Source organism: Typha angustifolia, chromosome 13, assembly GCF_048772165.1.
Source record: "Typha angustifolia cultivar Huaian chromosome 13, ASM4877216v1, whole genome shotgun sequence".
NCBI lineage: Eukaryota > Viridiplantae > Streptophyta > Magnoliopsida > Poales > Typhaceae > Typha > Typha angustifolia.
The window spans coordinates 7014801-7086889 of record NC_133251.1 but is presented as its reverse complement, the minus strand read 5'-3'; the positions used below and the strand labels follow the sequence as shown (position 1 = coordinate 7086889).

General features: G+C 37.2%; 4 protein-coding genes across 5 annotated transcripts; 3 read left to right on the top strand and 1 right to left on the bottom strand.

Annotated features, from left to right (window-relative positions):
* The first annotated feature begins 5046 nt into the window (after positions 1-5046).
* Positions 5047-7696, top strand: LOC140773735 (tyrosine-sulfated glycopeptide receptor 1-like). The gene has a single exon (XM_073116445.1). It carries the CDS (start codon positions 5412-5414, stop codon positions 7590-7592), a length of 2181 nt encoding a protein of 726 aa, XP_072972546.1. The 5' UTR covers positions 5047-5411; the 3' UTR covers positions 7593-7696.
* Positions 7697-32164: 24468 nt separating this feature from the next.
* Positions 32165-34619, top strand: LOC140774295 (tyrosine-sulfated glycopeptide receptor 1-like). The gene has a single exon (XM_073117226.1). It carries the CDS (start codon positions 32397-32399, stop codon positions 34560-34562), a length of 2166 nt encoding a protein of 721 aa, XP_072973327.1. The 5' UTR covers positions 32165-32396; the 3' UTR covers positions 34563-34619.
* A 2276-nt stretch (positions 34620-36895) lies between these two features.
* Positions 36896-38187, top strand: LOC140774533 (uncharacterized). Its single transcript, XM_073117563.1, has 3 exons — positions 36896-36998; positions 37093-37739; positions 37870-38187. Exons 2-3 carry the CDS (start codon positions 37124-37126, stop codon positions 37947-37949), a joined length of 696 nt encoding a protein of 231 aa, XP_072973664.1. The 5' UTR covers positions 36896-36998; positions 37093-37123; the 3' UTR covers positions 37950-38187.
* A 2623-nt stretch (positions 38188-40810) lies between these two features.
* On the bottom strand, positions 40811-55448 carry LOC140774043 (uncharacterized). Of its 2 annotated transcripts, none has more exons than XM_073116874.1 (10): positions 54819-55448; positions 54004-54120; positions 53712-53900; positions 53481-53615; positions 52881-53365; positions 49408-49507; positions 42249-42308; positions 42083-42175; positions 41889-42008; positions 40811-41600 (listed from the first exon to the last, which is right to left on the bottom strand). In XM_073116874.1, exons 1-10 carry the CDS (start codon positions 54897-54899, stop codon positions 41271-41273), a joined length of 1710 nt encoding a protein of 569 aa, XP_072972975.1. In that variant the 5' UTR covers positions 54900-55448; the 3' UTR covers positions 40811-41270. The 2 variants fall into 2 exon arrangements, with proteins under 2 accessions (XP_072972975.1, XP_072972974.1); XM_073116873.1 differs by having other exon boundaries at positions 40812-41600; positions 53478-53615; positions 54819-55446.
* Positions 55449-72089: the final 16641 nt, after the last annotated feature.

Sequence of the window (72089 nt, the reverse complement as noted above, 5' to 3'; positions counted from 1 at the left end):
ATAGATTCGAAAAGTAAGAAATTTTATTTGTTTCTTCAATGTTACAATCCCGGTTCAGATTACTTTTCAAAATATCCTATCTATGGTCAATGATTATTCAACACCTCTCTCTCCAATTAATCAACCCAGAGGCACTGAGCCTCAGTCAAGCATTTGGACTACTCCACATATGGGTTGGGTCAAACTTAACTCTCATGGAGCTTTTGGCTCGGATTGGGTTTGGGCGATTCGAGTTTTCTTATTCGTGGTAATGATGGATCAATTTTGGCTGTAGGTGCATAGCCGAACTCTTTCTTCTTCTGAAGTAGAAGCAAACGGATTACTAACTCTTTCTTCTGAATGTGAAACCAAAGTTCTTTCTTCCATCTTCATTATCCTTTGAAAGGAACGAAATTAAGAATTTTTTAACAAATCTGCTACACCTCCATAGCTTCTAGTCAATTCCATTTAGCGCAATATTTTCTCTTGTCTCCTTGTGTGGAACTAACACTTCCGATGGCTCTTGAAGCTGACTAGCTCGATATGGTGGATGTAAGTTGGCGACAAAGGGTGGATGCAGGTCTTGGTGTTTACCTTCAATTTAGAGCCTTGGGTTGCCTTCGCTTTAACTACTTATCTCTTGGTTCATGCATCGACCTTGGAAGGGAGGCTTAGGCCCTCCTAGGTAGTATTCGCCTTATCGATGATCATGTGCAAAATGAGCGTGTACTCCATTGGATGATATACCATGGATCATTCGGCCTTTGTATTAGAGAGTGCCATAATCTTCATATGGCATTTCCTTTTGTTACTGTCTTGTATACTAGTCAAGCTGACAAGTTCTTAGCTCATAATCTAGCATGTGTAGCTCTTTCTTCGCAACTATCTATGGTTAAGTTAAATCCACCAGTGTTGGATGTACTAATGATTAAATGAATAAAGTTTATGACTACGATCTTTCTCTCTAAAAAAACGAAAGTAATAGCAAAGGCTCTCAATCAGGTGACATAGCCCTCAATTTAGTTGATGTGGCTTGCGTGATGGTGTGGGCTTTACACTCATGCCCTCCGGTGAATTCAATGTCGACCAACGAAGATAGATGTTATTTTTGTATTTGAAAAGTTAACATGTGTGTGCAAGGGGATCTTCGTAAAGATGTGTGCAAGCTAATAAGCAATGGGAACATATTTGATCACCATGTATATTTGTGCAAGTCTTTCATGAACAAAGTGAGAGTCAACTTCTATTGTGTGCAAGAAAAATTGGATTGGCAGCTAGATATATTGCACCAATATTGTCGCACTACATGGAGAGCTTCTAATATGAGATATACCCATGACTTGACCAATACTGATGTAGATATGGTCGGCTCCCATATAGGAATGGGTGGAGTTAGGGTGGTTAAAAAAGATCGCCAGCTCGCGAGGCTTGTGAGCTCGGTCGAGCTCTAAATGAGCTAAGTCGAGCTAGATTTTTGAGCTTGAAAGGTTAATCGAGTCAAGCTGAGCTCAACTTGAATATGTTCGAAATATAACATGTGAGATGATATTATATATATATATACCAAAATAAAACTATAAATGACATATAATATAGTTGGTTAAATAAACTCTTATTAACCCATCCCATATTGGAAATTATAGATATGTCTTTATAGGTATCATTCCCTCTGAATGTAATAAAATTGACTGTTGGATTAGCTTAATATAATACTTAAATTTTGGATTGAGCTGGCAGCTGTCAAGCCGAGCTAGGGCTGAGCCGAATTGAGATGAGCTTTTTCAGCTCTAATCGAGCTCGAGTTTAAGCCAAGCTAAATTTTTCTACCTCTTAAGCCTAGCCGAGCTACCCCAGCTTGCTTAAGCTTGGGCTCGTTTACACCCCTAGGTGGAGTCCACATTGTTTCCATTATGGATGAGATGATATGTCACATCGAAGTCTGCATACTTGAGTTGATCAAATCCTTCGATCCGTTGAGAAGAGATATTAGCCTTAGAAAGCAAAGTTTTTGATCAAAATAAACTCATTTTAAAATTTTTTTACCGAAATAGACTACTCTCAAACTTATTTAATAGGGTCTAATTTACTATAGCCTTAACAAAAACGCTGAACTGATAAGCATTTTTAACGTTTTTATCGTGAGATAATTATTCTCCTAAACTGCTAAAAGACTAAGTTAAATAGATTTATATATATAAAACGTTGAACAAATCAGTATTTTAGGATTAGACATTTGTTAGGACTACAGTAAATTAGACCCCATTTGATAAATAAGTTTGAGAATAGTCCATTCTAACAAAAATGTTTTGGAAGAGGACTAATTTGGTCAAAAACTCTAGAAAGCATGGTAGGAATGCTTTGAGTGATTTGAGGTTGGTGGTTGAGTTATTGAGGTTGGTGTGTATTGCCAATTGGTAGGTTAGAGAATGGGTAACAACCCGTATTTTTAAAATATAAATAAATGAAATAATAGAATAATATTTAAATAAATTTGTTTTATTTTTTATACTTTAGGATTTTGATTAAATCAAATTAAATTTTTATGTATATCTTTAAGATATTAGAACCTCTATTCTAATAACATTTTTATTATATTTTTTTACTATAAAAAACGGTCTAGAAGAAAACCCTAGATAAGAGTTTAAGAGAAAAGATAGGGGCGGCACTATAGCATACAGAGATTAGGAGAAAAAAAATAGAAATTATTTTTGAGAGGGATTAGATAGAAAAGGAAAAAAAAGAAAAAGAAAAAGAAAAGAAAAGAAGATAAAAATGTATCGAGGAAAGAGAGGAGAAGACAATGGTGGAGCATATTGAAATTCGTGCATATTACAATTAAGATGTAAAAATCAGATTATTTTTTGATCGAGCAATCAAAATAAGTTGCCACGCATATTTTCTTAAATATTATTATTCTAGAATAGAGTTGATGAATTAAAAAGTATTTCTTTTTTATTTATTCTTATCATGTCTATGAGATAGAAAATCTTGATAAGATAATGTCAATTATGCTATATGTATAGGAAATTAAGAAATTTGTTGTTTTAAGAATTTTATTGAAGAAATAGAGATGTTAAGATTATTTATATTTTGTAAAAAAAATTATATTTATTATTTTGGGAATAAAAAAGGATTATGATGTTTATATATCAAACAAATTAGAAATATTTTGATTTAAAGGAATTTCAAAATTTTGAAAATATTTAATATTTATTTTATTTTCTGAAAATAAGATATGAATTGAAAATATTTCAATTTAAAGGAATAGGAATTTCAAATTACTTAAAATATTTAATATTTATTTTATTTTCAGAAAATACGATATAAATTGGAAATATTTCAATTGGAAAGAATTTTAGATTTCTGAAAATATTTAATATTTATTTTATTTCAAAAATAAGATATAAATTAGAAGTATTTCATATTAAAGGAATTTCAGATTTCTAAAATTTTTTTAAAATTTTATTTTATTTTTAAAAAATAAAAGAGGAAATCTTTATGCTCATATATTTTATGTTCTATCAATAAAATATAAGAGATGATCATAAATAAAATATTATTTTTGAGATGTGAAATCTTGTGGGAAAAACGTTAGATTATTATTTGTTCATGTTTTTCTCACTTATTAAGAATGATTGATATATATATATATATATATATATATATATATATATATATATATATATATATATATATATATATATATATATATATTACAAAAAATATTAGTATTTAAATTTATTGTTGGTAGGACACTACTATACCTACTATGATCCTAAATTGATCGACTATCTAGGAAAGTTTTGAGCGCCAACTTGATGGTGACTAGCAGTGCGATGTGGCTACGAGTCAGAGTATCCATTGAAAAGACAATATGATATTTTATCAATTTTGGCGGGCTTTCATGATAGTACAGTAGAGATCAATTCTTTTTATATTAATTTATTTAAATTAAAAAATTATAAATAATTTATAATTCAATTTCCATAATAGTACACTTTTATAGAGATTAAGTATTGCTATATTGATTTACTCAATATGAGATAATATGAATGATTTCATTTAGTATATATTGGATTTTGAAATTCAATACAAGAGACAAGAAAATTATTTCTTTTAACAAGACGGTTTATATATATTGTGTCATGACCTATTTTTTGGCTATTATATATATATATATATTGATATTTGTCATTAGATATATTCTGAGTAGAATGTGTTACTTGCTAAGCGTCTAGCTCATAAGATTTTATTATTTTGTAAGAATTTAAGAAACCGATTAGTAAGGATTCTAAAAGCTGAGTACTATTTTTGCTATGTCAATATATTTTTAAGATCTGATTATTATTTGGATGTTCGTGTTTTTTACGAGTTTTATCCTAGAGTTTCGCAGATTTGAAGTGTGACAGAGAAGCTGCATTCTATCTTTATTATCACTAAAATGGTTGGTGTTAAGGTGGGAATGATCGTTGTTGTCCGCATCATCCACCAACACCACCACCATAACCATGGTGGAAGTATTGTTGTTAGCCACGAGGCTGTTGTTTTAACACTAACAGATGACGAACGCTTAAGAAAATGTTATTGAATTAGATTAACACTAATGCAAGTAGGTTGCTTGAGAATTTTTTTGTTTATTTAATGAGAAATATACGAAAATTAAGAAGAAAAAAAATCAGAAGCACAATTTTATGAATATGTCAACGCTTCGATTTCACCACTAATGTTTATTTGGGTTCCAAGTTGATATATTACCCAATTTTAAGTATTGCTGAAATTCAATTCTCCTTATTTATGGCTCTTGTATCTAGCAAAGTAGATTAATTAACTTATGCAACATAGCTATGGTATCTAGCATAGATGTGAATATAAGAATTTCCTTGGGTTTAATGAAAATTTTCCATAAACAAACAAACCCTATAGCATGTATCTACAACTAGGTGATTTTGTTTAACAATTTCAAGAAGCAAATTAGGATTAAGCATAGTATTAATTCTCAAAACTGCATCATGTTTTACTTAACACATATTTTGACGGTGATCAAGCATCAAAATATATGAAAGCAATGAAGTACAGAAATTGTCAATTCAACATCATATCCCAAATTCGACGTAAGCACAAGAAAATTATATTAGGGGTATGTCTTATCCTCAGCGTTCCAACCTGCACCCAAACTTTGTAAACAGAATCTTCCAAGGAAAGGGAAATAGCCACGTTATACACAGGGTTACAGGTCAGCTTCAGTTTAGCCACGTTTTGCACACCATTTCATGCACTATCCATCTTATTTTAAATGCATCCATTTACTAGGTTCATGATTAGTATTACTTTTAGACTTTCCTGACCTCCATTCCTCAGTTCAATATTGCCCAACCAGTCGATCAAACAGAATCTACTTTCTTCTCTTCAAGCGATGCTTTTGTTGATAAGCCATGCAACAACTTCTCCATGCTGGTGGTTACCGCAGCAACCTCTTCTTCGTATCCTGTTTTATTCCCATCTCCATCCTGCTCGTTTTGCCTTCTACCCTGAATGCCTGTTCACAGTTGGATAGGGAGTCCCTCCTCTCCTTCCTCTCTGGTCTTTCACCCACCGCCAATAATAGACTTGTTGTTGGTTCATGGAACAGCTCAGACTGCTGCTTGTGGGAGGGGATTGGATGTAATGCTAATGGAGCAGTCACTCGCATTTCGCTGCCGGCCAAAGGACTCATGGGAGAGATCTCCCCTGCACTCGCTAATCTGACGCAACTCTCGTATGTTGATCTGTCCCACAACCGGCTAACTGGTACTCTGCCTTCGGCGTTACTGTGGTCCAGCAGCATCGTTACATTAGATGTAAGCTTCAACCGCCTTGCCGGAGGACTACCAGAGCTTCCTTTGCCAATCCATGGTGGCCTTCCCATGAAGGTGTTGAACGTCTCGAGCAACTACTTCACTGGACCATTCCCATCCTTCAGCTGGGAGCTTACTCGGAATCTTGTGGCACTCAACGGCAGCGGCAATAGCTTCACCGGTCTGATTCCTGCCTCTCTCTGCAGTGGCTCACCCTTCCTCGTTTATCTGGACCTTTCGCGTAACCAATTCAGCAGCAATATTCCTCATGGATTTGGCAATTGCTCGGAGCTGAGGGTGTTCCAAGCTGGCCACAACAACCTCAACGGAACGCTCCCCGACGACCTCTTTGAAGCAGCCTCGCTGCGACACCTTGCTCTTCCTAACAATCAGCTGTCCGGTGTCCTTGAAGGCAAACGCACAGCCAAGCTCTCAAATATAATCACGCTTGATCTTGCAGGCAACGGACTCAGTGGGCATCTCCCGGAATCTATCGGTCAGCTCGTAAATTTGGAGCATCTGTCCTTAGATAGCAACAGACTTAGTGGTAACCTGCCTTCATCCCTCAGCAACTGTACTAGCCTAAAGGACCTGAATCTCAGGGCAAATAACTTCAGCGGTAAGCTCTCCGCTTTCAACTTCTCCAACCTCTCTAATCTCGAGACGATCGACTTGGGGATCAATAACTTCACCGGCGGCATACCGGAGAGCATCTACGCCTACGGATCCCTGAATGCACTACGGCTCTCTGCTAATAATCTGACGGGTCAGGTTTCACCTGAGATTAGCAATCTGCAAGCTCTGTCTTTCCTATCATTGTCTCATAACAATCTGGCAAACATCAGTGGCACGCTCAACATCCTCCAGAAGTGCAAGAACCTTACAGCTATTTTACTCGGTGGAAATTTCAAAGGTGAAGCCCTTCCTGATATTGATTGGGTCGGCGGGTTTCAGAGTCTCCAAATTCTGAGTTTAGCAAATTGTCAGCTGACTGGCCAAATTCCTTTCTGGTTATCCAAGCTCACAAATCTGGAAGTCCTGGATCTTGCTGGGAATAAACTCACTGGAACAATTCCCAGCTGGTTCAACACCCTGCCTAAGCTCTTTCATCTGGGAATAGCCGTAAACTATTTGTCCGGAGAAATCCCACAAGCAATCACGGAGATGCCGCTGCTGGCATCGGAACGGGCTATTGCCCAGCTAGACCCGGAGGATTTTGCGCTGCCCGTCTTCTTGAGCAGTTATAATTCATCGGATCTCCAGTATAATAAGCTGTCAGCTCTGCCTCCAGCTTTGAACTTTGCGCACAACAACTTTACCGGTGTGATCCCTCCTGAAATTGGTAGATTGAAGCAGCTTCAAGTACTAGATCTAAGCGGCAACAACTTCTCAGGTGGGATTCCTCCGCAGCTCGATAACCTCACCAACTTAGAAATTTTGAATCTGTCCTCAAACCACCTTACAGGCATGATTCCCCCATCCCTCAGCAATCTCAACTTCTTGGCAGTATTCAGTGTTGCTGACAATGATCTAGAGGGGCCAATTCCATCAGGTAATCAGTTTGGCACATTCCCAACCTCAAGCTTCCTAGGGAACCCCGAGCTGTGTGGCTCTCTAATTAATCGCCCCTGCTCCAACAGTACTTCCGTAGGTTTGCCTCCTCCGAATCCTGTCTCTACCAAAAGGACCAACACGAAACTTCTTCTTGCTGCCGCACTCGGCGTAACCTTCGGAGGGTTCTTTGGGTTAGGAATATTACTACATTTATATGTAGTATGATTAAAAAGGTTTCTTCTACTATAGTTATTATTATTATATAGACAATTGTAGTGTAATCACGGCTTAAACATTCTATAATAGGCATTATGTATATACATATACAACTAGCGTCCTTTCTTTTTTTCTTCCAAATATTATTCTAATTACTAAAAAAAATTTAAACACGCGTATGTATCTAAATTTTAGATAATAATTTTAACTCTTTGCTTAAGTAAATATGCGAAATAAATATTAAAATATAAAGCAAAGATGATACTAAGATTTTTTACGTGGAAAAATCTAAATGAAAAATACCGTGAATCCAAACTCGAATCAAAATCGATCACTAAATTTATATTAGTTTACAAGACTAATTTATAAAATAACCCATCGATCTCTATTACTTTGTTTAACTCAATCTTCAACGTGCCAAGCTTTCATCTTAAGAGTCATCTAGACGAATGATCAATATCGAAGGCTACTGAAATTAGAGATCAATCTCAAGGGCTATTGAGATTGAAGATCAATCATGGGAGCGGTGAATTATGGGCTCTAGCAAGCTAGACTAAGTTAAACAAAATTGTGGGGATTGATGGGTTATTTTGTACGTTAGTCTTGTGACTGCTATAAGTTTAGAGAATTTGGATCTGTAGTTTTTTCTCGTTTGGATTTTTTTTTTACACATGAAGGAACCTTGGCTATTAAGTTTTTGAAGCTTTAGAGACTGACAACTAGTTTTCAAACTCTCTATATGGAGGAGAATGAACCTTTGATGAATTTTATACAAAACTAAGTGATATAATCAATTCCAATTTCAGCCTATAAAGTTTCTAAATATTCCTTGGTTACCTTTTTACGCAAAAAGTCTGAATTCTCTAAAGTTTTCAAATCCCTGTGCTTCAAACTGGGGAATGAAAAATCTACTGCTTTAGTAAGAGTTCGTTATGATCACGGTAGAGAATTTGAAAATAAAAGTTATTCTATGTTTTATAATTCTCTTGGTATTAAGCATGAATTTTCAGCAATCAATGGAAAGGGTTATGTTGCATATTAGAAAAGTTCCCCAAAGGTTTTTGGCCAAGTGGTAAATACAGCAGTATATATAATCAATCGTGTCTATCTAATACCAAATACAAAAATGACAGCAAATGAACTGTGCAAAGTTAAGAAACTCAATGTTAAATATTTTCAAGTGTTTGGTAGCAAATATTATATTTTGTGTGATCGAGAATATTTCACTAAATTTGTCACTTGGAGTAGCAAGCATATTCTTAGGGTATTCAAATAATAGTTGAGCATATAAAGTATTTAATCTTGATACTTGTACTGTTATAGAATTTGCAAATGTCATTGTAAATGATAACATTGATGAAAAATCTAAAATTACTCATTTTATTGTTTCCACAAATACACTTGATGAAGATAATGAAAAAGAGTTAACTCTAACAATTTGGTAAAAGAACGAGGACAAAGTATCAGAGGAGAAAGATGACAACAATGTAACAACCCAATCTTAAAAATAAAAAAAAAAAAAAAAAAAAAAAAAAAAATTCTGGGCACGACGCGACCGGCCACACTGTGGCCGGCCTCGTGCCCATGCAAGCTGCGCATGCAGCTTGCGTGGTGGGGGCGCCACGTGCCCGCTGCCGCTGCCACAGCCAATGGGCTGCGACCAGCTGGCCGCGGCGGGCCCCGGCGCCGCCGCAAACCGCCCCCCCTCACCGCCTTCCCTCTCTCTCTTTAAATCTCTCTCTCTCTCCCGTTTGGTCTCTCTCTAAACCTCTCTCTCTCTCTCTCGCTGAGGCCGGACTATCGCCGCCGCCGCCACCTCCACCACCTCCACGAGCGCCGGTGAGCTCTTTCTCCTCCTCTCTCTTCTTCTCTCTTCTTCTTCTCTCTCTCTCTCTCTCTCTTTCTCTTTTTCTTACCTTGGGCTCGGGCCCGTCGCAGCCGAGCCGCCGGCGAGAGGCCGGCAGTTGGCTGGCCACCAGCTGCCGGTGCCCTCCCCGCCGGCCCGGGTCCACACCTCCCTCCTCCTTCTTCCCTTCTTCTCTTTTCTTTTCTTCTCTTCTTCTTCTTCTTCCTTTCTTCCTTCTTCTTTCTTCTTCTTCATCTTCCTCAGCTATTTCCCTTCTGCAATAGTGCTGGGCTCGGCCCAGCACTGTAGCAGACAGTGCCGAGCCCAGCACTGTGGCAAGGGATTGCTCCCTTTTTAATTTGTTTATATTAATTATATGATTTAGTTTTTAAAATTTAGGTGAATCAGTTATCTGGATGATAGATTATTTTAATAATTTATACTCTCTAGCATAAGTATTAGTTAAGTATTATTAGTATAATAATTTATTAATTATAGTTATAAGTACTTGCATATGATTATATATAGTATAACCACTGTTTATTAGATTAATACATGTAATCATATAGATAATAATCTTATATTTTATATAGTTAGTTTTATTAAAAATAATTAAATTTTATAAGTTTCTATTAATGTTTATGTATGCTTATACATGCATATATTTAATACATTTGAGTATACAATGTGTTTCTAGCAACTTATCATTATTATTATATATTATTTTCTATGCAATAAAATGCTGAGCTCAGATAATTATTTTTATATTTATGAATAATGATTAATATATGTATGATTAGTAACTAGTTAGGTAAAAGTATTGATTGCCAAATAATTGAATAAGGTTATCATAATTATATATATGTATAATGTATATCAAGTTATTTAATAAAATCAAATAATTTATTGTATTTTACACCAATGAATTCTAAATGGGATAAACGGCTAACATCATATTATTTAAATATTTTCAGACCCCGAACCCCCTTATGTGAGACCCCGTGGATCCTGATGATTAGTTGATGTTTGACTGACGGACGTGAGAGATGCGTGGTTTGTGTCTTCTGATCGGACAGTGAGTAGTCTTATCCCCTAGATCCCTTTCTCAAATTAGGATTTATTATATATTATGTACATGCATGTTTTGGCCTCCAGCATGATTATATGACTTTATATAGAGATGATTTCAGTCGAGCATATATTTTATCATGCATTTGATTAGACTGATCTGCGATATGAGTACATTGGTGATATATAGAGATGATTGGAGATGATTATGCTATTATGGTTTTATGTCGGGATGATCTCTATCATGAGTATGCATGTGATAGATTAGCATGAGTATGCATGTGTTAGATACATGGTTGGAGTTTGCATTACATCATTTTTCTCTCGGCTTCTTTACCACCTAAATTCCTGAGTTGTATGATCTGTTGTCGTACTGGATATATGCATATGATTTATCATATATAGGAAATCATAAAAGTACATGTGTATGTGATGTGATGGCTGGAACGGTATCTGGTCCGGACTGGTACTGGACATACTCTTAGCGTATGGCAGAGTATGGTGATGGCTGATAGTTGTACTCTTAGCGTATGACAGGGTACAACTATCATTGATATACCCTTAGCGTATGGCAGGGTATGATTACTTTCTTCAGAGATACCCTTAGCGTATGGCAGGGTATGATTTATCTACAGAGATACTCTTAGCGTATGACAGGGTATGCTTTGAGCTTGTAACATGATGTGTATCGAGTTTGGGGCCGGGTACCGTAGTCCAGCATGGTGGATGATATTCAGAGTTGAGACGGATGATTGTGATAGTGAGAGATATGTGAATTATATCTGGCTCTGACATATATGATTATCTAGTAGTTGGCATGCATCATGCATCATCATTGTTGTGACTAGTATCATTGGATCATAATTGTTATACATGATATGATGTTATATTCGGTGATGTTATATGGTAATTTCATCATGTTATATAATTTCGGTTGAGGATATAATATGGTCATTCATGAGAACTGATTTCATTCATATATATGTCATTGAGGATACATATATATATATGTTCATACATGACATCATACTGCTTTCTGATTCATATTATCAAGTACATGATTTACTCTCTGTTTGGCTTCACTGATTCGGGGTAAGGTCTATTCACTGAGCCTTTTGCTCATGACTCTCTTTATTTCTTTTCTAACCCCCTCAGATATGTGGTACATGATAGCGACTTGAGAAGATATTTTAGAGCGATGATGAGATGAGCTATAGATGCGAGATGGTATAGATGATAGTTTATATAGAAATTGAGTTGTACCAATATTTGATATTTGTACTCTTTTGTATTAGACAATGATTTGTATAATACAGGTCAAATCATAGTGTACCCTTGTATTAGTTATTTTAGTTGTATCTTGATGGTTTGTTGTGGCCTGTGTGGGTCCTGCCAGATTATGTGGCGGTCTAGTGTATATTATTATGGACTTTGATATTCATATGCTAATAGGTTTATTTGGTGATGGATTATCTGATCATGGATATGTTAGCAGGTGTTATTTGATGATGTCATGATTGTATGTGCACAGGAGTGTATCTGTGCGTGACGGGCCCCGCCCGACCTGTCGTGTGCGCCGCGCGTGCCGTGTGGGCGCGTGTGCGTGCACGTGCCCGTGCTGGGCGGGGGCGTTACAAACAATGTGTTCGAACCATCAACTAGAGTTAAATTAAATCATTCATTGGCACAAGTGATTAGAGATGTGAATAAACTAATGAAGACAAGAAAGCAAATTCAAAGTGAGGTATCATTTACTTGTTACGCGTCTACTTTTTAACCAAAAAATATAAATGAAACTCTTTTGGATGATTCTTGGGTCAATGCGATGCATGAGGAACTAGAGCAATTTACTAGAAATAATGTTTGGTATTTAGTTCATAGACCTAAGAACGTGAATATAATTGGAATAAAACGGATATACAAGAACAAGAGTAATGAATATGACAATATAGTTAGAAATAAAGCTAGACTAGTAGCATAGGAATAAACTTTAGGTTGACAGTATAGACTTTGACAAGATATTTGTACTTGTTGCTAGACTAGAGTCACTTCATATAATTCTTGCCATTGCTTGTCATTTAAAATTTAAATTATTCAATATGGATGTTAAAAGTGCTTTCTTGAATTATGTTTTAAATAAATACGTATATGTTGAACAACCTAAGGGTTTTGAAGATCTTAAATTTCTTTCTCATATGTATAAACTGAAAAAAAATATCTCTATGGGCTAAAACAAGCTCCAAAAGCTTGGTATGAGAAATTGACTACTTTTTTAGTTGATGCGGGCGGGGCTCACTCAAGAGGAAGTGGATAAGACTTTGTTCATTAGACATGAAAACAAAATTTTTATTATAGCACAAATTTATATGGATGACATTATCTTCAAAGCAACGAGTGTAAATTTGGGTAAGGAGTTTGAATCTCATGCATAGTTATTTTGAGATGAGCATGATAAATGAGTTGAAGTTCTTTTTGGGACTTTAAATTACTCAATTAAAGAGAGATATTTTTATCACTCAAACCAAGTATGCTAAAAATTTAGTGACAAAATTTAGTTTAGAAAATGCAAAACATACTAGAACTCATATGAGTACAACTACCAAACTTAGAAAGCGCAGTTTAAGAAAAAATGTTGATCAAACATTATATAAGAGCATGATTGGTATTCTTTTATACTTAACTGCGAGTAGATCAGACATTGTATTTAGTGTTGGTGTGTGTGCTAGATTTTAGTCTGAACCTAAGGAGAAATATTTGTTTGCAGTGAAATGTATTATAAAATATATCAATGGTATAGTTGATTTGGGTATCTGTATTATGCACAACTCGAGTGTTATTATATAGGGATAAACATATTTTGATTGGGTAGGTTCATGTGATGATAGAAATAGTACCTCTAATGGTTATTTTTATGTTGGTAATAATCTTATTGTATGACACATTAAGAAGTAGAATTATATATCTTAATCTACTGCAGGTACAGAGTATATGACAGCAGGTAGTTGTTGTTAATGATCAAGGACTATGACAATGAAGAGGACATAGTGGTTGTATATTGTGATAATATGAGTCTTATTAATATATTAAAAAAATTCATGTTCAACACTCACGTAATAAATATATTAAAGGATCAGATATTAAACAGATGTGTGTCGAATTTTAAGTGAATTATGACCTTACGTTTAGAGATAATTAATACAAAAATATTAAGACTTTAAGAAAAATAAATTTCTTTCATGTCAAATACATATAAAATTAGTAAAATCAATCTCTACAAATAGTATAGAATAAATTATTAGTAATAATATCAATATTCACCATTTAAATAAGTAAACTAAAAACTATAAATCATTCAAAAAATGTATGGGCAAACGGATATCCAATATCCATATCCACATCGAAAAAATTATATTAGATCCATATCCAAATTCGTATCGGACTATTTTTTTTCAAAAATCCTACCTGCATCCAAACCCATATGCATAACAGTTAGGAATTTTTTTATTCAAATCAAGTCGGATAGCAGGTTGGGTCAGAGTTAATCCAACTCATTTTCACCCCTACACACACTTCACAAATGATTTTACTTATTGCTATCACCAATAATGCAAATAATGGCGTATTTCCTTTTCCATTTGTTATTATGTAAAGTGAGAATAATGATAGTTAGGGTTGGTTCCTTGTATGCATGCATTCTAGGGTTGTACTTTAGAGGGAATACATATGTTATGTTTGAGATCGTCACGTCAAAATTATAGCAACAATCAATGATGAAATAAATGGATGGACAGAGTCATTAGCCTATCACCATTTTCGTTTGCAACATATGTTTAGCAACTTCAATAAAAAATTCTGAGATAAAAGCTTAAAGACATATTCCTACAATTGCTATGCAAAAACATATTTGAAGGTTTAACTTTCATATAGGTCGGATAGCTTAGTATAAAAATGATGCAATCTAGGTCAAATCAGATCACATCATAGGGACATTAGGCTCGATGGATTAAGTCTAGTTACTTTATTTATTTTGTTTATATAGTTTAGTTAGAGTCTAAGTAAGTTAGAATTTATTTAGTTAGCTAAGTTTAGTTTAATTAACTTCGGCGCAGTTTTAGGAAAATATTCTGCAGATATTCATCAGTCAACCAAATATTATGAAACTACTTGGAGAATATTGAAGACATCCTGATCTACAATTTTTGTATTCAAGATTTCTCCAGATTAAAACTATATCTATCGCAGAACGAAGAAAAATTCTAAGAAAGATAAGAAAAGCTGATTTAGCTAAGTCTTATTTATCTCTAGGTCATGTTTATCTGTAACGTCCCCGCTCGACATGGACACATGCACGCTCACAAGCCCATATGGCAAGCGTGGTGCACGTGACAGAACGGTCGGGGCCCGTCACACATAGATGCACCTGTATGCAACATAATTCATCTCAGAGATCAATCATACTATCAACCAAATAAACCTGTTAATATATGAATATCTAAGCATATTAGACAACTACATAATCTGGCAGAGCCTACACAAGCTACGACAAACCATCAAGATACAACTAAAATCACTAATACATGAGTACATTATAATCCGACCTATATTATACAAATCATCGTCTATACAATAGAGTACAAATATCATCATAACTCTATCAATATGACACATATAATGCATGCCGATCATGACCATGTTATGATATCAAATGCAATCACATATGATGTATAATGACAACTCGATAATTAGATATATCAGATGATAATAAAATCATATGTATTTCTCAACATTTCAATTATCAGTGTCATCCCTAAATGTCATTATCATACTAGACCAATGTGCATAGTCAACACCTAATATCCAGTCTCATCAATATGTCCGAAGACTCAGAGCATACTCTATCATCCATAATGATTATCTCAAACATAATCATACCTTATCATCCACTAAGGGTATTAACATTCATCTAGATCAAGCACCCTTCTAGCTGATAATAACACATGAAGATAACTCGTCATATATGCCCTAGTGAACGGCATGTGTCCAAAAGTCTACTGCGCACATAAACTAACGACCTCGGATGTAAGGCTACAGGATCGTGACTACGTCGAGCGATCAATCATCCACCAAGCGCGTCCTAACCCTTGCGCTTACTCATGTATCCTTATATTTTCTATCAATTATCGTATTAATTAGATTTTATTCTTTCTTTCTAAATGACAGATTATATACATTTTATCCTATACTATAACAAGTCATATATATGAGGAATTTAGGTGGAAGAGGAGTCAAAAGAGATATAATGCGATGTGATCTCGAACATACATGTATCACATGGATACTCATGCTAGTCTATTACATGTATACTTATACTAAAGATCATCTCAACATAAAGACATAACAGTATAATCATCTCCAATGATCTCTATATATATCACCAATATACTTATATCTCAGATCAGTCTAATCAAATATATAATAAAATATGCTCAACTGAAATCATCTCTAGATAAAGTCATATAATCATACTAGATGTCAAAACATGCATATACATAATTATATAATAGATCCTAATTTAAGAAATGCGTCTAGAGGATAAAACTACTCACCATCTGTTTAGAAAATACAAATCACGTATCCCTCACATCCGCCAACCGAGTGTTAACTCATTGCTAGTAGGGTCCACGGGGTCCCAAATAAGGGGTTTGGGGTTTAAAAATATTTAGGTAATATAAAGTTAATTATTTATTCAATTAGAATCCGTTTGTCTAATATATAATGATTTATTAGGTATAGAATTTCTTCTTTTGTTTTTATTAAATGATTCAATTTATATCATATATTTAATTATAATAACATTAATATGTTATTATTCTAATTGTAGATTTATTTATAATTGCTAATTATCTATTAAGTGTAGAATAGTCAATCCTTTTTAATAAAAAACGTAAAAGAGCTATATGTACAATAATATAAATTAAAATACAAGTACATATATTATATAATTATACATTAATTATTTTGTGACTACTGCTCTTACAAAATCAATTAAGAGTTGTATATAAAAAAAATTTACTTAATCAGATAATATAAATATTAAGTAAGCCTACAATTTTATTGCATGCATAATAGTGTATAATAAGTTGTATATATATACACCTAATTATAAAGACATGTATTAATCTAATAAAAATATATAAAGTTATAAGTATATTTATGTACAAATATCTATAATTATAATCAACTAAAATTACACTAATTACACTTATCTAATAACCGTGTTACTACATTTATATTCTTGAAAAAGTAAATATCTAAAAATCTAATTTAGATAACTAAATAACATAAGTAATTTAGACAGGTGTTTTATTGCTAGAGAAGGTAAAACAAAGAGAGGAAAAAGAAGTAGAGGAAAAGATGAAGAAGAAGAAGAAGAAGAAGAAGAAGAAGAAGAAGAAGAAGAAGAAGAAGAAGAAGGAAGGGAGGAGGCTCACCTAGGCTGTAGCGGCGGCGGCGACAACGACGACAACGACAGGCCAGCGTTGGTAAGAAATGGAGAGAAAGAGAGAGCTCGAGAGAGAGAGGAGGTAAGAGAGAGTGAGACAGAGTACGAGAGTCTTAGAGAGAGAGGCGGTGAGGGAGGTGCGGCGGCGGCTGCGCCCACAATCTGCATGGCATGAGCTCGTGCCATGCAACACTAATTTATTTATTTTCTTAATTACTTTTTCTTTCATTCTTTCTTTCTTTCTTTCTTTCTTTCTTTTTTGTCTCTTTCTTTAAATTTAATTTATATATTATTATTATTTATATTTTATATTTTTTTTACCTTGGTTATTACAATATCTCTTATATAAGCACTTAAGACAAGTCTAGTTAAGTCATGTACGTCACTAAGACAAGTCCAATTAATTCATATAAGTCCTAGTTCAAGTTGTATAAACCTTTAGGATTAATCTAAGGCAAGTTCTAGTTCGAGTCCTATCAGCCTTTAGTGCAGCCTTTAGTGCTAGTCCAAGTAGGATTTGTTGTACCCCACTTCTATATATAGAGGGGCAGGTCTTCTTTGTAATTCATCCAATAATTCAAGTATATCCAAGCATTGAGAATTAATTAAGTTTTTTTATTTTCTTATTATCTCATCTACTATTTTGTCATAGTTGTTAGATTGTCTTTACCTTTCTAAGAGTACATCATAGTCGTAGAACCTCTAAAGTTTTCAAACCTTAGCCACCACCTTCCTCTAGTAGCCACCCTATCTCCTACGGCCATCCACCACCACCCTTGATCGTTTGCCACTTTTCGACAACCGTTGCAACATCAGATATTTACTATTTTGCTCTATTTTATTTTTAACTTTTCATCTTGACCTCCGATTTAGGTGAAACTAGAGCTATTAGAACCCAAATCTGGTATGTAACATAAAAAAGTGGTTTTTAGCTCATGATAGGTTTCATTGGTATAAGTTAGTACTACAAACCTTTTTGAGATATTTAACAAAGTAAAGGAAGGCACGCGTGATCAGTCGATTGATGTGATTGGTGCCAAGCAGTAGTGCAAGCAAAGTTATGGTAGGAGGCCCTCGCTCTCCTAAGGGATTCCGAGAGCTTGCTACTATCATCTACCCCTAATTGTTGGATCTTTTGTGACCATGTTAGGTTTTTATTTGTTGGCAATTGTGTACAAAATATTCTAAGTGTATTTTTTACATGTATATGAGCTTTACACAAGTCTAGAATATCTCTGGTCTGAAGAATTGCAAGGTTATTGGAGAAAAGCTGTTGAGTTCACACCGCGTTCACAAACGCGTTCGAACGCGGTGCGTTCACAAACGAGTTCGAACGCGAAATCTGCGTTCACACAGACAAAGAGCCACGTTCACAAACGCGTTCGAACGCGGGCACTGCGTTCACACAGACAGAGAGCTGCGTTCACAAACGAGTTCGAACGCGAAATCTGCGTTCACACAGACAGAGAGCCGCGTTCACAAACGCGTTCGAACGCAGGCACTGCGTTCACACAGACAGAGAGCCGTGTTCACAAACGCATTCGAACGCAACCGGAAGAATTCAAGTTGTCGCGTTCGAACGCACTCGAGCCCGTTCGAACGCACCAACAAAGTTTAAAAATATTGGACTTTCATGAGTACGGATAAGATTCAGATTTGGCTCTATCTCGAAGATCATGAGTACGGATAAGATTCGGATTTGGCTCTATCTTGAAGAACATGAGTACGGATAAGACTCGGAGTTGGCTCTATCTTGAAGATCATGAGTACGGATAAGACTCGGATTTGGCTCTATCTTGAATATCATATATAAGGATTATGAAACCCTAACTCTAGGGTGGTGGAAGAAACATTATTGAGGGTGACTTCTTGAAGCTACATCGGTTCTTCTACCAACAAGGTTCCACTCATCTACAAGAATTTAATCTTTCGTCTTAAGGGTGATCTAGACGAAAGATTAATCTCGAGGGCTACTGAGATTGGACTTCAATCACAAGAAGCAGTGAATCGTGGGTTCTAGCGATCAAGACTAAGAGAAACAAAGTCGTTTGGATCGACGGGGTGTTTTGTGAGTCAGTCTTGTAACTGCTACTATTATAGTGATTGGTTTTGATCCGAGTTTGGATCCGTGATTTTTTCCCGATTGGGTTTTTCCACGTTAAAATCTTGGCGTTCATCTCTACTTTTGTTTTTAATATTTCTTCCGACTTTTACTTAAGCGAACGAGAAATATCATTGCCTAGAGGTTAGATACATACGTGTGTCTAGGGATTTATTTTTTTTTCAATTGGTATCAGAGCGGGTTCTCTCACTCTTTGAGAGAGATCAAATAGGCATGGATTTTCATAGAGATGGACCCTCATCTATTAGACCTCCTATTCTAGATGGATCAAATTATGGATATTGGAAAGCTAGGATGAGAGCTTATTTGAAGTCTATAGATGAGAGAGTTTGAATGGCTATTATGAACGGTTGGAGTCCACCAATGTACATGGTGAATGAAAAACTTATTGAGAAACCGATTGACTCATGGGATAGGTCAGACTATGACAAAGTCGGCTGGAATAGCAAAGCAATAAATGCTATTTTTAGTTGTGTTTCCTCGGAAGAATTTAGAAGAATTTCTACATGTGAGATAGCAAAAGAAGCCTAGACGATCTTAGAAACTACTCACGAAGGAACCATGGCTGTAAAACTTTCGAAACTTCAGAGGTTGACTACTAGTTTTGAAACCCTACGTATGGAGGAGAATGAGACATTTGATGAGTTCTATGCAAAGCTGAGTGATATAGTCAACTCTAGTTTCAACTTAGGAGAGAAACTTCCTGAAAACAGAATTGTCCGTAAGATCCTTAGGTCCCTTCTAGAAAGGTTTCAGGCAAAAGTTACAGCTATTGAGGAAAGTAAGGATATCGATTCAATGAAAGTTGAACAATTGGTAGAAAATCTACAAACATTTGAGTCCAGTCTTTCAAAACCGAGGAAGTCCAAAGGGATGGCCCTATCTACAATTGAACAAAATTTAGAGGAGTCGGATGATGAAGGTGATTTAGATGTTGAGATGTTGACCATGTTTGTCAAAAAGTTCAATAAATTCTTTCGGAAGCCAAACAAGTTAAATGCTGAAAAACTTGAGAAAAGCAAAGCCTTTGTAAAAAGGAAGAATACTATGAGTTCAAATACAGGTGGTACCAACAACAATGTCAAACAGAAAAATAAGAATTTTGAGAATAAAGTTCAATGTTTTGAATGTTCTGATTTTGGACACATCGCACAAGAATGCCCTAATCGTCTTAAGAGGAAGGGCAAAGTTATGAAAGTTACTTGGGATGACTCAGATGAATATATTGATGATTCTGAAAAGGACGAAGAAAACTTTGTAGCTTTTACCTCTTCTCTACTTTATACTGACTCTATTGTTGATACTGATAGTACAGATGATCAGGATATGTTACCTGCTGAGAAAGATGAATCTGAAATCCAAAAGGCATATAATGACTTATACCTAGAGTCGTTTAAACTCAAGAAAAGCAATCTTAGACTACTTCAATGACTCAAGGAAATTGAACCAGAAAGAATTCAATTTGAGGAGAAGTACAAATTGGAGCTTGAACGTGTCAAAGACCTTTCTGAACAACTTGACAATGCAAAAAATAAAATGAAGGTTGATGAAATTGAACTAGAGCGATTGCATAAGGAAGTTACATTTCTGAAAGGGAAGAACAAACTTGACGAATTTCTAAAAGCTCAGATCTCTGGAAAAGACAGGTATGGTGTTGGATACACTGGTAATTCAAATAATAATAAAACTGTATTTGTTTCTGCAGGTATACAAAAGGAAGAATACCTGAAGCCATCAACCGCATTTACAAAGCAATCATGGATGAACCCTTCTAAACAGAACTTGAATATACAAACTAGTGAATCTTCGACGGTACCAAAGGTAAACTCTAATCACTCTCCTCGACATAAGGTGAGTAGAAAAAGGTTTGTTCCGACATGCTATCATTGCGGCATTCTAGGGCATATTCGACCACATTGCAAATTTTTGCAAAAACCTAGAAGTGCTTTTATTTATGGGATGAAAACAAAGGCCATATGGATCAAGAAATCTGATTTGAAATGTTATGTTGTGCATACTGCCTTGAAAGCCTTAAATTCTGAATTGTGGTATTTAGATAGTGGCTATTCAAGACATATGTCGGGTGACAAGTCTTTATTTTCTAATCTCGAAAAACATGAAGGGGGAGTTGTGACATTCGGAGATGGTAACTCATCCAAGGTAATAGGTAAAGGAAAGGTAAGTACTCCAGGGATTCCTAGTCTCGAAAATGTTCTTTATGTTAATGGCTTGAAAGCAAATTTATTAAGCATCATTCAATTTTGTGATGAAGGCTATGAGGTAGAATTCTCTAAAAATGATTGTACTATTCTAGATCATGATGGTAATGTTATATGTTTTGGATCTAGAACATCTAATAATTGCTATATTGTTAGAACTTCACATAATCTGAAATGTAACAAGACAAAACAATAGCAATAGAACATGTTGAGATGGAGAAACAGTTGGGTGATTTGTTACAAAACCTTTTGATTTACAGAGATTTCAGTATCTTCGCACTTATTTAGGGATTTGTGCTTTGGATTGATTTGTGTTTTAGTTTGCGAGTTTCTTATTATTTTGTTTCATTTTTTTTAGGTTTTATTTTACTCTGAAATTTTTTTTGGTTTCAGTTTTAGATTTGTCGAGAGTTTTTGTTATAAAAAAAAAATTGATGCACTCCTAGATTCAATAATATACTCTTGACATAAAAATATGACTTTTCTCTTGATTATGAGTTATTATAGTCAATCTTGTCATCTTGTAGTATATTGTATCAATTTTGATTTTGTCACTCCCTCGACTTCTATAATAATAAATTTTTAATGCCTCATAACGTATATATATTCTTGTGTGAGCATGATATCATGAATATTTTTTTAAATAGCTCACTATTAACTTTGATTTGCACAGTTTGACCTCATACTTAGTTATCAAATATATTTTTATAAAAGATCAATGAAAAGGGCTACAATGAGTTAGTGTGAAAGCCGTCTTGTTTCGAGTCCAGTTTGACTCAGTACATTATATGCAAATTCAAAAAAAAATGATAGATGTGAATTTCTTCTTGCACTTTATTTGATTTGTACTACAAGAAAAGGGCTACCTACTCATGTGTGAAAGCCATCATTGCACCTATTTTTTTTAAAAAAAAATACAGGAAAAATTCCTGTTATGTTATGGAGAATAAGTCGAAAAGTGCAAAATTTCAATACTAAGTCGGTTTGACTACTGTGTTGCATCATTGTTTATATAGGAAAGTTTGTTTAAGAAGATTGGTTCATGTTATCTATGCTCATCTTGCATATGCGTATCGTTATGATCAATCAAGATTAATTTAATTTTGAGTGATGCATTAGAATTGATTATAATATGCTTTTGATGACTTGATTGATCTGTGTATGATTTATTTCATTTTATTGTCATATTCTATGTCTTGAATGTATTTTGAATTTCTAGAAGTGCATCTCCAAAGTCTATTGATCTTGATTGATTTCGTGTAGTTTCAAGTTTTGATCATGTTAAAGTTAATATCTTGATGTTTTTTGTGCGATTGAACGTGATAACTTGCATTTTTAAGTGGAAGATGGATTTCACTTAGGGTCTTCATGGTTTCTAGAATTTTTGGATTTTTTTTGTATTCTTTGGGCATATGTTGAATCTTGCGACTTTTTTCCTTCTCTAGAATGCCTAAAAAAGCTACAGTTACTAAGAAACCAAGGCCGCCTTCTTCACCTACCTCGACTCTGTGTTGACGATTCTTCATCGTCAGTTTCCTCCGAGTTCCTAGTCTTTGGCATTTGTGTCAAAAAGGGGGAGAGTGTCTTAGTGTCTAAGTTAGTGTCTAGGTGTCTAGGTGTGTAGGGGGAGTATGAGCATAGCGGGAGTTTATGAGAGTCTTAAGTACTTTTGAACTTTGCTTGAAGTAACTGTGAACTGCTTAAGTACTTTTGAATTTATGCTATATTGATAACTTGTGTTTAGATTGTTTATTCATTTCAAGTTATTTTCACTTGATCTTGGATTGGTATATGTTTATTTGCAGGGCTTGATGTGCAAAATATTCTAGACTTGTTGATTGCTCAATTTGAAGTCTTTGTAATATCTTGTAACCTAGGTGTTTTGTCACAAATTGCCAAAGGTGGAGATTGTTAGGTTTTTATTTGTTGGCAATTGTGTACAAAATATTCTAAGTGTATTTTTTACATGTATATGAGCTTTACACAAGTCTAGAATATCTCTGGTCTGAAGAATTGCAAGGTTATTGGAGAAAAGCTGTTGAGTTCACACCGCGTTCACAAACGCGTTCGAACGCGGTGCGTTCACAAACGAGTTCGAACGTGAAATCTGCGTTCACACAGACAGAGAGCCACGTTCACAAACGCGTTCGAACGCGGGCACTGCGTTCACACAGACAGAGAGCTGCGTTCACAAACGAGTTCGAACGCGGTGCGTTCACAAACGAGTTCGAATGCGAAATCTGCGTTCACACAGACAGAGAGCCGCGTTCACAAACGCGTTCGAACGCGGGCACTGCGTTCACACAGACAGAGAGCCGTGTTCACAAACGCATTCGAACGCAACCGGAAGAATTCAAGCTGTCACGTTCGAACGCACTCGAGCCCGTTCGAATGCACCAACAAAGTTTAAAAATATTGGACTTTCATGAGTACGGATAAGATTCAGATTTGGCTCTATCTTGAAGATCATGAGTACGGATAAGATTCAGATTTGGCTCTATCTTGAAGATCATGAGTACGGATAAGATTCGGATTTGGCTCTATCTTGAAGAACATGAGTACGGATAAGACTCGAAGTTGGCTCTATCTTGAAGATCATGAGTACGGATAAGACTCGGATTTGGCTCTATCTTGAATATCATATATAAGGATTATGAAACCCTAACTCTAGGGTGGTGGAAGAAACATTATTGAGGGTGACTTCTTGAAGCTACATCGGTTCTTCTACCAACAAGGTTCCACTCATCTACAAGAATTTAATCTTTCGTCTTAAGGGTGATCTAGACGAAAGATCAATCTCGAGGGCTACTGAGATTGGACTTCAATCACAAGAAGCAGTGAATCGTGGGTTCTAGCGATCAAGACTAAGAGAAACAAAGTCGTTTGGATCGACGGGGTGTTTTGTGAGTCAGTCTTGTAACTGCTACTATTATAGTGATTGGTTTTGATCCGAGTTTGGATCCGTGGTTTTTTCCCGATTGGGTTTTTCCACGTTAAAATCTTGGCGTTCATCTCTACTTTTGTTTTTAATATTTCTTCCGACTTTTACTTAAGCGAACGAGAAATATCATTGCCTAGAGGTTAGATACATACGTGTGTCTAGGGGTTTTTCAAATAAAACAACAGATTGAGACCTCAATCATAGGCTAGTGGTATGATTATACCATATAAAACAAGCATAATAGAACAATCATCATTATCACGTATTATATGCTAACATACATAATCATGCTTAGATTGGGTTGCAGCCCAACCCATAACCCAAAATGTGTTGGGCTACAACCTAATGCACCACCTAAAATGGGCTAGGTCGCAGCCCAACCAACAATCCAAAATAAGCTGGGTCGTAGCCCAACTCAAAACTAAGGTTGTGCCACCCCTAACCCAAGTCCACAACCTTGGGCTACCTAAGCCACACCAGGGTTAGGCTTAATCCAACCAAGGTCCAAGCTGGGCTAGGCTTTACCAAGCCCAGCATCAACCGCCAATAGTCGAGGTCAACACACTAGTCGATGCTCCCCTAGCCGAGGAAGGCACCCGTAGTGCTGACTCAGCTAATGAAGCTAAGAACTCCACACAAAGGAGCAGAAGAAGATCGACAACAAAGAGGGAGCTGCCGATAATTGTAGCTACTAGTGACCCCAGCCGAGTCCACCAAAGCAATCCCTTTGGCTAGTAGAGGCCAACCAAGGGGAGACTCACCGCTAGAGGGGGCAAATGACAAGAGTGCCCCTCATCGAGGCTGGTGGCTAGGGTAAGAGGCCGCCCTACAACTCTAGCCATGAGGGTACTGCTAGACGACATCGAAAGCTTGGCCATAAGAAGGGGAGAGTTTCAAGCTGGATGGGGAGGGAGACACATGTGGAAATGGTCGATAAAACACCGAGAAGTCGGCAATGGGAGACTATGGGGTGTAGCCTCCATTGAGAGCCTAGAGTACCCTAGAAGGCTACCTAACGAGAGAGGATAATAAGGGGAACCTCAATGGACTACTATGGCGAGGCATGAGGCCTCCGATCGGCTGAATTCCCAACAAAACCAAGGGAAGGAAGATGATAGAGGAAAAGCACTAAATACTTAATTAAACTAAGATTAACTTCATAGGGTTGAAGAGGACTCACCGGCAGCGTGGGCCATGGGTTTGGCGAGTTTTGAGAGTCACTTTTCATCGAGATCTCTAATTGACTATTTGAACTATAACTTTTCATCGAGATCTCTAATTGACTATCACCTAAATTTTTCATAATTTTCTTATGTCTGGATCAGTCAAGATCTAGTTCGTAACATCCAAGCTCGAAATGGTAGTGGGCAACATGGGCTAAGCCTTTGCTTGCTCAGCCCGACACAAAAGTCCAACCCACTACTCCTATCTATGGCCAAACCTAGGGCTGTCAATTTAAACTAGTAGCTTGAGCTCGGCTCGACTGAAGCTCAAGTTTGGCTCGAATCTATTAGAGATGAGCGGAGCCCGAGCCGCCTAAAATGGCTCAAAATTATTATCTAGTCAAGCCTAAGCTGGAGCCGACTTGCTCAAGCTCGGTATAAAAGGGGTAAGAAAAATCAAAATTCTCAAATCGCATTTCTACATCCCCACCTCCTCCGCCGCAGTGCGCTAGTGCCACCTCCTCCTTCATTAAGTCGCCGCCTCGTGCCCTCGTCCTCCTTGGCCAAGCAGCTGCCGTGGTACCACCTCCTCCTCCTTTGACAACGGCAAGCCGCCACGGTGCCACCTCCTCCTTTGGCAATGGCAAGCTATCACGGTGCCGCCACCTCCTCCTTCAACAACAGCAAGCCATTGCAGTGTCGCCTCCTCCTCCTTTGGCAATGGCAAGCCGCTGTGGTGCCGCTTTGTCAAGCTGTTGCGATGTTGGCAAATTTCTACTGGATTGAGATGGATCAACATCTTCACCATGCAGCTCTCCGGAAGGTCCCCCAACGTCGTCCTGCGGGCCTCGATCTTTTTCTTCTCTTCTTCTTCTTCTTCTTTTGGCTCAGCTTGCGTTCGATCTGGCTTGGTCCAGCTCGATCTGGCTCAGTTTGAATGAGGCTTAATGATAGACTCATTTTAGGCTCAAGCTCAGATCGATCTCGGTCTAGCCTGGCTCGGGCTCGACTCGTGTTGAGCTGAGCTGACCTTGAGCCCAATTCTAAGGCTTGAAATTAAATTCGAGCCAAGCCTGCCCCAATTCATAATGTATACCTATTTTCATAGTTTTTTAGTCCCACATCGGATATTTAGTAAATTATATATTAATATGTAAGTATATTTACATAAAAGATAACTAAAATGTCATCATATATGCCAATTAAACTCAACCCAATGGGATATAGTATTTTTTTATATTTAACCTATTATGTTAGACCCATTATGTCTAATCCAAGCCCAATATCTAATGAGCTAGTGAACGGTAACAAGCTAAAATATTCTAGCCCGGTCTAAACCTGGCCCAACCTGAATGATTGGCGAGTCGGATCATGAATAAATATTTAAGTCCAATTGGCCCAAAAATATGACTCGCTCGATGACCCGCTCTATGATAACCTTTTAACATCACTCAGCTTTTAATTCGGATTCATGCCCAGCTAAAGTTGGTTCGAGCGTAGAGCGTAGTCAAAGTTTGGTAGTTACTAACGCATGGCCATACAAACTAGATAATTAAAGTCAGTGCCGAATCTTTTATCTTATTTCGGTCTCGTTACTGTAAGGCAAAATTACTCGGTAATTAAGAGGCGGTTTGACCTCATGAATTAAAAAAACAATTAAGTTTTAATTTATAAATACCATGAAATATCCTTTTCAAAGACTAAAATGGGCTCACATGTAAGTATTTAACTAAGCGGATGTCAAAACTTAATCTTTAATGGAAACAAAAAAAGAAAAGTTGCATGATTTTTATTTACATCGATTTCTCAGGTAACTATAGATGCTGAATTCTAAAACACATTAAACTAAATGGCTCCCCATAAAATAATTAATGCACTAATCAAGTTCCAGGAAGATTCCGAAGACAACTTGCTTGGCAAGTAGTCGGTCTATGCAACTATTGACTTGAATCCTCCTCTTTTGATGAATATTAGTTAGCTAAGAAAAAGTCAAGGTGAAAGAACAACACGGTAAAATTCCATCCACCAGGTTTTAACGTTTGACTTCAATTAGAAAATAACATCTTTGGTATTTCATTTTATTTATGGTTTACATCCTATATTTTAGATATTTGTCTGTTGAACCTTATATTTTTCCAAATATTTGTAAGAAACATCATAGTTTAGGTTAACACTAGCTCCGCTTAAGCTGATAAGACTACACATTATATTTTCCATGGTATCAAAATTTCCTTTTATCCTTTTCTTTTATTTCCTTTAGGACATAAAGGAACTTCATTGTTTTTACAAGCTAAGAGAATTAAAATGAGGATTAGCAATGGTAATCATAATCTTTGTTATGCTCCTATATTTATAATAATGATTACAATGTATGGAAATAATAGAGAAGTTGCAAATTAATTCCCCAATATCCTCTATTCATGCTATTCAAGGCATGATATCGTAGGTATTTGTTATGATTGTTTACCATAATGAGGATATTTATATTAATAGCAGAGGCTCTCAATCAGGTGAAATGGATCTCAATTAGGTTAACATGGCTTGCATGATGGTAGCAGGTTTTATGCTCATACCTTCCTGCGAACAATGGCTGACAAATACAGAGGTTGAGTTTAGATTTTAAAAAGTCAAAGCGTGTGCACAAGAGGTTCTTCGCAAAGATGCCTGCGAGCTGATCAACAGTGCAAACATATTTGATCACTAGGCATTTGTGTGCAACTCTTTCACGAACGAAGTGATAATCAACTATTTCGTGGCGAGATATATTGTGTTATTGTTGTGACAATTTTGTTTAGTAGTAGGGCATTGAGTTCGTCATCTATTGCCAATCAGGATGCTCCATCTTTCATTGCTTGAGAGTAGCAAGTTGAAGCCAGATCGATGAGTTGATCTATTAGATATTTTTAGGCAAGCAAACACTTAGGTTTAACATGACTTCTCATGTAGTGAGTGACCATGTAATGAGTGGCAAGGGGGGCTAGTTGTTGTTCAGGTGGAGAGGATGATAAAGAAGTTTGCTATAGTGGTGTCAGACTAGACTACTAGTTAAAAAGGTGATATTGGAGATTGGCTCAGCTCGAGTGGAGAAAGGTTCAGGTGCAGGCGGAGGTAAAGTAGTAATGGAATTGGGTATTGTATAGCTACATGAGGTTGATGGTTAAGTAGATTGTAAGGATGATATGGTAGGAATGAAATAGTTGGCTAGTTTGGTTGTAGGAGGAACATGCATCAAGTTTCCTAATGCAAGAAGCAATTTAAAGTATTGGTGAACTTTGAAATTGAAATCAAATTTTCCTAGATCGATGGAACATGCAAGACATTGCACAAAGAAATATAGTAAGAAAGTGAAGAGCTTCCAATACGAAATATAGCCGAGGCTTGACCATTATCGATGTAGATATGGTTGGTTCGGCCATAGGATTGGGTGGAGTCTAGATTGTTTGCATCATGAGTGATATGATGTATCCCATTAGAGTTTGTATACTAGAGTGGGTCAAATCCTTTAGCTTGATAATTAATCACTAGGCATTTTTGTGCAACTCTTTTAGGAACAAAAATACGGAATTAAACTATATAAAGGATCAAAATCTAAAGACCCAAAAGATCATCGTACCTCTGGGTATTGGTATTCAAGTTCACACCTCAACTTATGATTTTTTTTTTCACATTAGCTTTGGCTCTTTTAAGCTCTAAAACACTCTAAATTAACGGTGTGGCTTCTCCGAATTTAGTGAATAAGCTTAGAGACTAAATTCACTATATATAGCCTAGCTCCCATCAAGCATCATGGCTATAAGTTACCATATTAAAATCAAACGTTCATCTCATGAGAAAATTTTTATCTCAATCAATGAGAAAACTTTTATCTCAATCAATGAAAAAACTTTTATCTCAACCAATAAGAAAACTCCATTTAATCAATGAGCGTACATTCTAACCATCATGAATGTTTGCTATAATAGAGGGAAACGTTTGGACCATAATAAATTGGGTACAGAAGAAGATCACCATTGTTACATACTAATTTTTGAAATGCAAGAACAAGAGTTAAGATAGGTTTATCATCTTCATGTCCAAAATATTAAAGTAGTTTCATAATACACTTAGTTTGTGATAGGTGTAGACCGGGGTCGATTAAGTGTGCTTCAACACCAAAAATGAGATGGAGTTATTCTAAGTCTTTGAGTGCAATATGGCACCTAGATAAAGAAGTTTGTGAATAAATTCCAAGTTGTTGACAGTAATAATTATATCATGGACATGAATTAGCATGTAGATGATAGAGTTGTGACATTGATGGATGAATAGAGATGAGTCATACTTGGAGACAGTGAAGATAGCCTTAAGTAGATCACAAAGGGTTCAAACCAAGCTCTTAGGGCTTGTTTTAGTTCAAAGAGAGTGATGGAATCGACGAAACATTGTTGGGGAATTGAGGATGTTGGAAACTTTGAGGTTGGAGATGTAGAGTTCCTTATTTAGATAGCCATTTAATGGCATATTAAATTGCCCAATTTGCCAGTTTGATTTAATACAAAGTCAAACGGTTGTACATTTACTTATAGGACTGAAGGTGTCATGAAAGTCTTGTCCTAGTTGTTGACGGAATTCTTTGCCGACTAATAATGCTTTCTGTAATTCATGGTTCTATCCAGGTTTTGGTTGATGCAAGATACCCATTTATAGTCAACATCTCTTCGATTGGTAGGCAAAGGGACCAAAGACCAATTTTGTTTAGTAGTAGGGCATTGAGTTCGTCATCCATTGCCAATCGGCATGCTCCATCTTCCATTGCTTGAGAGTAGCAAGTTGAAGCCAAATATCAAATATTTTAAGGCAAGCAAACACTTAGGTTTAAGATAACTTCTCATATAGTGAGTGACCATGTGATGAGTGGTGACGGAGCTAGTTGTCATTTAGGTGGAGAGACTGATAAAGAAGTTTGTGACAATGGTGTTAGGCTAGACTCCTGGCTTAAATAGGTGATATTAAATATTGGCTCAGCTAGAGTGGAGAATGGTTCAAGTGATGAAAGATAGAGTAGTAATGGAATTAGGTACTGTGTAAGGATGATATGGTAGTAATAAAACAGTTGATGAGTCTGGTTGTAAAAGGAACATGCATCAAATATCCTAATGCAAGATGCAGTTTGAAGTATTGGTGAATTTTGAAATTGAAATCAAATTTTTCTAGATCGATAAAACATGCAAGACATTGCACAAGGAAATAGAGTAAGAAAGTGAAGAGCTTCCAATACGAGATATACCCAAGGCTTGACCATTATTGATATAGACATGATTGGTTCCGCCATAGGATTGGGTGGAGTCTAGATTGTTTCCATCATGGGTGATATGCTGTATCCCATCAGAGTTTGGATACCAAAGTGGGTCAGACCCTTCGGCTTGTAGAAAAGAGAGGTTAGCTGAGGGAGAGCCTTGGAAGACATGATCGAAACGCTTTGAGTCATTGATACTAGTGTGATTGATCACCACCATTGCAAAGTTGGTGGATTAGAGGAGCTGCATTCCAACCTTGTTGTTGCTGGAATAGTTGTTATTGAGATGGGAATGGTTATTGTTATTTTTGTCGTCGGTTATGTTGTTGGCAACCACATCCCTAATTTTGATAACCATTACAACGTCCTCTATTCAAATTAGGACAATGCTTGTGGATGTTAGGGTAGCTACTATGAGAGACAATTTGTTCATGGAGAAGATATCAATTTGGAACAGTCATTATTTTATGGCGAGCTAGGTCTCTTATGTTAAGAGAGCGTTGTAGAGGTCATCAATGGTAATACAGTCAGCAAGCTAAGACTTCATTATGAACGGTTCATATTCAGGGCCAAGACCTCCCCGAATATAGAGATCTACCTCTTAGTCTACGATAGAATCGGAGGCAACATAACGGTTGTCCATAAGGTTATGGGGTTTGTCAAAGTAGTCAGTAATAGATAATATACCCGATTATTTGTAGCTGGGATTGTAGGCGGAGTATGGTAGTCTAAGAGATGGATGAGTACATACACTATAGTGAGACCACATATTCTTTTGTAGATTGGGGGCACATGACTTGTTAGAGAACAAACTTGAATAGTGTTGCAAGAATCCAACTCATGACAATCATATTGATGCGTCGCCATGTTGTGTAAGTTGCATTGAGTTGATCACCGGAGTCATTTGGTAGCTGTTTGGTTGGGCATGGCATGGATCTGACATTTGTGTATATATATTCAAGCTTATGAGCACAGCAAGAAATTGTGTTATCCATATTAGAGTTGGCAATTGCTAAGAAAAAAAATGCAAGAGTTACTCATCTAAAGCTCAAATGACTAGTAGCTAAGGTAATCCTAACATTTCTTATGCTTCTATATTAAAGTGATATCTTTTCCTTCATCCTCCTTTTTCCTTAATTTGGGTAAAATATTTTGGTAACGGTATTCTGGATTGGATAGAGATATTTTGATAATGTTTTCAGTATAACTAACTTAAGCTAAGAGTTCAGCTAAGTTCAGTTAAGAGAATTAACAAAAAGGTGTTTTCTACAAACATAAAACATAAGGTGCGAGTTTAAAATATTAAAAATTAAAGTGTAAACTGCAAATAGATTAAAAAAAAAACCATAGTAAATTCTCCAGTACTTTTAATAATAAAAAAAATAATAACAAATGATATAAAATTTATTCCTTTCTAATCCATTACTTCCAGAGAGAGGGGAGTATTTGACTGGTCATCGCCTGGACTGAATCCCTGCTGAGGTGGGTCTTCTTTGCCTGTGCCACACGCAACTTCATTTTCTACTCCAGACAAAACAAACATAAATATGTAGAGTCTTAAGTGAAGGAAGAGGGAAGGAGAGAGTCTTAATTGTTACTCTTAGTTCAATATTCCCCAATTCGTCCAACAGAATTATCTTTCACCTCTTCATGTGATGCTTGTGTGATAATTAAGCCATGCAACAACTACTACATGCTGGTTGTTACCATAGCAACCTCTTCATTTCCTGTTTTGTTCCCATTTCCATCCTACTCCTTTTGGCTTCTCCCCTGAATGCCTGTTCACAGTTGGATAGGGAGTCCCTCCTCTCCTTCCACGATGGCCTTTTGCTCACCACAAATAATAGCCTTGTTGATTCGTGGAACGGCTCAGACTGCTGCTTGTGGGAGGGGATTGGATGCAATACTAATGGAGCAGTCACTCGAATTTCACTGCCGTCCAAAGAACTCAGGGGAGAGATCTCCCCTGCACTTGCCAATTTGACGCAGCTCTCATATATCGATCTTTCCCACAACTGGCTAGCCGGTACTCTGCCTTCGGCGTTGCTGTGGTCCAGCAGCATCGTTACATTCGACGTCAGCTTCAACCGTCTTACCGGAGGACTACCCGAGCTTCCTTCGTCAACCAATGGTGCCCTCCCCATGAAGCTGTTGAACGTCTCGAGCAACTGCTTCACTGGACCATTCCCATCCTTCAGCTGGGGGCTTACTCGGAATCTTGTGGCTCTCGACGGCAGCGGCAATAGCTTCACTGGTCTAGTTCCTGCTTCTCTCTGCGGTGGCTCACGCTACCTTGATTTTCTAGACCTTTCGCGTAACCAATTCAGCGGCAACATTCCTCATGGATTTGGAAATTGCTCAGAGCTAAGGGTGTTCCTAGCTGGTCACAACAATCTCATCGGAATTCTCCCTGACGACCTCTTTGAAGCCGCCTCGCTGCGACACCTTTCTCTTCCTAACAATCATCTCTCCGGTGTCCTTGACGGCAAACGTATAGCCAAGCTCTCGAATATAATCATGCTTGATCTTGGAGGCAATGAACTCAGTGGGCATCTGCCGGAATCTATCGGTCAACTGGTAAATTTGGAGCATCTGGCCCTATATAGCAACAGACTGAGTGGTAACCTGCCTTCATCCCTCAGCAACTGTACTAGCCTCAAGGACCTCAATCTCAGGGCCAACAACTTCAACGGTAACCTCTCCGCTTTCAACTTCTCCAGCCTCTCTAATCTCAACACGATTGACTTGGCGATCAATAACTTCACCGGCGGCATACCGGAGAGCATCTACACCTGCAGAAACCTGATTGCACTGCGGTTGTCCACCAATGCACTGACGGGTCAGGTCTCACATGGGATGACCAATCTGCAGGCTCTGTCCTTCCTATCATTGTCCATTAACTATTTTACAAATATTAGTGGCACGCTCAACATCCTCAAGAAGTGCAAGAATCTTACAGTGATTCTACTCGGAGAAAATTTCAAACATGAAGCCTTTCCTGATGCGGATTGGACAGGCGAGTTCCAGAGACTCCAAATTCTGAGCTTAGGAAAATGCCAGCTGACTGGCCAAATTCCATTCTGGTTATCCAAGCTCACAAATCTGGAAGGCCTGGATCTGTCTGGAAATAAGCTCACTGGAACAATCCCCAGCTGGTTCAACACCCTGCCTAAGCTCTTTTCTCTGAACGTATCTGATAACTATTTGTCAGGAGAAATTCCACAGGCAATCACAGAGATGCCGCTGCTGGCATCGGAACAGGGTGTTGCCCAGTTGGACCCAAGTTATTTTGTGTTGCCCGTATTCAATTTGAAAATTAAGTCATGGTTTCCTCAGTATAATAAACTCTCTGCTTTTTCTCCAAGTTTGAGCCTTAGGAACAACAGCTTTACTGGTGCGATCCCTCCTGAGATTGGTAGATTGAAGGCGCTCCAAGTACTAGATCTCAGCTTCAACAACTTATCAGGTGGGATCCCCCCGCAGCTGGATAACCTCACCAATTTGGAGAAGATGGACCTGTCCTCAAACCACCTTACAGGCATGATTCCCCCGTCCCTCAACAATCTCAACTTCCTAGCAGTATTCAGTGTTGCTGATAATGATCTAGAGGGGCCAATTCCATCAGGTAATCAGCTTGATACATTCCCAATCTCAAGCTTCCAAGGGAACCCCAAGCTGTGTGGCTCTGTAATTAATCGCCCCTGCTCTAACAGTACTTTGGGAGATTTGCCTCCTCTCTCTACCAAGAGGCCCAATAGGGATCTTCTTCTTGCTGTCGCACTCGGCCTCACCTTCGGAGGGTGCTTTCTGTTAGGAATATTCCTACAATTATATATAGGATGATTAACGAGGATTCTTCTACTATAATCGTGTTATTATATAGTGGACAGTCATAGTATAATCACAGCTTACATTCTATAATAGATATCATGTAGTTATATATATATATATATATATATACACACACATATTTCATTTTTTGAACTTACCATTCAACATCTTTCAAATGACTATCCAACAAGCGTGGTTCACACTAATCTACAATAGAAAACGTGTGTTGTATGAACTGGAAAGACAAAATATATCAAATTTAGAGGCTGTTTAGTTCGGTGCTTTTCTAAATGCTGCATTAATAGATATAATATTTAATTTAAAAATTATTGTCTAATTTGGTGTGCAAACTTTGAAAATAATATTTTGAAAAATTAATTAGACTCCAAAAGACTACATCTAGTTATTTAAACTTGACCAATTTTTCTTCCCTTATTTTGATCTCAACCTATCTCCTCATATTGGAGGCTAATCGGTTTAACCAAACCAATTATTTAAACCAAGTCTAGACGACCAATTAGACCATCTAATATGCTAAAGTTGAAATAGATCACATGCTAAATTAAAATAAGCTAATTAAGGTAAGTGACTTGACTATACACATTCAATGTCCCACGAAGTGGTTGGATCTGAACTGGATCACATCAAACAACTATCAATATAATTTAATCGAACTGAAATCTGCATCTAAGCATTTGAATGCCAATGGTCAAGGGTTCGAAATAAATATACCCATTCATAGTTTAAAAATAAATATATCCCAACTATTATTATTTATTTGATAGAATTGAATTACTAACCAGTTCACAATTTCAGATATGATAAATAAATTTTAGTTTTTCTCCGTATTATCAACTACAATAATATTGAAAAATAATTAAAATACAAACTAGTTGGATTTAGCTCATCTCAAGCCAACTCGAGGCGGAGATCCGAAAAAATATAGGCTGTAGCCGTATTCAACTAACTTATTAATATGAACAAACTAATGTTATTGTTTGTTTGGTGGAACTTTGTTGTGATCTCGGAAGGGAGAATAGGGAGAAGTGGATCTTCCCTAAGGGTCTAGGGTGGTTAAGCTGGTTAAGGTAGAGCCAGCATAGCCGTTGTAGGAGGGAACGAGAAAAAAAATGAGAGAAGATTTGGGAAAGAAACTCAATTTATTTAATAATAATTATAAGATTGTCTTCTATATATTTAGAAGCTAACCTAACAATCAAAAGACAACACTAGAAATAACATAGCTTTGCCGATCTCGTTCGAACATGCTAAATATATTTTCTATCTTTGTGAATGTATGCAGATGTTCAAATGTGACTTTTCTGCGTTCGAATGCAATAGTCATATAATAGTCATAATTGTTATTCTTAAAATATAAAAGAGACTCAACTCGAGATAACTAGGTCAAATTAATTAATTTACATTTCCATGGTTTAAGATGTGTGTGATAAACAAATTTAATTTGTTCTCTGTTATTTAATTAATTAAGATTCCCAAGAATCATGTACATCCTAATATTTGAATTTAAGGTCTGCCAAACTTTTTAGCTCCTACAGATTGTCATGGTTGCTACTAAATAGTGTTAATGCATTATGCTTGAAGTTAATATATCTAGTAAAATTTCTACTTGATTGTTTTTTATCTTATTTGTGTTCATGATTTTAATGTCAAATTATACATGTTTTATATGTTTTATATTTCTCTTTTTTTATTAATTGTTGATATATATATATATATATATATATATATATATTTACTTTATCAGATTTTTATGTATTAGTATGTGATTCTTTGCATTATTGTATAATTTTAATATATTTTATATATTAAAATTTAACAATTATTTGATATGACATATATTAAAAGTAAATATAACTCCAACTATTATTATTTATCTGATAGAATTTAATGATTAAAACTTTAGCAATTATTTCATGTGATAGAAATAAAAGTTAAATTATAGCCATAAACAAAAATCCTGGTCTGCCAATACTGTTATCATTCTATAAATTTAAAAAAATTCTCCAAATTATTAATAAGAATAATGATGAAAAAAGTTGAAACTATAAACGAGTTGGCTTGCTGCAAGCGTATCTAATTAACTTCTTGATGAACAACTTACTGTTAATATTTGTTAGGTAGAATTTAATTAACTAACATATCTATGATTCGATGTGATAAACAAATTTAAGTTATTCTCTGTTGCTTTTTGTTTGTTGGTTTATATGTTTGTTTGGTTTTGTTTCTCCGGACAGATAGAATCTTCCATCTTCAGCCAATTAAATACAACCAAGCACTAGCTGGAGAAGAAACTTACATATGGGAGTGTAGAGGATCACCGGAACGTCGTTCTATTTATGTGAAAGATGAAGCAGTACGATACCGGTTTCTACACAAATTTAGAGAAGGCAAAGGAGCGGCAGGCATTGCTCCAACGATTAATAGAAGGTTCCTCATCCTCTCTTCTTCTTCTTCTCCTGCATCAGAATAGGAGTTTCCCCTCCTGCAATACATGTTAATTTTGTTTCTCCTCTTCTCCTAGCGTTGCGGCCGTCGACCAAGCGGCGGCTGCAATGAAAGAATTAAGCATGAAGAACAAGTCGCCAAAAGCGATGCCTTTGTCTTCGTCGTCGGATAGCGAGGTGGAAGAGGAGGAGATGGCGGTGGTGGTCGAGGCGCCGCCCCCCACGTGGAACGCCGACGTGAACGGAAACCGAAAGAAGCTATCGAAGCATCTTTCGATGAAGGAGACGACGAGGGAGGCCAAGTGGGAGAAGCGGCGGAGGCAGATACTGCAGCGACGGCGGCAGCGCGTGGTGAAGAAGGAAGGAGAAGACAACGACGTGGAGGTAGAGGAGAAGGCGAATATTGGCGGGATTCGTAGGGTGAGAAGCTTGACGGACGAGGACCTCGACGAGCTGAGGGGATCCATCGAGTTAGGGTTCGGGTTCATCGAGGAAGATGGCGGCCAGGATCTCCGCGACACTCTCCCCGCCCTCGACCTCTACTTCGCCGTCACCCGGCAGATGTCTGATCCGAAGATTTGGTCCTCCGCCAGCTCCGCCTCCACCCCGACCGCCACCTCTTCTTCCTATACCCTCGGTGGAACCCCGAGCCCGCGTAGCCCTAACGAGCAACCGCCGCAGTCGCAGTCCTCGCCGGGTGATTTGTGGAAGATCATTACCGCTGGTACGTACCACTCTTCTTGTTGAAATATTTGTTTTTCTTTGTTTGATTTATATATATATATATATATATTTATTAAAATATATGCATATATTTTCTTATCTGTCCACAATATATATATCTACACACACAGGAGACAACCCTCAGCATGTGAAAACAAGATTGAGGCATTGGGCTCAGGTTGTGGCTTGTTCAGTGAGGCAATGCTGTTAAGTTTGAGCTGAAAGAGATTAAGGTTGCAGCAATGGGAGAAGGAATTAAGAGGCATGTTCTTTATTGCATGGCATATGCTTATGAATTATGTTAACCATTCATTTGTTGTTTGTCTTTTGTACATATCCTGTGTCTCGTACCTCTTCCTGCTCTTCTGTTCTCCATTTCCCTTCAGTAATTTTGTTGCATGCTCATCAATCTCCTTTCTATATGTTGCTTCTTCTCCTTCTGTTTTGTCTTTTTCCAGAAATCTCCAGCATTTCCTTCTTTTTTCTCTTTTCACTGCTACTGGTAATAGTCGTACTTTATGGACGCATGCAGCCATGACAACCCACCAGACTATCACTTTTGCACCGACACACATAGGGCTGTCAAAATAATCAATAAGCTCGACCTCGGCTCAATAAGACTGGATCAAGTTAGGCTCAAAAATGTGTTAAAGCAGAATTTGATTTTTAAAATAGGCTGGAAAATAATTTCGATCCAAGTTTGATTATAAGTCGGCTCGGCTCGATCAAATAAACTCAATAAGGCTCAAAATAATAATTGTACATTTATATATATATATATATATAATATGAGCAATATTTTTTATATTATACAAAATTCTATTATATGTTAAGATTTACTTAAGTAGATTGTTATATACTCTAATCTTATAGAATTTATATTTTTGAAATAGGTTTTACCTTTAAGCTTGATTAAAGTTTAATTTTTTTTTCAAACTTGATCAAGCTTAAAATTTGGCTTAAATTGACCTAGGCTTAAAATTGCTTATCGTTCTACTTGAGCTTAAAATTAGCTCAAAATTAGTTTGAATTGAAATAATTTTAATTCAAACTTGATCACAGATATAGATTCGAAATTAATTTTAATTGAATTTTGATTAGAACTAGGCTTTATCAAGCTTCAATTTGAAGGGGAACTGTGCTTTCTTCCTTTGATGAACCTTATATACTGAGCTTGACGGAACTAATGTGGCTCTTATGTCCCAATTGATGCCATATATATTGCTTCTAAATAGAATTTTTCTATTTCCACTGGCACCACATCTACTGTGAAATCTTCAATTAGATACAATTGTAACAGTGATAAAATCATGCAATGATGCTTAGGAAAACAACATGACAACTTTGAGTTTCTGAGCAAGTCTGAGCATAAACAATTTGGGTTATATATATGTCTCCTACGTGCATGGCTAAATTAACAATTCGACTTTAACCAAGGCTGATAATGATTCTGCTATGACACGAATAAGATTCTGCTATGATCATCTTAAATCCGAAACATACTCATATATATTATAATTTTCGGGTAGTCTTACTCAAATAAATGATGTATCTGGATCTGCAGCTATATATCTATCCAAACAAACTAAAATATTATGACAGTAGTAAATTAAGAACGTAATGGACTTTGACGTGATCCCTGGTTCATTTATCCTACACATCTCTTGAAATGATATAACTTCAGTCATGAAGCTAAACATAGTCATTTGTGCCTGCCCTATTACTCGCTACTAGACATAATAACCCGGATTTTAAATGGGTTTAGATATAATCTAATAAGGTTCAGGTTATAAATAGATTAACTCATCTAATCTGATTAATAATTGAGTCATGTTCTTATTTATTATTTCAACCTATTTAACCCATCTATGATGTGACCCGCTAACAAGTTAATGACGCAATAATTCAATTATGACTGAATAGCTTGTTTATAATATAAAAATGTTGTTTATAATTCAAATAGCATATGTCACTCGGTATTTGCATTGCCATGACTAAATCAAAACCTGGCTAATCTGATTCAATTGCTGACACTAATTGGCTTAATAAACACAATGAAATGAGTAATGAATGTGGCTTGAGTTAAATGAGGGGCATGCATAAGAGAGATTGTGTGTACCAAAATGAAGAGAAGGTTCTCTATTCTTGCCATGGATAAGAGAAATTGTGTGTACCAAAATGATGAGAAGGTTCTCTGGCCTTTTTTGTTTGGTCGGAGGTGTTGATCAAGAGATTCCAGAACTGGTTTTCTTATGTGAGGACCAAGTAAGAAACCTTTCTTTGATGCCTATTCTAGTAAAATGGTGAGGTCACACTACTTGTATCTCATAATCTTAATATTCAATTTATTTCTTCTCCGTGCTTTAGAATATAGCCCAGTGCTAAGTAAACCAACTACTATTCTTGTATTGATGCACTTACTCGCGTTCTCATCTTTCTCCACATTTATATGTCTTGAGCTTGGGTGTTGTACTATGGTTAGAGCCATTTGCTTCGGTGTTGGAAGTATTTTAGTTCTAGTGGCATAAAAGAGGTTCTCTTCTAATGTTCTCACTCGACCTAATCCTACCAACAATCAGGTGAGGTGAAGGACGAGCTCTCTGCTCTGTTAGCATTAAAAATTTGACATATTACCTCCGTACCTATGCTATGTAGCAATGTGTAAAATACCATCGCACTTGTTACTACTTAGTGCAATTGTAAAAACGAATGCATTTCTATAGATCGTGTCTTACAAAATACGAGAATACAAGAGCGTATATATTTAATAAGATTTTAAATAATATAGATATAAGTGGGGCCTCAGAATCTAAGCTTGAACTAAAATAGCTTAACCCAAAGCGGGTCAGGCTAGCCATGCTCCAATTACCCATCACAACAGAGATTTACGAAAGATAGTAGTGGATCAAAATAAAATTCTTCATCTACCTCTAGCTTTTTCGCAGAGAGTCATAACAAGAAATTTCACATTACAAAGTTTTCTAATTTTCCAACAGTAACAAATGCTAATGCAAGTATGAACACATCTAAAAGAATAGAAAATTCTTATTATATTTGAGAGAAGTGAGAATTTAAAAGGAGTCCCAATTGAACAGTGCAGAATTTAAACTCGAAAACACTTGTACAATATGAACCTCTTTAACCATCTAAGCATTATTCGATCCACAGTGAAAAGATTCTCATTATTGATTGCTGCTTATTTTTTTCACCCAAAGACAAATATCCAGACCATGTCAGAGTTTTGTTGCCCGTGAACAATCGAATCCTTAAGAGTTGAAAAATATGCAAGATCCATTACAATCAAATCCTTAAGAGTTCACAACATATACAAGATCCATTAGCTTCACCATCACGGCAGCTTCTTACCTCAGCTCTTTTCATCCCACATCATTCATATGTGCTGGACAAAAGACCAGTGCTAAATATGTGCTTTGCATTTGGTATTCTCTGTCTTCAATGAGAGCATGTGCTGGCATGTATTGTAATGGAGGCTCCAGGATGCGAATTCTCAACTGCTATGCAATCAGTTTACTTACAAAGATCTCTGCGAGCTCTTGTAATCTGGTAAGAAGAGATAACGGAACCTTGAATCAAATGGGACGCTACTAAAACTTCGTACACCAAGGAACCTCTGCTTCCGGTGTGATTCGGAATCCCTAACAACTGTAACTTGATCAGGCGAAAGGTAACGACAGATCCAGTCAACAAGCAGCGAATCTTCCACCACAGTGTTACCAAAACTGTGCAGCAGATTTGGCACTAATAGCTTTCCTTCATCACTTATACCAATTGATGCTCGGATATAATCCCTCATTGAGTTATGAAGTTCATCGTGAACATTGTCAGCAGAGAAGATTCTTACCTGAATAATAATAGTACGAAGATGTTTAGCTGTAGGAAAGGAATACTAGTAAAGTAGTAATAGTGACTACTTGAAGGATATTTCTAGTTTCTCTCTGTTCCAGCAAACTCTTATGGCGTGAAACTTTCTTCTTACAAAAAGGGAGCTTCAGTTTTAACAGGGAATTTCCATGTAGCTGACCAGAATTTAAATAGGAAAATATAATTCATACTAATTGATTCATGAAACAAGTGCTTTCATTGTTCCACTATTTTCATAACTGAATGGAGAACTAGAACATTAACTCACTGCAGGTGAAGAAAACATTCCACAACTGAGAGCAAAAAGTGCCAGAGGTTCAGGGTTGTCAACTGAATACTTCCTGTGCTCCTCAGAAATCTTTAACTTATGAAGATTCAACATTAAAGCCTGGAAGCAGCATGACTGAGGATTATGACATGAAATCAAGATGAGAACAACTTAACAGACAGAAAACAGCATACAAGTTGTGGTCGATGAGTGGGAGCATTCATCTTTAGGATGACAAATTCGATCTCAGCTGCACTAAATGACCTGCCACCTACTGCATAACATGCCTGCACCATCCAGATCTTTTTCTCAACATACACAATCAAAATTTTAACAAGAACGGAATGGAAGCATTCAAACCTTTTGCATTAGCGAGAAAAGTTCCACGTCGTTTCTCGGAAAACCATATGCTAAATAGGCCTGAGAGATTTCAAGAGGAGTAAACCTTACTAGAAATCTTTCAAAGACATTAAAATCAAATGAAAGGGATTTAGATTTAATAACATTATCCATATTAAATAGATAAAAAAGTAATGTCCAAATAATGTAAATATGATGTTCAAGAAAAATAAATGCAGATCGAAATACATATGAACAGGAAAATATTTTGAATAAAGCAACTACTCAAGCTGAATGAACAGAATGAAATAAAATCAGTCGTGAACTCATACTTTTTCCTTGAAAGATGGAGACAGAATTGCTTATATAATTCTGCCGTACTCCCTAGTGCAATTTCATTTCTGTCATTGACATTAAATGATACTTAGTTCTGCTGTACCAGTTATGGATCTCCAGATACGTGTAGTAGCACAAAGAAAATGAGAAGACAATATCATAAGTAACCCCTTGCACTAAGGAGGTCATGGTTCAAATGATAAGATAGTCTATTCATAAATAAGTATAAGATTGCATACATCTTGCCTCTTGATACCCCGTTTTGGTAGGAGTTGTTAGAATTTTGGCTCATTTCTGATGCTAGGAAAGCAAAGGAATCAAATTTGAATCCAAACATGATCAACTTTTCTTTATTGGATCCTTTTGTTACAAGATCGAATATGCTATTGAATCTTGATGCAAGACCCTCATATGAAACTCAGTACGAGTCCTTCACACCTTTATTTGGTTGCAGCAACTACAGAAAGCTGACTCCTCTTTTCTTTCTTTTTTGCATTAGCATCAAAAGGGGGTTGTTGAGTGCATACTGAGAAATTAGGGTTTTTGAAAAATAATTAGCATTGCATCCTGCACCTCTTTTGCAATAGCAAAGTGTGGTACACCTAATGGAGATTACATTGCATTGGATTAAGGTGTTTGTCAGCGCTTCTGCACATCAAACTGGTATCAGCACTTCGACGGGTTTGATCGCTCATTGAGAAGATATTGCAAGAATCATCTTTAAAGTCAGAAGTGAAGAGGCTCATTTCAAATACGAAATTCAAAGTAGAGAAATTTGATGGCACGAATAACTTCGGCATGTGACAATACAAAGTTATGGATATTTTGTTCCAACAATAGTTGGATATTACACTAGAGGAGAGAAGATAAGCTACCAAGGTTTGCAGCACTATCAAGTTTTGATCAAAAGTACTTTGTTATGAAGGAGACATCAGCAAATAATTAGTTTAAAAAAAAATAGAAGATAGTATATGATGAAAAGCATCGAAAATCAACTTTATTTGAAGAAGAAATTTTTTCGCTTCCATTTAGAAAAGGTACTATTTTGAATGAGCATGTGAATGATTATAATAGAATACTCGCAGATTTGCAAATTTTGGATAAAGCACCTTGTTATTGAATTCGTTGCCTAATACATATAATTATTGAACTACTACCTTATGGAAAAGATTCAGTCAGTTAGGGGGAAAATGTAAATGCATTAATAAAAATGAATACTAAATGATGAATAAGCAAGCTCACATGAACTCTCCTTCTGGAGCTTTGATAGTGAGGGGTAGATCAAAGAGCAGAAAGTTCAACAAGAAGGATCCAATGTCTGACAGGTTAATTTCTCCAATAGACGAATGCTTGTGTTGTTGCAAGTTTGCAATGAAGGGCATTAGAAAAAATATTGTCATAAATTGAGTAGCATTGACTAGAAGAACCAAAAGTTAACTTCACAAAACTTGAGGATGAGAATTTTGATATTGCATTGAATTTTGGATTCAGCTTTACGCATATCAAATGTGTTTCCATCACGATTCATTTTGCCCCTTTGAGAAAAGATGAATAATGATGTTGTTGCTTTGTGTAATGAAAAGGCCCACAAATTAAAGGAATTGGCATAGTTCATTTGCAGTGGCATAATAGATTAGTGAGAGTTGAAAATTGTTCACTTAGAGTTGAAGAAGAATATCATCTTATTTAAGTAATGATTGATGTGCATATCATCTCATTAAGGATTAATGTGCATATCATCCTATTTAAGTAAGGCCATTCGCGTGTAGGGTCGGGGGATTTGGCCCTAGTCTGCTAAGACACGTCTTCAACCGGCGATAAGATCCAATCCAACAAAACAGGTTCAAAGATAGCTCCAAAGATCCACTGCAGTAGTAAAACAAATAAGATCCGATCGAGAAGCCTTATCGATTGATGCAACCGGATAGGCTCAAACACATTTATCACGAGCCTTCCAAGCGGCGTATTCTTTGGTAGCTTGCTCTTTCTCTTCTAGAGAATAAGGAGGCACGAGACTAGATTTGTCAAGATGACTCGTGATATTACGATCATCAAATGCACTCTATCATTGCAAACCAATACAGCTAGTCTGCAACTGTTACAAGCATAAAATCAGCAGATGGAGGAAGATAATCACAAACAAGATCTATGGAAGTGATGACAATCTCCATTGCTTGGACCACTTGAGAAAAGGATTCCACACAAAAGAACACAATAGAAAGAACCCTTCAAGAGCAAGAAAGGGAGGTTTTCCATAATTTCTTGCAAAACGTGGTGGAGAGAGAGATGGAGGAGGAAACTAAGGGAGAAAGGAATGGAGTTTCACATCTCCACTCTAAAAATAGTTTCACACCAAGGTTCTCAAAAGAGCAAAGTCAAATAATTTTTTCATTAACCTCAAAAGAAAATACAACCAGTGTACATATAAACCTACAATGAAATTAAGTAAAAGACACCCTAGATAGAAAATAAACAAAAGACACCCTAAATAAATAAAAATCATAACCAAATCCCTATAGAGAAGATCATCAACTGTCGGCGTCTCGTACACTGGTACACACGCCATCGAGTCCTATTAGTGATGTCTACATCACTCTCTCACATATGAACTTTGCTAGAATTGAAAAAAAAATAAGAGGAGCTTGAGGATTTCGTAGGAAGCTAGTGGTGGGGAACTATGGAGGACTTTGCATGAGTACCACCTGTAGAAGAGATTTGACAGAGAAGATTGCCAGGCACTCCCTACCACAAGTGTCATTTTGCCAGGTTGTGGAAAGCTCAAGGATTTCACCAGTTGCTCGAGGATTTCACTAGTACGCATACTATTTCGCTGGGTTGAGTGGAGCTCAACAGGTCATCGAATTAAGGAGAACTCCACAGGAGATTAGAGCTTGACAGTTTGTTGCAATCACACGATGAGTCCAACCAGGGAAGATCAATGGGTGGGAGATTTCAACAAGAAAAGAAAAGGACAAGAAGAAGAGAAATCCTACCTGGATTTTGATACCATGTAACAACAGAAAAAAAAACTCTCTAATCTTTTCTCGTTAGGGAAGAGGTATATATAAAAATATCCATGAGATAGATTGTCCCTCAGGTGTATCATAAAAACATATATATGTTAACACTTATTACAGTAGGGAACTAATCTATTCTATGAATGAAGTCCCCAACAACAACACGACCACACAATATGAATAAAGTCCCCTAATTGCAGTTTTATTTATTTTTTTAAACTGACCAAATTATTTAAGATAATACCTCAAATATGACAAACAATAATTTGATATATGATCATCATCTAAATGGAATTATTATCAGAATCCAAAGCAATGAACAATATAGCAAGGTTCCTAGTTTCAGCCGATCTTGATCCTGGCCTGGGGTTTCGGCTGAAACCCAATCCGTTTTGGTCGGGATCGGCCGTTTTAGCTAATCCCGACTGAAACGGGTGGGAACAGGTCGGATCCGACTCGGGGGACCCCACCCACCTGACTCTCTTTCTCCCCTCCTCTCTCTCTCTCTCTCTCTCTCTCTCTCTCTCTCTCTCTCTTCTCTCTCTTTCTCTCTCTTTTCTTTTCTTTTTTTTTTCTTTCTCTTTCTCACCGGTCTAGAAAGTAAAAAAAAATTGAGAGGGTTTTATACTTTTATTTTCATAAATTTTAAATTATTTTATATTATATTTTAATTTTTGTTTATGTTTTTTAGTTACAGAGTTAAAATATTAATGGCTTCAAAAGAGAAGTCATATGATACCGATATTGGATAGCAACATTGTAGTATTATTGGGCAAAATAAAAAACATGTTAAATACAACTGGTGTAGAAAAGAAATGTGTGGTGGTGTTAGCCGTTTGAAAGAACATTTAGCTAGAAGGCAAGGCAATGTGGCAACTTGCACTCAAGTGTTCTTGAAAGTTAGAAAGCAAATGTTGGCTTATGTAATTGGCAAAAAGAAGGATAAACAATGTACACAAAAGGGAGAGTCAATAATTTGTAAAGAATCGATACATAATCTTGTACACATTGATGATGATAGCAGTGAACAGAGTAGGGAGTGATAAGCTCTGATACCAATTTGATGGGTTCTTATACCAAAGATAGGCTACGCAACGATTCCTTCAAGATCTAAACATATTACAGGAATCAGTCCGTGCAACAATGGAAAAATACTCGTCAAATATTCTCCGGTAGTCAGAAAATTACAAAACTAATTGGGTTAGATCCATAACTTCCTGATCTACAACCTTCGTATTTACGCCTTTCACAGAGTCGAACTGCAACTAGGATGAAAACACGAAATAACGTGGGTGATGGTGGTGGTGACGGATGAAGTGGATATTAGGGTTATGGATGGGTATAGAGATGAAGGTGGATGGTGGATGTGATTAAAGGATATAGACGAAGGGAACGAAGTAGTCGAGATCCCAAAAAAGGGGTGGCTCGACACTTGAGGGAGATTAGAAGTTAGAAAAATCCTTGCCAACGGTAAAGGTGAAAGGATGGTGAAGAGAGAAGAGAGAGATAGTCTAAAGAGAAGAGAGGAGGCAAAAAATCAATAATCCAATAGCATAATGAAGTTGGCTGCCATCCACATATTTATAAAGGCTAGCCAACAAGTCCTAAAACAATATGAAACCCTAATTCTAGAAGATTCCCGTCGATCGCGTTCGAACGCACTCAAAAAGCTCTATCTCTGGATGTGCGAACGCGATGCAGGAGTTCAAACGTGGGCATTCGAACTTGTTCGACCACGTTCAAATGCACAATATGCGTTATCTGTATTTGCAAACTTGATGCAGGCATTCACAAAGGCGTTCGAACGCGACCTCTTCTACGTTCAAATGCAACCTACAGAAATTTTATTTTAATAAAAATAAACAACTAATGCAATAAGAAAAGATCCTAACTAAGCATATTAGGGAGATTGAGGAGGAGAGACAAATGAGGTGGGTAATGAAAAAGCAGAAATATGCATAAAAGAGAGGAAGAGATAAAAAGAAATACTAATGGTAACTTTCAGAGATCTAAATAAGTTAATATATAAGGAGAAAGAGAATATGAAGGCAACAGTTTTACTCATAGGACTCCTGGTGTTACAGCAGAGTGAAAATATTGGACCAATCGATACATATATTCAGAAAAAAAAGGGTAGTACACAGACTTCCATCAAGACAGCTCTCAAAGAAATTAAAAATACAGAGAAACACATTGGTAGGGCTATCTCTAAATTTTTCTATTACAACTATATTCCTTTCAATGTAGTTAATAGTCCTTATTATCACACTATGGTAGATGCTATACATTCAGTAGGATCTGGTATTCTGCCTCCTAGTTCAAATGATATTACTATTAAATATCTTGACTCAAAAGTAGATGAGTTTTATACTTATATTGAGACATTTAAACAGTATTGGGATGAATTTAATTTACACTGATGTGCGATGGATGAAGTACACAAAATAGAAGAAATATAATTAATTTCTTAGTGTACTCGGGCATGGGGACAATATTTCTGAAGTCTATGGATCCTACTGCTCATTTCAAAAATACAGATTATATTTATCAGTTGATGGATGAGGTGGTATAAGGAATCGATAAAAAAATAGTAATCCAAGTGGTTACTGATAATGAGACCAATTATAAAGTTGCTGGAAATTTACTTATAATAAAAAGACCTCATTTATATTAAACATCATGTGCTGCACATTGTATTAATATAATGTTAGAGGATATTGTAAAAGAGCCTGAAATTGACATGGTCATATATGAAGGTCAGAGGACGACAAATTTTATATATAACCATAATTGGGTCCTTAATTTACTTAGACAGATGACTGGTGATAGTCAAGGAGAAAAGTCAAGGAGGCATAAGTATTAAAAACAGAGAAACTGAGGATGTATATACATATCAACGACGTCGTTATGAGAATGTTGCTTCCTATGATTATGATACATCGAGTATTTATTTTTTTGGAGCCATCACAAGATCTATATGCTAATTATTATCCTCAGTATTCTCAAACACAAGATCTAAATGCTAATTATTATCCTCATCAGATGCAAATCATACAACAAAATCCATATAATATGACTACTATGATGGAATGACTTTTTGAAGTATCAAGTCCCAGACATCATTATTTACAAACTTATGGTGATTATAAGAATAAAGACCAAAGAAATTTATGAGAATTAGCTCGATATTCATCAAAGTTTTAAATTTTGAGTAAGTTAATATATTTTTAAAATTTTTAGACTTCATATATGAGTAATTTTTATTTATTTATTTTTCTATTATTTTTTCTAAATTTTTCTGCATTTTCTGTATTTTTAAATAATATTTAAAATTTTATGTAATTAAAAAATAATCTGATCCGATACAAACGGTCAATATGGCCGATACATATCGTTTTTTCGGACGGCCGATACCGATCCCAATCTCAATACTAGGAACCTTGCAATCCAAAACTGAAAGTTTCAATCCAAAAGTGCATAAAATGAAGAACACAAATTGATTTGCTTCTTCTAGTAAAGAAAAAAATTTCTCAGTTGAAATTGACATCTAAGAAGCAAGAAATGAATTGATTGTGCAAAAATTGTGTAGAATGTAATATCAATATGTAGCTTCAAAACAATGATTTTTATGCAAGGATTTATTAGCTAAAGTAGCAAAGTATCAGGAAAATGCTGCCTTGAAAGTAGCTGATGACATGTAATAATACTGATTGTTCATTAGTGATGGCAAGGAACTGAATTCCCAATTGTGATGACAGAATTCTATGCAGTCAAACAAATCAACCTAATAGAAAGGTGCAAAAGAAACATGTCTGTATCAAACGTACATGCATTATCAAGGCATTATATAAGTTGATCCAGAATGCCAGCCGCTCATTGCAACTCATCCAAGCAGGGTTCACATTAGCTAGTTGCTCCACAAGAAATCTACAGCAAATGTAGGCAAAAGAGAAAAGATATAAGCACTCACTGTTGAGCATCAAGTAGAAATGTGCTACTGCATGAACCATTCCAGTCATTTTGGGCAAGTACCAAACAGCCCTGAGAAAACATTTTTTATAGGTTGCTATTTTAATCATGCAGAGTTAATCTTGAAAAATGAAGATACATATCACTGGCACTGATGGGCATGCAGTCTAGAATAGTGAAAAGCTTGTTGGTTGACTTGGTTCACAGGGACACATACTCATTATAAAGAACTACATTTGAGAGTTGGTCATAAATTGTGACATGAAAACAGATACCATCTATAATGGTGATCATTGAGTAATACTTTATCTTTGGCAAACAACATTTCTCAAACAAACTACTATCTTTGTATCGTCAGAAATATCACATATCATGCTTGGTTTATGTAAATTACCAAAAGGCCTTTCTATTCAAAATAATTCGAGAAACATAATGGAAAGAGGAAAATTTATGCACACTCCTCATTGGGTACTGTTTTCACCTGATTTACACATCTGATGTCAGTCTCTCAATTCCATTACAATAATATATATGCATTTTCTCTTCATTGACCAAAATATCTAATTTCTTCATACTTATGTTTGAGGCTTGTCATTGCAACTTTAGAAGGAATACAATGATACATTGATGCCATTGCCAATTAGAAATAAATTACTATCATGTATTGTATAGAGAACCCAATATGTGTGTGTGTGCATGCTTTTGTTGATCTGCTAAAATAACACAAACATAAGGTTAGACACCCACGAGGCAACATTACAGGTTCTTCATTTCTCTCACAAAGCTACTTAAACTATTTCAAACTCAGCGAAATTTGATTAGATCTGCCACGATTGAGGTAGATGTACAGTTACAAGAGGATTATCTTCCACAGATCTAATTTATGGAAAATATACCTTAGATTAGTGAAATTTCGTTTCTTACCCTAATTTAAAACATTGAGAAAACTAAAAGCAATAGTGGAGTAGATGTACAATGTTTGAGGTAGATAAATCATTTACATTTGTAAGAGGTTAATCTTCCACAGAACTACCAATTTCATGATAGAATTATGGAAAATATACCTTAAATCAGTCAACTTTGAGGCAAATTTGGTTTTGCCCCAAATCCATTGCCCAAATTTTGCAAGTCCAAAAATTGAAAGAAAAACTTGAGTGACTGTAATTTGCACTTATTAACACGCTCTCATTCCATATAGGTGGTCGGTGAACTCTTATGTATTTTCATTGTTGCATTATAGTCTTTATGTTGCATTCCCAAAGCCCTAAACATTGTTGCCACTTTAATGGATGAAAAATGAATCATAGTTTAAATACACTTCAGAATTAGTTTAGAAGATTAGTGAATAGAAGTGGGAAAAAAAAGCATGCCATGGCTGTGTTGATGGGACACCTACAAAGCCCTGTTGTGAACCAGCCCAGAGCTGGTTGGTCTAGTCGAGTCAGGGTTGGTCTAATTGAGTTAAGTCTAGTCTAGTCTAGGATTGCTTGGAGAGTAAGTAACCTAGAATAAGGTAGCCACTATAAAGATGGTATGATGAGCATCCTAAGAAGGCAACGAGAATTGCTCTAATCTCTCTCTCTCTCAGCTGGTGACACCCTTATCGAGTTCACCAGCTAAGCCTACCGTTCCTAACTCACGCCTTCACTACACCCCAGCTCACCTTGATAGTCGTGCCATTCCATCTCCTTTAGCCCAAGCCTTCTCCACCTCCCCATCTTCACAAAACCACCAAAACCCCTATCTACAACCCACCACCTTCCTTCCGAGCCCAACTACAACCGCCACCTTCCTTATTTCCTTGCACCGACACCATTTCCCACTGCTAACCCGGTTCAGCAACCTCCTCTTCCATCGCCAACCACGACAAGCCCACACTCGGCCCATGGCATGCCACAAGCAGTGATGGTAAGGCTTGCCATTTGTACTGAAGAGGTCATAGGTTCGGTTCAAGTCTTAGAAACACCCTTCTCATAAATAAGACTATGTACATCTTCCCTTACCAAACCCCATATAGACAGAGGCTTCATGCAGTGGGATGCCGTTTTTATAAACTCAAAGCACATGCCATGACCCACACCATCTGCTGAGCATGATAAGGACTATTAGTTGAATACCTCATTTCAATGACAGTAATCATTTATGAACCAGCTAAAGCTATCAGGGATAGCAAACATCACAGGATAGCAAGGGTACACTTTTGAATGCTCATTCTAGAAGAACATAAATTTTAATAGCTTTATATATTGCGCCATACTTCTCAGTAGAAAATTATAATTAGACATTTAATGGATGATAAGTTAGAATCTCTATTCTAGCTATAAGATTATTCTAATTTTTCTACTGTGTTTGAGCTTAAGGTTTCTGTGAGGCTTTAAATTGCTTGTTTTAATCACCTTAGTTGACACCCATGTATTCAAGTCACTTCATTTTTCTTCTCTTCCTTTCATTAGAGGTTTACATAGTAATAATGATATATGGACCTTTCCTACCAAAAGATCTACTAATTTCACATTCAGTAATTTATAATAACATGTTAATCTTCCCTACCAGTTATCTATTCTTAAATCATTATGGTAGGATTCAGTGGTCCTCTGGATGGAAAGACAAAAAGGAGGCAAATGGAGACAATGGAGGCAAGATCACTTTGAAAGGATCAGAACTCGGATGATTTCTTGAAGCAATTCTAAATTTTCATTAACAGTTCTAGTTGGAAATTAACAAGCTTATGTAAAGAAGATTGCAATTCTTTATCAAAAAGTAATACATCTAATAGAAGGAAATGTACTAGAATTTCTAACATGATGCTTTCTAACCTTTTAATTTGAGAGCCATATGTAGAAACTTGTCCAGTTCATCTATTGAAGAATTACCAACTTAAATGTATTAAAAATAAGAAGGTTTATGCCTCTAACATTTTCTGTGTTCACATAGATAGAAACAATCATATAAGAAACTATGTCTATATGGTTCAAAGAGTCTTATAAGTGGAAAATGTTAAACAAGTCAGTTTTGGAAAGAGAAAGATTTCTTTTCCACTGAGAGTACAATTCTACAAAGAATGGCCAGATAGACCATGTAAACCCACTATATATACATATGCACCAAAAAGGGGAAAAGACACCGTCCATGATAAGGTCTTTCAACATCATTCTTGTCTAAGTTCTGCCAAATAATATGCCAACTTGAGATACAGCATGCAAAGCAAAACTATCTATAGAGCTTGTGCTTCAATCATTCATGGGTAGTTATCATGAGATTTAGTCATCTATTATTAGTCATTTAGTAGCAGTGCAGTATAATTTTTAGCAGAAGTGCAGTAGTGTCAAACCTGAATTTTTCTAGGGCCTCAGCAGCATATTCAAGTTGTGGCTTTCCAACTGACATCCAGGAAACCTCAGCTGCTGAACTGTAGATTCCAATATCACTCCACTTCAAACTGCTATTAACTCTATAAGGATCAAAGTTGCTCACTAAATCCATTGTCTCATTATTGTGATCTGACTCAATTGAAGGACTTCGTAACATTGAGGGCATTATGGATGAATCTGAGAATGATGTCAATGGTGAATGAGATAGGTGCCCAACTGGTGATGATGAAGAATACTCAGAAGAAACATTTGAGCACATCATTGATGACCCAGATAAAGATAGAAAAAGATTTCTCATCGATTGCACCATTTGTTCTGAAAGCTGATTGGGGTTGCACCAGAGATTCTGTTTTATACTTTTCATATGTAGTTCTTTTGCACTAAACTGTTGGATGGCTTCAATTTTCTCCCCTTCTTCATCCACATTGGACAAACCTGGCATCTTCTGCACTAGAAGAGTTGCTCTCTAGTTTAGTACACATCTCAAAGCCTTAACAACTGTCAGTATTAAATCAAAAAGCTACTGATTCTCAGGTACAGGAAAAGTATGAACCTACCACCTCTCCGTGATTCTTATCTACAAGTCCATTGCTTTCAATTGACTTTCCATCTTTGCTTTGACACAATGGATCTTGCTGAAATGTGTTAACTGTCTGGCATCCTCCAATCTTCAAATTTCTCAATAAAGATACATGCTGAACACAGCAACTGAAAACCTTTAGTAACTAGAAACCAAGTTTCAAAGTAAATATCACTATGGAAGATATATACAGCAAGCATAAATCAATTACTTCTTCCGATGTGCAGCCGGAACTTGATGGTGAAACTTGTAATGCTGATGATAAACATTCCAAATGGGTTTCAGAACGATTTCTCTCATTTCTTTCTTGACAAAGCAGGAAATGCAAGGCAATCAACTCTTCTTTAAGAGATGAAATTGTGATCTCCAGAACAGCTATGTTAGTTAGGAGTTCCTGGGCCTAGAAATTTATAATAACATAAAAGTTTGAATAATAAAATAAAGATCTAATATCAGAAGAAAAAAGAAAAAAAATAAAGGAGCTCACAAACCGAATATGCTACCTCATCAGGAAGCTCGACAGGAGAGTGCAACAAAGGTGCAGCACCATGTGCTACAACATTTGTCAAAGTCACATGCAGATCTACCTCTCTCTTGAGCCGCCTCTGCAATTGTTTAACCTGCCAAGTGGTGTTTTACCAAAATATGTTAAGCCTGAGAAAGTTCAGCAGAGTAAACCAAGGCATTTATGTATAATTAGTGTGGAAGTATTTAATCAACAATATGCTCCTTATGAACTAATAGATGCTTGATCCAACCATAATTCCAAAAATCTACTCCAAGGTAATGTCCGCAGCAATCTCGCTTCATCTGTTGAAGGAATGACGAGATAAAACTATAATCTCAAAAGTACATATAGAAATATTTGTTGAAGCAACTACTTCGGCTTACTACAGGGTTTTATCCTTAGTTTCCTCTAGAATGTCAGAGGAGTGTGCAGTAGGAAGTACTGAAGTAGTAACTCTTTATGTCTGCCTAAAATGCTAGCAAACAAGTATGGATCTGAAACCTCCTCAACTCTCTCCCTTCCTTGCAGAAAAGGTGAATAGTAGTGGCTATACATAAGTTGTCTGATGAAATGCCCGAAAGAACAATAGAATTTCTAGCAGTCTAGCTGCACCAATGCACCTCTAAGGCAAGCAAACAAAAGAGTGATACACATGAAGAGCAAACAGATGTACTTAGGAGGCCAGTGGAATTGTTTAACATCACTAGTCCATAGATCTTATTACACACATACAAACTTCCAGCTTTAATACTAAAAGTTGGAACAATTCAATCTAAAACATAATTTGATGAAGGCAAAAAGTAGGCTTACTTCTTGCTCGAGCTGAGATCTGTAAGAAAACATCTCCGCACTGCCTTCCTCTCTTTCCACCGCTAACGCTCTTATCATCATGTAAAGAATGGAATTATCTATCTACAGGACTACCATGAAGGAAAAAAGGAAGACCAGCAAGATCCTCACAAGGTTGCGTGAGAGACTATGGACGTAGCTACTAGTTGCGTTAGTAGATCAGACAACTGTTGTCAGAGACCCAATTAAATTAGCTGGAGAAGTCAAAGTGTTGTAACACCAAAGAGAAAGGGAACATGATGACAACGCAATCTGGTCCCGATTAGAGATGGTAGGGACATGAGAAACGCGCCTTTATCCATGTCTTTATCCGTCTGACAAGTCCTCCATTCACCATCGACCAACCAACCTACATTTCCTTTAACGAAGTCAACCATCGTCTTAGATGAATCAACCAACCAAGATGCAATCTTGAGCTGTCCCAGATAATTTTTCAGATGAACGAGGAAAGAGAAGAAGAAATCTGAGGAGGAGAAAAGAAAAAAGAGGACATGGGCACTGCGGCATTTTTGGGGTGGAACTTCCCTTCAATATTTTATAATTATCGACCGAATGAGAATGGAGGAGGTGGCACGAAGCCGAATAAGTTCCAAGGAGAAGAAACGGAGCAAGAGACGGATCGATAAAGTCTTGCAGATTCACGGGCAGGGATAACGCCATGTCTAAATCGAACTTGGTATAGTCGGAGGAATGAGAGTTTTTGACCAAAATAGCTCCTAATCAAATTTATTACCAAATAGGGTGTAAAACTAAGCATTCTTTACTTCCATTTCCAAGAAAGAAAGAAACAAATAATAGTATGCGCTACGACTTAAATATGCCTCCAAAATCAATGGCCAAGTTTTTGACCAAACTAGAAACATTTTCTATTTTCTTTTTACCAAACTAGAACCATTTTCTTTTTCTTTTTTTTTTACGGAAATAGACTGCTACTCAAACTAAGGGCATTTTAGATATTTTAATAATAAAGATATTTTAGTTATTTTAAGAATAAAATATCTCTATTTAACGTAATGTTTTCACGGTGTTAGTTCAAATCTAACTCAGGTATTTTCTACACATATTGCTAAATCAAAGGGCTCAATTTGTAAATAGTAAAAACATAAAGTATAAACCACAATTATATTATAAAGCAAGATGTTATATATAAATTTCTCTATAATTAAATGAGATCTAATTCAATGCAGTCCTAACAAAAATGCTGAACTGATTAGCATTTTTAAAACTCCTAATAAACTAAGCATTTTTATTATCAGATTTTTTTTTGCCTGGATTTATATATATAGGAATTTTTACAAATCACACTATAAATTTTACATATTTTGTGATTCACACTCCATATTTAAGGATTTTGTAACTTAACCCCACTTTTTTTATATAATTCTCATTTAACACCCTGGCGTTATTTTGACTAACTAACGTTGACCAAATTATTAAAATACCCCAATTATTCTCTCTTATTTTCTATATCCCTCCACTATCTTTTCCACCTACCACCTCCACCATCGGCGTTGCGTCGCCGCAACCAGTTTTCCTCGTCTTTCCCTCTCCTCCTTTTTCTCCTTTTCTTCTTCTTCTTCTTCTTCTTCTTCTTTAGGAAGAGAAAAAGAGGAAGAAGAAGATAAGAGTAATTTAAGTATTTATATATTATAATGAAATATTCCTTTTCTGGTATCATTTAAGTTAACTCAAGGTGTTAAATAAGAATTATAAGGAAAAAGGAGGGATCCGGTTATAAAATCCTCAAAGACGGGATGTGAATCACAAAATATATAAAATATAGGGTGTGATTTGTAAAAATCCCATATACATAAAATGATGACCACTTTAGCATTTAGGACCAAATAAAAACACTGAACTGATCAATGTTGTTGCCTAGAAAAAAAAAACATTGATCAATTTAGCGTTTTTATTTGAGTTATAATAAATTAGACCACATTTGGTATAAGTTTGAGAGGTAATCCATTTTGATAAAAAAAAAATTAGAACAGGGCTAGTTTGGTCAAAATTCATCAATCGGCTCCCATAAGACGATGAAGCATCTTTAAAGATAAGATAGAAAAATTCAGAACTTATTCTCCTATGGAAATCTCTTTTCCTCTCCCTAGTGATCCTCTTTTCGGGCCCGAGCCTCAAGCTCTAGACCACAAAGCCTTGTGCCCCCAAACCCTCTCCACAAGAATGAAGCTCCGAGGTCCGGCCCCCATTGCTGGGCCCAACTCTTTAAATTTGATCGCAAAAGCTACGCTTCCATGCCTCTCCTTCGTTGAGTGTAACATCCATATAAAATAAAAATAAAAATAAATTTGGGCCATAGCTAAATTACGATATTCCTAAAATAACATTAATGACATGATGATGTTAAATATTAAGAAAACCCGTAGCTAAATTACGATATTCATAACTAAATTCATAGTTCAATTACAAAATTTGTAACTAAATTCATCGTACAATTATGAAATTCGTAGTTCAATTACGAATTTAGATACTATATTTGTAGTTCAATTACGAAATTCATAGTTAAACTAATAGTTCAATTTTAAAATTCGTAGCTAAATTTGTAGTTCAATTGCAAAATTTATAGCTAAATTCATACTTCAATTATGAAATTCGTAGTTGAACTAATAGTTCAATTTCGAAATTTGTAGCTAAATTTGTAGTTCAATTGCAAAATTCATAGCTAAATTCGTAGATGAACTAATAGTTCAATTTTGAAATTCGTAGTTCAATTACAAAATTCATAGATAAATTCATACTTTAATTACGAAATTCGTAGTTGAACTAATAGTTCAATTTCAAAATTTGTAGCTAAATTCATAGTTCACTTGCAAAATTCATAGCTACATTCGTACTTCAATTATGAAATTCATAGTTGAACTAATAGTTCAATTTCAAAATTTGTAGTTCAATTGCAAAATTCATAGCTAAATTCGTACTTTATTAACGAAATTCGTAGTTGAACTAATAGCTCAATTGCAAAATTCATAGCTAAATTTGTACTTTATTTACAAAATTCATAGTTGAACTAATAGTTCAATTTTGAAATTCGTAGCTAAATTCGTAGTTCAATTATAAAATTCATAGTTAAATTTATACTTCAATTACAAAATTTGTAGCTAAATTATGAATGTTGTCATTAAAGTACGACATATGTTAATTAGTAACGATTTTTATGTTCAATGTTGTCACTAAAGTAAGCAAAAGTAATTTTCTTGCATATGTTCAATGTAACGACGAACATAAAAATATTAACTCACTCAGATAAATCATTCTCTTTCCTCATTCCAAAAATTTGTATAGCTCGACAAAGTAAAGGTGACAAATCATACATCTCTATAACATCACTATCTTATATCGACAAATATATCGTGGTTGTTCGAAGGGAATAAGTACTCCAAAGAGACTTCAAACTCACCTGGAGGGATTCGCATTACTTTGGAGAACTTTGACTTCAAATCTAACAAACTACATTGTCTGCCTATACTTCTATGAATGATACAATCGCTCTCATAGTGCCAAAATCTCTTCTTATCATCCAAAATAATAGCACCATTATAGTGAAACAAAACCCTTACATTACGGTCAAATAGATGTTCCATTCTTATGAATATAACGAAGAAAAGTTCCCAAATGTACAAATTAGAAGAAGAAGAAGAAGAAGAAGAAAGCAGCAGCTCACAACGTCCAGTCAATCAAGTTCACGTAAAAAACATTGATTTCTCTATCTGCTCTCTATCTACAGCATTTAATGCAATACTCGAGTATGAGAAGGGCAAAGTTAGAAGAAAAATATGGAAAAAGCCTCAAGTGCAAGAAAACCGAAAATGACCTTGGGCTTCCAAATTGAAAACCAAGTGGGTTTTCGCTGCAAATAACCCATATTTTTATTATCTAAAAACTTAGATTTTAGCAAATCTAACACATGTAGGCTTGGTACAACTTCTCTAAACTTCACTCTAGTAATAAAATATATTTTTAATCAATAATTTAGCATTTTATAAAGTGAAAACATGAATTTAGAGAAACCTATTTAAACAACTAGAAAGACGCTTATATTTTAACAATTAACCTAGTATTTTTAATATTATAAAGGCATTTTTATGCACTTATCACACTCCCCAACTAGCTTATTGCTAGACTCTAGCAATTTCAAGCATAAAAAAACTCCCCCAAATATATATAATGCCACTTTCATAGGAACACAATTGCATTTGGCAGATGCAATAAGCTGTTAAACTCCTAGGTTATCCTAGTAGACGAGTGTTGTCTTGTGAGGGTTTTCAGCAATGCTACCCACAAACATTTTAAAAACATGCAAAAAATTTAAGGAATATAAACTTAATGCGGGATAATATGATCATAAGCTCATACTCTTGTGTTTAGTAAAAAGATAATTTCCTACTTTACTTAGCAACAATTAAAGTAAAGAGGATAAGTGATGTGCTCAAAAGTTTGTCATATGAATAAGAAATTTCTACCTTCTTTTAGGTAAACATTTAAATCCATTCCTAGATTTTACTTTCTTTCTTTTCTTTTTTTCCTCCATACCATTTCATAAACACTTTCTGCTCCTTGAGACGATTATGCTCTGTACTTTAGTAGAATTAATTTAGCATGTCTAATGTTGAATAACCTTCCCTTTTGACTCAAATCTTATTGCTTCTTGAGGCGGTGAGGTTGTGTTTACTTGGTAAGACATTAGGCTCAGCACGGCTCGCAAGCACTCTATGTGGTCCGTCCAGGTCCTGCTATATACAACGATGTCATCAGAAAATACCAACACATACCGCCAGGGGAGTGGTCGGAATATGTTGTTCATTAGTTCTTGGAATGTCGCCGGTGCGTTTGTCAACCCGAATGGCATAACTCTGAACTCATAGTACCCGTCATGAGTCTGAAATGCTGTCTTATGCACATCCTCTATCAGGACTCAGATCTGATGGTACCCCACGTAGAGGTCAAACTTGTTGAAGTAGGATGCCCCTGTTAGCTTGTCTAGCAACTCCTCAATAACCTGTATGAGTACCGGTCCTTGACGGTGATGGCGTTCAACGCACGGTAGTCCACGCAAAAATGCCAACTCTCATCCTTCTTCCTCACCAGTAAGACCGACGAAGAATACGTGCTCCGGTTTGGCTGTATGATGCCCTGCTCCAACATCTCAATCACCAACCTTGAAATCTCCTCCTTTTTCATGTGCGGGTATTAGTAGGGCTAAACATTGGCTAACTCGGCCCTTGGCACAATCTCGATCATGTGGTTGCCACGCCCAGTAGAGGGTAGCCCTTTTGAGGCGTCAAATAGTCCAAAAAAGTTAGTCAGTAATTGAAGCAAATAAGCAGGTTTACATAAGCTTGAAGCAAGCTCAAGTACAATAGGGGCCACCTATAGAAAGTAGGAAAGCTCCCCAGCGCCGAGCACACCAATAAGCGGCTGCAACATACGGTGCGGCTAAATCCAAATTCCATCCAATCTCACCACTTGTCCGTCCCTCCAAAAGGTAAGTTGCATGCATGAGAAGTCAAATGTAACCGAGCTAAGATTCTATAGCCACTAGGTGCCCAAGACAACGTGCACCCCATGGAGTGCCAAGGGGTAGTCTACTATGAAGTTGTGGCCCTACACCCTCAAGGAGACCCCACTACATACGCTCTCCGCTTGGAGCTTCGTGCCATCCCCGCTACATACACTCTCCGCATGAGCCGCTCGTCTAAGAAGTTATGCATACTACTAGTGTTAGTGAGTATGTGTACGTTGTTCTTCTTGGCCACCTTGTCCTTCTATAGGTTCTTCGGGGTGCTAATCTGAGTAAGTATGCATGGATATCTCAGCAGGAATATCCTCCTTGAGGCTCTCGTCCGTGGCCTCTATCATATCCTCGATGGCTAAGTCCTCCTTCGTCACCTCCTCGCATGTATCCTCATGATCGTCAATTAGCATCACACTCCCGGTGGCTCTAGCGCAATGAAGGCTTAGAGTGAATTGCTCGTCGCACCGGAAATACAACCTCTTAGCCCGTCGCTCTTTCACTTGTGCAGGTGTGAGAGTGCAGACCACAGGTCGTGCCCCTCCTCCTCCTGGACCCATAGCTAGTCTCAGTGCCATCCTCATCCCAAAGAGGGCAAGGATAGACCTCAACGCAGCTGTCAACCCATTGCCCACACCTAGTGCACGTGGGGTAATCCTGCCATCTTGGTTCCTCCATGAAGCATTTAAAGCACTCCTCAAGGTAGTGTGCTTTTACTCCATTCGTGTGGCATCCTCAAAGGACTTGCTTAACGTCCAAGGTTGTAAGGAAAGGACGTTGGCCTTGACCTCCTCGCGCAACCTGGAGATGAATGTGCTAATCAGCAACTACTACTGCCAAAGGGGTTGGCACTAGCTACTCACACGCTCAAACTCCTCTTGGTATGTGGCTATAGATGTCCGCTGAACCAATTTGGTTAGTGTGGCATGGTAATCCTCGAAGCTTGAGGTCCCAAATTATCTCAAGAGCCTCTCTATGAACTCAGTCCATGTCCCAAATATCTAGTAGTCGCTCACCGACTGGTACCAATATAGGGTCGCTTCTCTAAGTGGAAGCTCACTCGTAACACCGTCACATCTTCTACGATGCCTTGATACTAAAAAAACTACTCAACTCAAAAAATCAAATCTAATGGGCTACCTTTTTAGAACTTTGGAAAGTCGAGTCATGTAGTGCATCCGCGAATGTCATTATTGCGTTGGGGTCAAATGCCACCTTCGGTCTAATCGTTGGTGGGTGAAGGATTTGTACCCCTGGGTCACATCATCTCCGATCATTTCTATCACGATGCACACCAAAGTCCTCTTAGTTCCACCAAGGGGTTGCCCCATCATCGCCCTTCTTATCTAGGTTCCAACCATTTGGTCAATAGTTCCTTGGATCGGGCTGAGGAGGTGGAGCTCCTCTCGGCCTCACTGCTACTGTCCAAGGAGAAGCCAACTATGGGGGAAGGCTGCCAGCCAGTTTGATCGCAAGAGCTCGAGGGAGGCCATGGGTCAGCCCTACGCCTTCCCTTGCTGTGAAGGGAGGCTCGAATAATCGTGGGCCTAGGGTTCATGGCAGCAGCACCTCGTCGTAGCTAGCGGTAGCCCATAGGGTTGTTGGCTTCAACGAGAACCCTTTCATGGAGTGGGTGGTGGGGACACCACTTTTTGTCACGTTTATTCTCGTAAGCACAAAAGGGCTGCACCCGTGAGCCTTTGGCTTAACGAGGGTTGTGAGTAGTCACCTTCTAGGGCTATTTTTCATATTTGATCTTTTAGTCACCTTCTAGGGCTATTTTTATCTTTTATCTTTTACTTTATTTGGCCTATATAAAGGCTTGTAATCATCTTTTATGGGTTAATAAATATTTTGAGAGCTTTTTCCTATTGAGTGTTTGTTGGTGGATTCTAACGTCGGTGGATTCCGACACCCCGATTGGTGGATTCCTTGGGTTTGATTATTTGTCCCTAATTTTTCTTCTCAACTCTACAATCAAGACGTTGTTCTGCATCAGCTTTGGTATCAGAGTGGATCGTTTCCTAGTTTATGGACGCTCCACCGCCTGGATTCTACGCAGCGCCTCATCTTTTCTTTGTCAGATCAATCGCTCCACAAACACCAGATCGCTATGAGATCCGTCGCCTGATAACATTAGGATCCGGATCCGAGTTACATGAGGAGATCACCCTCAAGGAGGAAAATAATAAACCATTACCATCATCAAATCTCCACATAAGGAGATAATCACAAGTAAGCTTTATTCAATAGATTTTGTTTCCCCGTTTTAGATTAAAAAAATAGCTCTCTAAAAGAGAGAGAGAGAGAGAGAGAGAGAGAGAGAAAAGAAAGAGCTCTCTGAAAAAAAAGAGAAAAAAAAGAAGAAAGAGCTCTCTGAAAAAAAAAAGAGAAAAAAAAAATCCGAAATTCAGTTTATTTGTTTTATCTTTATCTTTAATTTTAAATTTTGAAAATTTCGAAATTAATTTTAGAAGATATTTTTTTTCTTCTTTTTCTTATTTACCTTTCCTTAATTTTAGGAAATTAGTTTTTATAATTTTGGGATTAATTTCCATAATTTTGGGGATTAGTTTCTAAAATTTTTGGGATTAGTTTCCATAAATTTAGGGATTAGTTTCTATAATTTTAGGGATTAGTTTCCACAATTTTAGGGATTAGTTTCCATAATGTTTGAAAATTAGTTTCCTAATTTTAGGATAAATACTTATCTTATCTACTTCCCTAACTTAATCCCAACCAACCCAAAACCTAAACCCATTAACCCACTAGCTTAAACCTTTCCTCATTCCAAAACCCAAAGACCACTAACCAACTAAGCCCACCAGCCTAACCAAGCCCATCTTTTAGCCTTAGTGAATCAGTAGAAACCTACCCAAAAATTGACCTGTTTACCTACGACCCAATCCAAACCCATCATCATTTTCCTCCTCTTTAGCCCCAACCGTCATTTACATCCATCATCCCATCTTCCTCTGTTCGCCGACTTTGCCGCCGACCTCCACGAACGACGCCACCGCCGATTTCCACGGCTGTGGCCAGTCTCGTGCCCAACATGCAGTGGCAGCGGTGGAGGTGCCACGCACCTCCACCAAGCCATTTTCCTTGGCACTATGGCGATGCGTGGAGGTGGGACCCAGCCCACCGGCCACTCCGCCGCCGCCACGTGACCACCTCGACCTCTTTCCCTCTCTCTTTCTCTAATTTTCTCTTTCTCCTCCCCTCATTCTCTCGACCGCTCTCTCTCTCTAGCTCTCTCTCTCTCCCTCTAGTTCCCCAGCAGCCATCGACCACCGAGAAGAGCTGTCGTCGACCCTTCTACCCATCGGTGAGCCTCTCTCCCTCTCTCTTTAGTTCTCTCGGTTTCCTCTCGGGGCCGCTGGAGGATTGAGTCGCCGATGAGAGGTCGGCAGCTGAGTGGCCACTAGTAGTCGTTCCCTGCCCCTGTGGCCCAGCCCCTCTTCTTCTTCTTCTTCTTCTTCTTCTTCTTCTTCTTCTTCTTCTTCTTCTTCTTCTTCTTCTTCTCTCTCCTCCTCCTCCTCCTCCCCCCTTTTCTTTCTCTCCTTGAGCAGTTTGCCCTAGCTGCATGGTGCTGGGTTATATGAGGCCTTGCTCCAACATCTCAACTACCATCTTGGAGATAACTTCCTTTTGCACATGTGGATACCGATATAGCCTCACATTCGTCGATGCAGCCTCGAGCACAATCTCTATGCGATGGTCCACCATTTGCCTTAGTAGCAACTCCTTTGGTTCCTCAAACAGTCCAACAAATTTATCTAATAAATTAGACAACTCGATGTTAGTATCTAGACTTATTTGAGGCTCATCTCCTACTAGTCCTAATCGAAGAAGATAGATCAAATTACTTGCACAAGGCAGCCCGCCATCGGCTGCATTGCAGGAATCAGGGGAGAATGAACGCCATCAAGCCGCACATCTTTGTTTCCTTGTTTAAATTTTGACCCCATGCTTTAGAAATCAAATATGATGGGTCTCAAACTCTGTAACCACTGAGTGCCAAGGATAATGTCTACTTCTCACAGCGCCAGTGGATACAAGTCCACAATGATATTGTGTCCTTGCACCCGTATACCGACCCGGTGACACAAGCTCTCCACCTGAAACTTCGTGTCGTCTTCTATAGCAATATCAAACCCCGCGGTCGATTTAGCATCCAACCCCAATCTCCTCACTAACATCTCATCTAAAAAGTTGTGTACTCCATAAATCGATGAGGATGTGCACACAATACTTTCTAACGAGTCCGTCCACCCGTAATGCCCTCGGCACAGAAGTACCCAAATATGCATGCATTGATATTTCAGCCTAGACATATTCCTTCGCGCCCTCCTCCACGGCCTCCTCATAGACCTCCTTTGAGCACTCTCCATCACCAACAACGTCATCGTCCTCCTCGAGACCATCGATGAGCATCACACTCCCGATCGGTTTGGAACATCGATGATCGGGGGTGAAATGTTCATCATATCGAAAACAAAGGCCTTTCACTCTTCACTCCTCCACCTGGGTAGGTGTGAGAGTTCGAACAAGGGGTCTTGTACCTCCTCTAACATTGGAAGAAGGCCTCAAAGGTGGTCGTGGTCTAGTACTAGCAACCGCTATCTTTGAACCCGCAGAATTTTCAGCTGGCGTTCTAGGTACAAACTGCCCATCTCAGTTGCCCCAACTCATTTTCACTACCATCTTGAGAGCCTTATGATTTTGCTCCATCCTCACGGCCTTCTCAAAGGCCTCCTTAAGAGTAGTAGGACAGAGAGCACGAACATCCACATGGATCTCCTCTTGCAGCCCTAAAATGAATATGCTCATTAATGTCGGTTCGGGCCAAGGTGGCTCACAACGACTACTAACTCTTTCCAATTCTGCTTGATACTCTAGTACGGTCTTCCTCTGAACTATCTTATTTAATGTAGCAGCAAAATCTTCATATCGTTGTCTTAAATCTGCGAGTAATTCTCCTACAAAAGTCAGCCCAACCGGTAAATCCTCTACCATGAATAACCGATCGATACCAATGTAATGCCATTCCTTAGAGGTGAAAGCTTGCCATTTGGACATTTGTGTCCTCCGCTGTCCCTTGGCAATCAAAGTATTGCTCCACTTAAAAAACTCAATCCATTAGATCACCACCTTGGAATTTTGGAAAGTCCAAACGTACGGTTCTCTCTCGAATAGCATTGTCGGGTTCGTAAAAGATCTTTGGTTCAGCTCTGAACCTTTGTGCATGTTGATATCCTTCTCTTAATCCTCGAGCTCGCCCATCACTATCTCCGAAGGGATCAACATCATCCTCTAAGTGTCAATCCTTTTCATCAATGAAGTGCACCGATGCCGCACGCCTCTCGGGTTCCACCATCGTCGGTCTTGAGTTTTTTATCGGAGGTGGGGAATGATGTGTAGGCATAGGTAAAGGAGGATCATTGAGACTAACATGTCACACCTGGACCTGTGGGGTATCGGTTCGGTGTGGTCCTACCGCTGGTCCTTCTTGAGGCATCGATCTTCGTCGAGAAGATGACGAAGATGATCGATTCATGACATATTCTTTTAAAGTATTATGATCATTCTGTATTGCGTCAACTCTATACATCAATGTTTGGAACATGCCCCTATGTTCATCTACCAAGCCCATGTTCACACCTATGGACGTTGGTTGACACGGTCCTACCGTGGTCACTCTAAAGGAATCGACGTCACAGTTAGAGTTATCGTGGATTGAGTCTTCCCTTGATGGTGTGTTCTCTATTGATCTCCTTGTTGATACCTTCTTCCTTGTTTCCATCATTAATGAAAATTTGAGGTTCACCTGGCTCTAATACCAATTGATAGGGCTAGGCTCCCAAAAGATAGGCTCTAATGCCAATTGATAGGTTCTACGGTACCAAATTGATAAGCTCTGATACCAATGATAGGTTTTAACGGTACCAAATTGATAGGCTTTAATACCAATGATAGGTTCTACGATACTAAATTGATAGGCTCTGATACCAATGATAGGTTCTACAGTACCAAATTGATAGGCTCTGATACCAATGATAGGCTACGGAATAATTCCTTTAAGATCTAGATTTATTGTAGGAAGCAATCTGTGCAATCGAAGAAAAATATTCTTCAAATATTCTCCCATACTCGGAAAATTATGAAACCAAATGGAATCAATTAGTAACTCCTTGATCTATGTTTTTCATATTTACGGCCTTCGCAGATTCGAACTGCAACTGGGACAAAAACATGATATATTGCGGATAATGTGGTGATAAGAGGATGAGTGGAAGTTAAGGTTATGGATGATAATGGAGATGTGGGTGGATGGGTTATGTTGTCTAGAGGATAAAAACGAAGGGAAAAAAGTGATCGAGATCCCAAAAAAGAGGGAGGACTCGACAAACAAGGGAGATTAGAAGTTAAGAGAGACCTTGCCAACGGTAGAGGTGGTAGGTTGGTAAAGAGGGAGGAGGGAGATTATATTAGAGAGAAGATAGAAAGGCAAGAAACCAATATGTTAGGTTTTTTATTTATTGGCAATTTTGTACAAAATATTCTAAGTGTATTCTTTCATGTATTTGAGCTTTACACAAGTCTAGAATATCTCTGGTGTGAAGAATTGCAAGATCATTGGAGAAAAGCCTCGCGTTCTCACCGCGTTCACAAACGCGTTCGAACGCGGGCACTACGTTCACACAGACAGAGAGCCGCGTTCACAAGCGCGTTCGAACGCGGGCACTGCGCTCACACAGACAGAGAGCCGCGTTCACAAACGCGTTCGAACGCGGGCACTGCGTTCACACAGACAGAGAGCCGCGTTCACAAACGCGTTCGAACGCGTGCACTGCGTTCACACAGACAGAGAGCCGCGTTCACAAACGCGTTCGAACGCGGGCACTGCGTTCACACAGATAGAGAGCCGCGTTTACAAACGCGTTCGAACGCGGGTACTGCGTTCACACAGACCGAGAGCAGCGTTCACAAACGCGTTCGAACGCAACCTGAAGAATTCAAGCTGTCGTGTTCGAACGCACTTGGGCCCGTTCGAACGCACCTGAGATTAAGTTAGGCCGTTCGAACGCACTCGGGCCGCGTTCGAATGCACATGTGAAGTTTGCAAGTTATTGGATTTTCGTGAGTACGAATATGACTTGGATTTGGCTCTATCTTGGAGATCATATATAAGGATAGTGTTGCCCTAACCTAGTGTGGTGGAAGAAGATTATTCAAGGAGACTTTTTGGAGGCTACATCGGTTCTTCAACAAACAAGGCCCTTCGCATCTACAAATCTTAATCTTTCGTCTTAAGGGTGATCTAGACGAAAAATCAATCTCGAGGGCTACTGAGATTGGACTTCAATCACAAGAAGCAGTGAATCGTGGGTTCTAGCGATCAAGACTGAGAGGAACAAAGTCGTTTGGATCGACGGGTTGTTTTGTGAGTCAGTCTTGCAACTGCTACTGTCATAGTGATTGGTTTTGATCCGAGTTTGGATCCGTGGTTTTTTCCCGTTTGGGTTTTCCACGTTAAAATCTTGGCGTTCATCTCTACTTTCGTTTTTAATATTTCTTCTGACTTTTACTTAAGCGAACGAGAAATATCATTGCCTAGAGATTAGATACATACGTGTGTCTAGGGATTTATTTTTTCAATTGGTATCAGAGCGGGTTCTCTCACCCTTTGAGAGAGATCAAATAGGCATGGATTTTCATAGAGATGGACCCTCATCTATTAGACCTCCTATTCTAGATGGATCAAATTATGGATATTGGAAAGCTAGGATGAGAGCTTATTTGAAGTCTATAGATGAGAGAGTTTGGATGGCTATTATAAACGGTTGGAGTCCACCAATGTACATGGTGAATGATGAGTTAGTTGAGAAACCGATTGAGTCATGGGATAAAACAGATTATGAAAAAGTTGGCTAGAATAGCAAAGCAATAAATGCAATTTTTAGTTGTGTTTCCTCGGAAGAATTTAGAAGAATATCTACTTGTGAAATAGCAAAACAAGCCTGGATGATCTTAGAAACAACTCATGAAGGTACTATGGCTGTAAAACTTTCGAAACTTCAGAGGTTGACTACTAATTTTGAAACCCTACGTATGGAGGAGAATGAAACATTTGATGAGTTCTATGCAAAGTTAAGTGATATAGTCAACTCCAGTTTCAACCTAGGAGAGAAAATTCCTAAAAATAGAATTGTCCGTAAGATCCTTAGGTCTCTTCCAGAAAGGTTTCAGGCGAAAGTTACAGCTATTGAGGAAAGTAAGGATATTGACTCTATGAAAGTTGAACAATTGGTAGGAAATCTACAAACATTTGAGTCCAGTCTTTCAAAACCGAGGAAGTCCAAAGGGATAGCCCTATCCACTGTTGAACAAAATTTAGAGGAGTCTGAAGATGAAGGTGATTTAGATGTTGAGATGTTGGCTATGTTTGTCAAAAAGTTCAATAAATTCTTTCGGAAGCCAAACAAGTTGAATACTGAAAAGTTTGAAAAAAACAAGACTTTTGTGAAAAAGAAGAATACTGTGACTTCGAATACATGTGGTAGCAACAATAATATCAAACAGAAAAATAAGAATTCTGAAAATAAAGTTTAATGTTTTGAATGTTCTGGTTTTGGACACATCGCACAAGAATGCCCTAATCGTCTTAAGAGAAAGGGCAAAGCTATGAAAGTTACTTGGGATGATTCAGATGAATCTAATGATGATTCTGATAAAGACGAAGAAAACTTTGTAGCATTTGCCTCTTCTCTGCTTAATACTGACTCTGTTGATGATACTGATAGTACAGATGATCTTGATATGCTACCGGCTGAGGAAGATGAATCTGAAATTCAAAAGGCATATAATGACTTGTACCTGGAGTCGTTTAAACTCAAGAAAAGCAATCTTAGACTACTTCAACGACTCAAGAAAATTGAACCAGAAAAAATTCAATTTGAGGAGAAGTACAAATTGGAGCTTGAACGTGTCAAAGACCTTTCTGAACAACTTGACAATTCGAAAAATAAAATGAAGGCTGATGAAATTGAACTAGAGCGATTGCATAAGGAAGTTACTTTTCTAAAAGGGAAGAACAAACTGGACGAGATTCTAAAAGCTCAGATATCTGGAAAAGACAGGTATGGTGTTGGATTTACTGGTAATTCAAATAATAATAAAACTGTTTTTGTTTCTGCAGGTAAACAAAAGGAAGAATACATGAAGCCATCAATCGTATGTTCAAAGCAATCCTGGATGAATCCTTCAAAATTGAAGTTGAATATACAAACTGGTGAATCTTTGACGGCACCAAAGGTAAACTTTAGTCACACTCCTCGACAAAAGGTGAGTAGAAAAGGATTTGTTCCGACATGCTATCATTGCGGCATTCTAGGGCATATTCGACCTCATTGTAAATTTTTGCAAAAACCTAGAACTGCTTTCATTTATGGGATGAAAACAAAAACCATATGGGTCAAGAAAAGTGATTTGAAATGTTATGTTGTGCATACAGCCTTGAAAGCTTTAAATTCTGATTTATGGTATTTAGACAGTGGTTGTTTAAGACATATGTCGGGTGACAAGTCGTTATTTTCTAATCTTGAAAAACATGAAGGGGGAGTTGTGACATTCGGAGATGGTAATTCATCAAAGGTAATAGGTAAAGGAAAGGTAAATACTCTAGGGATTCCTCGTCTCGAAAATGTTCTTTATGTTAAGGGCTTGAAAGCAAATCTACTAAGCATCAGTCAATTTTGTGATGAAGATTATGAGGTAAAATTCTCCAAAAATGATTGTACTGTTCTAGATTATGATGGTAATATTATATGTTATGGATCTAGAACATCTGATAATTGCTATGTCGTTGGAACTTCACATAAACTGAAATGTAACAGTGCGTCTTTCGACATTGCAGATCTTTGGCATCAACGTCTTGGACATGTGAATCACAAGGAATTATTTACTCTGTCCAAACATGAAGTGGTAAGAGGAATACCTAAGATAAAAGAAATGTCAAAAAGAGTGTGCGGTTCATGTCAAATTGGAAAACAAATTCGTATCTCACACAAGAAGGTAAATACAGCTACTACTGACCGTGTGCTACAATTAGTTCACATGGACTTGATGGGACCAACAAAAACTGAAAGTCTTGGAGGTAAACGCTATATATTCTTAATGGTCGATGATTACTCCAGATATACCTGGGTTGCCTTTCTACGTGAGAAGTCTGAAACCTTTGAAGTTTTTAAATCACTATGCTTAAAATTGCAGAATGAAAAATCTACAACCCTAGTTAGGATTCGTTCTGATCATGGTAGAGAATTTGAAAATGAAAATTTTTCTATATTTTGCGATTCTCTTGGTATTCAACATGAGTTTTCAGCTCCTATAACTCCACAACAGAATGGGATTGTTGAAAGAAAAAATCGAGTTGTGTAGGAAATGGCTAGGGTTATGCTTCACGCTAAAAAGGTTACTCAAAGGTTTTGGGCAGAGGCGGTCAATACAGCGGTACATGTGATAAATCGTGTTTATCTAAGACTAGGTACAAATATGACTGCTTATGAAATCTGGAAAGGTAAGAAACCTAGTGTTAAGTATTTTCGAGTTTTTGGTAGTAAATGTTATATCTTGCGTGATCGAGAATATTTGGCTAAATTTGACACTAGAAGTAGCGAAGGCATCTTCTTGGGGTACTCGAATAATAGTAGAGCCTACAGAGTATTTAACCTTGAAACTTCTACTGTTATGGAATCTACTAATGTTATGATAGATGAATCCTCGACTGACTTAACTAAAGCTACTTCTATTTCTGTTTCTGCAGATACATATTACGAAGAAATAGGAAAGGAGCTTGATCTGGAAATGGAGAATCAGGACGAGGACAAAGTTGAAATGAACAAAAATGACTGCAACGTACCGGAACCATCTGCTAGAGTGAAATCAAATCATCCACTGTCACAAGTGATAGGAGACTTGAATGGACCAATTAAGACAAGACGACAAATCCAAAGTGAGGTATCATTTACTTGTTATACATCTTCTTTTGAACCTAAAAATGTGAAGGAAGCATTGTTAGACGATTCTTGGGTAAATGCTATGCATGAGGAATTAGAGCAATTTTCTAGGAATGATGTTTGGTATTTAGTTCCTAGACCTAAGAATGTGAACGTTATTGGAACAAAATGGATCTACAAAAATAAAAGTGATGAACATGGCAATATAGTTCGAAATAAAGCCAGACTAGTAGCATAGGGATACACTCAGGTTGAGGGTATAGATTTTGATGAGACATTTGCTCCTGTTGCTAGATTAGAGTCTATTCGTATACTGCTTGCCATTGCTTGTCATTTAAAATTTAAATTGTTTCAAATGGATGTTAAAAGTGCTTTCTTAAATGGTATCCTGAATGAAGATGTTTATGTGGAACAACCTAAGGGTTTCGAAGATCAAAAATTTCCTTCTCATGTTTTTAAATTGAAAAAGGCTCTTTACGGGCTAAAACAAGCTCCAAGAGCTTGGTATGAGAAGTTGACCACCTTTTTAGTGGATGCGGGGTTCACTCGAGGGGGAGTGGACAAGACATTATTCATCAGACGTGAAAACAAGAGTTTAGTTGTGGCACAAATATATGTAGATGACATTGTCTTCGGGGCGACGAGTCAATTATTAGCTAAGGAGTTTGCTGATCTCATGCACAG

Excerpts from the sequence above, each read along its gene's own strand:
- LOC140773735 (XM_073116445.1), top strand. The coding sequence starts at position 5,412 with ATGCAACAACTTCTCCATGCTGGTGGTTACCGCAGCAACCTCTTCTTC.
- LOC140774295 (XM_073117226.1), top strand. The coding sequence starts at position 32,397 with ATGCAACAACTACTACATGCTGGTTGTTACCATAGCAACCTCTTCATT.
- LOC140774533 (XM_073117563.1), top strand. The coding sequence starts at position 37,124 with ATGAAAGAATTAAGCATGAAGAACAAGTCGCCAAAAGCGATGCCTTTG. Across the intron at positions 37,740-37,869 it reads GTGGAAGATCATTACCGCTG|GAGACAACCCTCAGCATGTG; the intron begins GTACGTACCACT and ends CTACACACACAG.
- LOC140774043 (XM_073116873.1), bottom strand. The coding sequence starts at position 54,899 with ATGATGATAAGAGCGTTAGCGGTGGAAAGAGAGGAAGGCAGTGCGGAG. Across the intron at positions 42,309-49,407 it reads ATAATGCCTTGATAATGCAT|GCCTATTTAGCATATGGTTT; the intron begins GTACGTTTGATA and ends GAAATCTCTCAG. Across the intron at positions 42,176-42,248 it reads TTTTCTCGCTAATGCAAAAG|GCATGTTATGCAGTAGGTGG; the intron begins GTTTGAATGCTT and ends TGGATGGTGCAG.